Source organism: Mercurialis annua, linkage group LG5 (genome assembly GCF_937616625.2).
Source record: "Mercurialis annua linkage group LG5, ddMerAnnu1.2, whole genome shotgun sequence".
Lineage (NCBI taxonomy): Eukaryota > Viridiplantae > Streptophyta > Magnoliopsida > Malpighiales > Euphorbiaceae > Mercurialis > Mercurialis annua.
Window position 1 is genome coordinate 52,711,976 of NC_065574.1, and position 56,436 is coordinate 52,768,411.

At 34.8% G+C, this 56,436-nt stretch overlaps 8 protein-coding genes across 9 annotated transcripts; 4 read left to right on the forward strand and 4 right to left on the reverse strand.

The window, feature by feature from the left end:
• Nucleotides 1–278: 278 nt before the first annotated feature.
• On the reverse strand, nt 279–4,923 carry LOC126683078 (putative ALA-interacting subunit 2). The gene is made up of 9 exons (XM_050378908.2): nt 4,752–4,923; nt 4,432–4,629; nt 4,282–4,343; nt 4,109–4,183; nt 3,874–3,990; nt 3,246–3,316; nt 2,691–2,988; nt 1,729–2,018; nt 279–922 (listed from the first exon to the last, which is right to left on the reverse strand). The coding sequence occupies exons 2-9, from the start codon at nt 4,508–4,510 to the stop codon at nt 874–876; spliced, it is 1,041 nt and encodes a 346-aa protein (XP_050234865.1). The 5' UTR covers nt 4,511–4,629; nt 4,752–4,923; the 3' UTR covers nt 279–873.
• Nucleotides 4,924–5,417: 494 nt separating this feature from the next.
• Nucleotides 5,418–7,330, forward strand: LOC126682043 (pentatricopeptide repeat-containing protein At3g12770-like). Its single transcript, XM_050377600.2, has one exon. It carries the CDS (start codon nt 5,519–5,521, stop codon nt 7,328–7,330), a length of 1,812 nt encoding a protein of 603 aa, XP_050233557.1. The 5' UTR covers nt 5,418–5,518.
• A 519-nt stretch (nt 7,331–7,849) lies between these two features.
• On the forward strand, nt 7,850–10,262 carry LOC126683401 (uncharacterized). Its single transcript, XM_050379278.2, has 3 exons — nt 7,850–8,605; nt 9,554–9,845; nt 9,969–10,262. Exons 1-3 carry the CDS (start codon nt 7,949–7,951, stop codon nt 10,043–10,045), a joined length of 1,026 nt encoding a protein of 341 aa, XP_050235235.1. The 5' UTR covers nt 7,850–7,948; the 3' UTR covers nt 10,046–10,262.
• Nucleotides 10,263–11,129: 867 nt separating this feature from the next.
• Nucleotides 11,130–13,017, forward strand: LOC126682528 (uncharacterized). The gene is made up of 4 exons (XM_050378249.2): nt 11,130–11,408; nt 11,572–11,684; nt 11,782–11,875; nt 12,627–13,017. The coding sequence occupies exons 1-3, from the start codon at nt 11,270–11,272 to the stop codon at nt 11,863–11,865; spliced, it is 336 nt and encodes a 111-aa protein (XP_050234206.1). The 5' UTR covers nt 11,130–11,269; the 3' UTR covers nt 11,866–11,875; nt 12,627–13,017.
• Nucleotides 13,018–13,057: 40 nt separating this feature from the next.
• On the reverse strand, nt 13,058–17,233 carry LOC126682527 (endoplasmic reticulum oxidoreductin-1-like). The gene is made up of 10 exons (XM_050378248.2): nt 16,826–17,233; nt 16,362–16,484; nt 15,987–16,245; nt 15,512–15,622; nt 15,086–15,204; nt 14,603–14,707; nt 14,168–14,370; nt 13,918–14,041; nt 13,393–13,595; nt 13,058–13,301 (listed from the first exon to the last, which is right to left on the reverse strand). The coding sequence occupies exons 1-9, from the start codon at nt 16,985–16,987 to the stop codon at nt 13,404–13,406; spliced, it is 1,398 nt and encodes a 465-aa protein (XP_050234205.1). The 5' UTR covers nt 16,988–17,233; the 3' UTR covers nt 13,058–13,301; nt 13,393–13,403.
• Nucleotides 17,234–26,116: 8,883 nt separating this feature from the next.
• LOC126682609 (glutaredoxin-C9-like) lies at nt 26,117–27,464 on the reverse strand. 2 transcript variants are annotated; one of them, XM_050378343.1, is made up of 2 exons: nt 27,323–27,464; nt 26,117–26,753 (listed from the first exon to the last, which is right to left on the reverse strand). In XM_050378343.1, the coding sequence occupies exon 2, from the start codon at nt 26,736–26,738 to the stop codon at nt 26,337–26,339; it is 402 nt and encodes a 133-aa protein (XP_050234300.1). In that variant the 5' UTR covers nt 26,739–26,753; nt 27,323–27,464; the 3' UTR covers nt 26,117–26,336. The 2 variants fall into 2 exon arrangements, with proteins under 2 accessions (XP_050234300.1, XP_050234299.1); XM_050378342.2 differs by lacking the exon at nt 27,323–27,464 and having other exon boundaries at nt 26,117–27,220.
• A 2,187-nt stretch (nt 27,465–29,651) lies between these two features.
• On the reverse strand, nt 29,652–30,385 carry LOC126682960 (uncharacterized). The gene has a single exon (XM_050378755.2). The coding sequence runs from the start codon at nt 30,173–30,175 to the stop codon at nt 29,723–29,725; it is 453 nt and encodes a 150-aa protein (XP_050234712.1). The 5' UTR covers nt 30,176–30,385; the 3' UTR covers nt 29,652–29,722.
• Nucleotides 30,386–38,339: 7,954 nt separating this feature from the next.
• LOC126682044 (zinc finger BED domain-containing protein RICESLEEPER 2-like) lies at nt 38,340–42,876 on the forward strand. The gene is made up of 4 exons (XM_050377601.1): nt 38,340–38,576; nt 40,394–41,814; nt 42,156–42,736; nt 42,827–42,876. The coding sequence occupies exons 1-4, from the start codon at nt 38,340–38,342 to the stop codon at nt 42,874–42,876; spliced, it is 2,289 nt and encodes a 762-aa protein (XP_050233558.1).
• The last annotated feature ends 13,560 nt before the right edge of the window (nt 42,877–56,436 follow it).

Consider the following 56,436-nt stretch of genomic DNA (forward strand, 5'->3'; position numbering starts at 1 on the left):
AATAAAACTACACATTGTTAAAAATTATTCAATTTAATAAAATAAACTTCCAAAATCAACCAAATCATTTGAACTTCAAACCAAAATTCCCTAAAGGAGAGGGAAATCAGTTGGGATAAGACCTCCAGGTTAGCCACTTTGTACTGAAATGCTACAAAATCTGATTTCTGCAACTGGGTTGAACCCACCATTGGTGCCCACAACTGCTTAAGGTGCCTTCAGATTTAGGTCACTGGTTGATACCTCGTCCTTATCCTCAAGCTTATAAGAAAACCAAATTGTTTCCAATGATTACATAAGATTTCTATATAATGATCAGTCCACATTTTCTAAAAATGATGGAGCAAACATATTCTTTACATAGAACAATAGAAATTTTGAAGAAAATTACATAAATAGAGGCACATTAAGGTTTCTGGTATATCACACATGGTATTCATATCGATGAAATGTTTATATCTCGTAATACATGAGATCAATATTTCAATTCCCGAGAAACTGAAGTGCTGAATATAACGCTAGCTTATAAACACGGTATGACTGATACTAGACAACTCGTATGACAACATCAGGAATGTGATCAGCTTTCATCTCTACATGCTCTTTCAGGCACAAAACGGAGTAATTTTGTCTTAAGATCAGTTACCTCTGAAGAGAGTATGGTAGCTTCTGCAGTAATATTTACGGTAGAAATACAATTATCTAGATCTATATAGCGTAGCCAGCAAGCGATCTCTGATTTTTTGGAATCGAATTGTTTGAGTGCCCTTTCTCTGGGCCTTGAGCATGTGGATATTGCTACGGACTTTCAAAAATTTGTCGAACTACAAGATCAACTGCAATTGTCTTTAAATAATATTGAGCATCACCTATTCAGCTAGAAATTCCTTTTACATTCCAGTATGCTATGTCTCTGTAAGGCCTGCAAACAGAAGTGCACTAGTATGTTAAGTGACAAAACCTAACCAGAGAGAACATTACAAAAATGAAAGGAAGAATAAAGACTGTAACAGAACGTTCTCTACAATTAAGTTAATATCCGTAACTGGTGATTGACTATTACTTTTAACACATGGATACGGGAAAATGGGACACTCGGACACAAACAAGGAGAAATGGTGTTATTTTAAGGTTTCCTATATTATAAATGAAGTTTCATGTCCGAAATGTCAACTTTCCGACACATTTCCGAAACAGAAAACGTTGATTCAATGAAGTGTCCGTGCTATGGGAGCTACAAATTCATGGATCCTCCAGTAAACTAAAAGTTGCAGATTATGAGAAGATCTGGTAATGAAACAGAACCCAACATTAGATGGAGAATAATTTTCCAAAAGATGTTGTATTTGCATGTAAAAAGCTATGTTGCACGGAAACGGGAATGGAAAGAATGAAATGGAAAACGCTGAAAAGAAAATGACAAAATGATACATTTTACACGAATATAATATAAAAATAAAGTTCTGGAGTTTTATAAGTATTTTCGGAAACGAAAATGAAATGCGAAAACATAGAACTGGACTAGTTTCCGTGCAATATATAGTGTAGAACTGATTCTAGAGAAAAGCAGATTCACATGTTAACTTCTACCTAAGATAGAACAATCATTTGTGGATATACGTGATAGCATTGTATTATAATATGCTGTGAAAATCTGAATGCCTATTTTTATGTTAGATGTAGTGACAAATGACACAGCAGAGACGTAAGCAAATTGCAGACTATTACCTTGGATTCTTCACATGTAGCAACAAGAAAACGAGTGAGAGAATTATAGCAGAAGAACCAACAAAGACATAGGCAGCCCCGAGGAAATCATTTCTTCCTCCTAACCAGTTTGATGTTGAGATGACAAGCTTCTTTTTGCCTCCAAAGCTGTAAGTATTATAATTGTTCATCAGATGAACAACAATAACATCATCTGCATCCAAATCTTCTTCAATCCTACCATACAACTTCCGGAAGCTAGGAAGAGCAGCAGTACGCATCCACACAATAAGATCCTCTTGATCACTTAGCTATCAACGTATTGCACCAACACCGACCGAAAGCCGAAGAGAAAGAAAACAAGATAAGAGCTACATTTTAGGTGAAGAAAAAATTTAAAGAGAAAATATTGCATCAGACATATAAATGAAGGGAATTCATCCAATGACCACTAGTTGAACCAGGCTTAAGTTTTAGTCATGCTGCGTACAAAAAGTACCAATGTAAAAGTTGTGTCCAGAAGTGAATTAAACCTTCCCACATTTTCATATTCAGTGAACTTGTATGATTAGCAGAGGGGTAGGAATTTAATCCCAGAACAAAAGGAAAGTATAAGCAGGTCCATGAAGTAATACTAATAGTTTCAAAACCAATTTCCAGCACCACCACTCTATCATATATGAACAATTATGTCTTTTAAAATCACAGCAGACTTATTTTCTCCCAACTAAAGGAACGGATAAAATACATATGCAATAATGATTAAAAGGAAGGCTAAAATTAGCAACACCTAATTTAAATGGACTGAGGACTAAATGAAAGCTCTTCTAAAGGCAATAAATAATATACAATAGCGACAGAAAAGGAGAAATTGAGAGTGAAGCTGACACCTAAGATGATCAGCTGCTGTTACACTCCAAGTTGTGCTTTGTCATGAAAATTATGCAAAAACTAACAAAATGCTGTATTCTATCAACACTCACAGGGATATGAAGATCCAGATTTCCACCACCAATCAAGGTCCCATTCTGGAAATTGAAGGGATACACTTGCTTCCCAAATTTGTGCTCACGGTCACTTTTCCATGCAATGTTCTTCCTGTTGACCCTCAATTCTTCAGTTCCCTTAATAAATGTGTATGTGTCATTGAACAAACTCCATGCTATCAACCCACAAGGGACAATAGGAAGGCCATTGTCAGATTCTTCAGGTTTACAGGAACTCGTGTCATTGTACATTAGTCCATGTAAGAGCTGCTGATCACTTCTACTTTTGACATATCTACAAAGCAATGGCATGCAAGAGTTAGTGATGCAAAATTTATTAGAATTCCAAAACAGTAATAGGGAAAAAAGTAATCAAGATCTCGAAAGAAGCCTGTAAAGACCAAAACTGTAAAGACCAAAATATCATATCCAAAATAAGCATGTATGCAATAGAAAATGAACAATTCAATTATTATTCAAGAGGGCAAAGAAAGTTCAAATTAAGCAATTAACTGGCCACTACAGCAGAAAGAAAGAAGAAAGAACCCTCACCTTCGGTGATTTTGATAGTAGTTATCAAGCTGATAATAAATGTAGATTGGAGCTTTCATATACTTGTCTACCTATATAAGAAGTTCCAAAAAGAATATCAAGTGTGAACAATAATGAAAAAGCAAGAAAATCAATTATGGCAACAGAACTCATGACCGGAATAAAAAGTAAAGGAAGTTAACAAATGCAACAGCTTAGAGTATTGACATTTAATTAATTAATAAATTGGGACACATAAATGAGTTTTTTTTTTTAACAGGATATACACACATCCATATAGCTATTGATGTTTGCATCTGCATTGTAACTGGACTGATAAGAAGTTTTAGAGTATTGAAAAATGCTTGGCCAAGTTTCTTTTGCTCATTTAGTGTAAAAGATAAATTCAATCATTCAAAATTACAGAAAAGTAAAAATTATCAGCTTTAAATATACACAAAGGCATCCCAAAAGCTATGTTCATAATGCGATATCAGCTCGATCATTGAAAAGTTCTAATCAAAGGAACAATAGTCCAGCGCAATGTTTGGAAAGGGCATTTCTGTGAACTTCATGAATGTCATAGGGCTTCAATTAACTATGAAGATTTGGACTATAAAAAGACAAAAAATGCCAACAAAATTATAACCTTCAAGATACGAGTGCAATTTTTGGGAACTGAAGTATCCTTGATATATGACGCCTTGTTAGCTCTGAATGGCTCAGGAACACAGTCCACATCATATCGGTCCACAATTTCAACAACCTACAGATACATCATAAAAGTTTATTAAGTGATTTGCTTAATAAGCTCTTCTGCCATAAGCATAAGAAGTAAAAAGAAGAATCAATATAGTTAATACTACTACAAGAGAGGTCATTACATCACGAGAAGAACGTAGAGTCACAAGCCCAACGGGAACAAAGAGAAAACCCAGCAACAAAAATGTAGTAATAACCTGCATAAGAGAACCAACTTTGTGAAGAGTATACGAAAAAATCGTAATACCATATGCAAGAGAGTATTAAACAGATACAGCAGCTATCATGTACTCACCCATGCTGGTGTCAGGACAGGTTTACAAGCCGGAAGGCTTTGCTGTTTAAACTGATGGAAAGCTGCCAGGCAACAATGCAAACCGCATCGTAAATGAGTAATAGCGATTTAATAAGAGGGCGAAAAATGATAGTAGCAGCAAGTGATCACCTTGAAATCGCCTAGAGCGAATTGGAATCGTCCGAACAACAGCCGAATCGGGGGAGGTAGTATCACTATCCACATCCATCAGTTCTCAAGAAAAATCACTAATTTTCAGTTGATCAAAGCATCCAGCAAAATCCCATTTACGATAGGGACACAGAACAATTGTGGGAAACAATCACTATAGTTCATACAAGAAGCAACCTAATTTATTCCAAAAACAACAAAATTAAGCACACAATGTTACATAATAAATGAATAAATGCTTATTTTAGTCTAAAATTTTCACAAAACTCATAGATTTTAGGAATAACGAGAGAAATTACCTGGAGCAGCGACTCGAAAATTGATGGGGGGAGAATTGAAATGTGAAGCTGGAGATTTGATTTTTGATTTTGATTTTGATTTGATGAAGAAGCAAGGGATTGCTTGGGTTAGGTGAGGAAATTTGGAATCTGGTCCGGTTCTATTACAACGGGTTGGTTAGTAAATTCAGTTAAGTCTGCTGATACCTAAACTTTGTCTACTATATCAAATTAATACCTAAAATTTTTAATCTAGTTTTTTTAGTAACTTGAAAGTTTATTTTTATTTGAAGTGATGATAATTTTAAAATTTTAAAGCACTTTATCATGTGTGTTTTTTACATTAACAAATATTTTAGCTAAATATTAATTTGTTGCTATTGTAACAAGATTTGTTTTCAAAAATTTCAAAAACACCCGAAAAACTAGAACATAATTCAATATTGAAAAGATAAAAATTGTGGAGTGGATATTAATTTAATATATTTTGCAATTTGAATATTAGTAATGCAATTAATCCTCAAAACAAATTATTCAAAGTATTTGATGATTTGCCGCTAAAATTTAAAAAGTTCAAATAAATAAAAAAACAATATTGCATGTAGAGTATTTCTTTTATTTATTATTTCAATATTTTTCATTTTTTAAAATATATCAAATGAGAATTTACAAAAGTTTAGGCACCACACATAATTGTTTCAAAATTTTATTGGCGGTAATGGTTAATAACTTAATACTCAACTCAACACAAATTTAGAGCTGAAACTGCACATTTCTCATTAATTACTATGCTAATGATGCTTACACCAATTTTCCCTTTCAAATTCTCACACTTTCCACTTACCCAAACAAGAATTTTCTCTGCCCCCAATTCCCTCCTGAGCTTCTGCCAAACACCGAATTATGATTTAAAATATTGGAATTCTTTGATTTCTGAGGCATCCAAAAATGGAAATTCAAAGGAAAGTTTTTATATTTACAAAAGAATGAGAATGGACAAAGTTGAACCCGACTCTATTACTATGATTAATTTATTGAGGTCACTAGTCGATTTGGGTTCATTGAGAGAAGCAAAAGCTATTCATTGTGCAACTGTTGTGCTCGGTTTGTGTGAAAATGTGTTTGTTAGTACTGCATTACTGTCAGCGTACTCAAAACTGGCTGGTTTAACGGATGCACGGAAAGTGTTCGATGAAATGCCTGAGAGAGATTGTGTAGTATGGAATATAATGATATCTGGTTATTCTCAAAATGGGCATCCTGAGAAATCTATTGGGTTAGTCCGGGATATGGCGAAATCTCGGGTTAGAGCGGATATGTTTACTGTGCTGCCTGTTGTTTCTTCAATTCGACAGACGAAAAGTGTTGGATTGGGGAAAGAAATGCATGCTCATGTGATAAGAAATGGTTCTGATTTTCAGGTTTCGGTTCCGAATTCTCTTATTGACATGTATTGTGAATGCGGTGTTTTGAGTTATGCTCAGAAGATGTTTAACTTGCTTGGTGATAAGACTGTAGTTTCGTGGAGCTCGATGATCAAGGGTTATGTAAATCATGATAAGTCTCTTGATGCGTTGTCTCTCTTCGTTAAGATGAAGATTGATGGAGCGAGAGTTGATTTTATTACGGTTATTAATGTTTTGCCTGCTTGTGTAAATATTGGGGCGTTAGAGCAAGTAAAAAACCTTCATGGATACTCGGTTAAACTTGGTCTAAACGCGCTAGCATCTCTTAATACTGCACTGCTTATCAGCTATGCTAAGTGTGGATGCATAGAGATAGCGCGGAAGCTTTTTGATGAGGAGAAAATTACGAAGGACATAATAAGTTGGAATTCGATGATCAGCGCGTATGCAAAGCATGGAGCATCGTCACAGTGTTTCAAGTTATATAGCGAAATGAAGCAATCAAATTTAAGACCGGATGAAATAACATTTCTTGGACTATTGACAGCTTGTGTTAATTCTGGTCTCGTTGAAGAAGGACGGACGTTATTCAAGGAAATGCAGAAAACCTATGCTTGCCAACCCAGCCAGGAACATTACGCGTGCATGGTTGATTTACTAGGGCGCGCTGGCCATGTCGATGAATCAAGGGAACTCGTAAAGACCATGCCGTTCAAACCAGATGCACAGGTGTGGGGTCCTTTATTGAGTGCCTGTAAGATGAATAACTCTGAAACCAATGTAGCGGAGGCTGCAGCTGAGAAGCTGATATCTATAGAACCCGGAAATGCCGGAAACTACGTTTTGCTGTCGAACATATATGCAGCAGCAGGAAAATGGGATAGAGTTGCTAAAATGAGAAGTTTAATCAGAGATAAGGGATTGAAGAAAACTGCTGGCTGTAGTTGGCTTGAAATAAATGGACGTGTTCATGAGTTTCGTGTTGCTGATCGATCGCATCAGAATACGACTGATATGCTTATTGTATTAAGAAATCTGGAGTTAGAATCCAAATTGTCTAGGGATGAAACTGAATCAACTTTAATCAATGCTCATCTTTTCCATTATTATGAAGCTCTTTGTCTTATTATAATCATGACTACAATTTTTTCTCTTATTAGCAAGCAGGATTGCCAGTTAGCATCTAAATCTTGAAAAACAATAAAAATAAAATAAAAATAAAGCATATGTCAAAGTCGAACTCATGAACTAAACTATTTGATCCAATTTTTTTTAATAAATTAAACACTAGAATATTATTTTCCATATGCTATCACTTGTCCCACAATTCCGAATCTAACCACTTGTTCCAAATTGACAACATTTTAATTAGTTTACACTTGATCAATATAGATTTAATGCATAATTAATTAATTTAAATTATGTTTAAATTTTAATCATCTTAATATCAGATTAAAAAACATCTTTGAGAAGAAACTACATGTCATCTAATTATAACCGCTATATAATTACCAATCAGATAACTTAACGTTGTTATAAACTCTTTGTTAAAGTAAGAGGTTTAAATACTCACTTTTGAAAACATTAGGATTAGTTTTGCACTGAAAAAAACTTTAGGGACATTTTTGGGAAATTCCCCCTTTTTCAATTAATGTACCTTCTGAAGAGAAAAAAAACTCTAATGGCATTTTGGTAAATAATTACTTCGCTTAAACCCAAACAAAACCCTTTCTGCACCTTCTTCTTCACCTTCAAATCCCCAAATTCAGAAAAACCATTTCAAATTCAACCCTAATTTTTATTAGAATTGCAATGAGTATAATAGCAGGCTCGTACGAGAAATTCATTTGGGGTTTCAAGCTTAAACCCGTAAACCGAAACCCCCAATCCCAAACCCTAACTCTCCTCCCACTCTTCTCCTACCCCTCCCACCTCTCCTCAATCACCGCCGCCGCCGCCTCAGGTCCCGTCGCCGCCTCCGGATCAACCGACGACACAATCCACCTCTACGACATCTCAACCGCCTCCTCACTCGGCTCCCTCCATGACCACACCGCCTCAATCACCGCCCTCTCATTCTACACACCGCCGTCGCTCTCCTTCCCCCGCAACCTAATCTCCTCCTCTGCCGACGGGTCCGTTTGCTTGTTCGACGCGGACCCTTTCGTGCACTTGAAAACAGTTTCGGCTCACAAGAAAGGCGTGAATGACTTGTCGGTTCATCCGTCGGGGAAGGTGGCGCTGAGCGTTGGGAGAGATGAGTGTTTGGGGATGTTGAATTTGGTTAGAGGGAAGCGGAGCTTTTATTGTCGGTTAGGGAAGGAAGCTAGCTTGGTGAAGTTTGATTTAGATGGGGAGAGGTTTTTTATGGTTAGTGAGGCGAAAATCGGTGTTCATCAATCTGAAGATGCTAAGTTGATTAGTGAAGTTGAGTGTTCGAAACGGGTTCTTTGCGCTGCTCCTGGAGAGGTAATATTTGGTTTATTATGGATTTTGCTGTGTGTTGTTGATTTGGTTTGGTTTGGTTTAGATTTTTATTGAACTTGTATTGTTTTATGGAAATTCGTTGCTTTCAGAAGATAATGGCTTTGAGGAAGTAATTTTGTGTTGTTTATAGCTTAGTAGTATCTTACCAAAAGTTAAAATCATTTACCGGGTTTTGAGAAATCTTACCAAAAGTTAAAATCATTTGCTGGGTTTTGAGAAACTGGACTGTATGGTTGGTTTTTACTGCTTAATTTCATGAAACATCTTTAACAGCTGCGTAACGAACCTTCGAAGATGACAGCTTTATTTTATTTTTTACAACTAATTTCCAATGATATTGCATATATTGCTACATGGTTTCTTACATGTTATGTGTGTACGCATATTGCATTACTCAGTTGCTCAGGTTGAACTCACAGTGTTTTTCAAGTTTGTGAATTTTGTCAATTAGGTATCCCTGGCATTAATTTGGCAAGATTTGGTGAGATGTGTTATTCTTTTACTAGTGTTAAAGGTTTGATACAGTTAGAAAATGGATTATACGTATACTTTGTGGGACTCGAATTGCTGGAGTCTAGTGAATCTGGCCAAACAATCCTAGATTAGTAATCGATAAAAGTCCTAAAATTTGGTTACTTACATGCGACTACTAGATGTTCAGTTACCCATTTGCTGACATAAGTGAAATTTAGCTTTAGTTGCTTATCCTACCTCATCGCATCAATTGCCCCGTACTACTATCCATATTGAAGTCTTAATGATTGATTTTGTTTGGCATGTTTATCCTTATATTCCTCGGATTGCATAGAGTAGAATGTTATGACGTCTATATGCTAAGTGATTTATGTGAAATGATGATAGATGAACTGTTCACCACTATTATTGCATTTTAGCTATGGGTTTAGTGATTATCTTTTAAACTCTTTACAGAATGGACTTCTGTTCACTGGCGGTGAGGACCGAAATATTACTGCATGGGACACAAACAGTGGCAAAGCTGCATACTGCATTGATGATGCACATTCCGCCCGTGTAAAAGGCATTGTTGTGCTTACTAGGAAGGACGGTGCTGTCGAAGACCCTTATCTATTGGCATCCGCATCATCTGATGGAGTTATACGTGTTTGGGATGTCCGCATGGCGTTGAAGGAAAAGCCAAACCCATTGGCTGAGACTAACACAAAATCCAGGCTGACTTGTCTTGCTGGATCATCTCTCAAATGTGAGTCAAAAATTTAGTTCTTAATGTTTATTTTTCTTTTTTGCTCAATTTCTTTAGCAAAGTATCAAGTGATTTCTTATCTTAAGTCAGATTTGGCGCTTAAATTTTGTTATTTTGTTGCAGCGATTAAACGACCGGAGATGGGAAAGAATATTCCCAAAGAAAATCATGATACAGCAATGGAAGAATCACAAGATTAATGTTCCTGTCTCCATTTTAAAAAAGGGTTCAATTGATTCACCACCACCAATTTTGACAATGGGAGAGCTTATTCATTTCATAGCTTGTATTTTTAGGTACTATAAGGGTGATTTGTCAGATGGATAGGCAAAATTATATGTATGATGGCTTTTATTTTTATTTATATATATTTAAGAAAAAAAACTCTGAAGAAAATTTCAAATTATCTTCCATTAACATTATAGACAACATTCTCAGTTTTGTTTTGTTTTGCTTTTTTTTTTTTTATAATTGGAGAAAGGAGCGTTTGTGATAGAAATTGATAGAAATTGAACTATGATCTAACAAGATACTCTCCGGTACCTATAACACTTGATCTATAATTTTTGAGTAAAATGGGTATTTGTTTTTATACTATTATAATTGAAAAATAAATTAAATATACATTGATTAAAATATATCGAATGTACGCCTAAAAAATTAGTAATTTTATTTTTATGTTTCTCCATTAAAATATATGTTGAAAAAAAGTTTGAAACAAAATGAGATGGGGAAGTATGAAAATAAATTATATTCTATTCGATAATAGAAAGTAAAATATTTACAATAATTTCATATCTTAAAATTTAAAATAATTAATAGAAAGATATTTTTGATAATCTACTATTTAATTTAGTAATCAATTTAAGTAAATTTTAGGCCAAATGTTGTAAAAAGTCCAAACCTTTTATAAAAGTTTCACAAAAGTCCTGACCTTTCAATTTTGTCGATTTTGGCCAAAAACAAATTATTTGATTTCAATTGTGGCCAACTCTCAATTTAATTTCAATTTGCCTATGTGACACCTATGTAGTGCCTATGTGGCATGACAATTATTGAAAGGTCAGGACTTTTGTGAAATCAAATAATCCATTTTTGGCCAAAATCGACAAAATTGAAAGGTTAGGACTTTTGTGAAACCAAATAATCAGTTTTTGGCCAAAATCGATAAAATTAAAAGATCAGGACTTTTGTGAAAAGTTTGGCCTTTTACAACATTTGGCCTAAATTTTACTATTAAATAATTGTGAGAATATTATTAAGATTAACAAAAATTGCAGTTAATTTGGTTAGCAGACTCAAAGCCAGCTGAGCAGAACATAACCGCATAGTTTGGCATCCAATTTGGGTTTAATTATCCGGACAAACAAACACGTCCTTCACAACCTCTCGTCTTCTTCTTCTTCTTCTACGGTTCGAATTCAATGGCCCAACACTCACCACCGCCACAACAACACTCCCCTCCTCCTCCTTCACCTCCGGCCGCCACCTCCTCCCTTGCCGCCGAACAACCACAACCCGACCTCTCTTCTCCTCCGCCTCCTCCATTTGATCCCAGTCGAAGTAAGATTTTTCTATTATTGTTACACTTTTATATTCTATTTCTTATTTAGGGTTTTAATTGAAGTATTTTTGCTGCTTGTAATTAACTTTACTGCTAATTTTGTTATTAGTTGCATATGATTGTGTAAATTAATTAATGTTGTTTAATTTGGAATTTGGTTAGTGATTGGCATTATTAAAAGGAAAGCTTTGATTAAAAAATTAGCAGCGGTTTATCATGCTGAGTGCCTTGCTTACTGTCAACAGCTACTCGATTTACAGAACAAATTTCAAGAGGTTGGATTTACCTTTATCTTTTGCACATAATGGTTAAGCTATTGTATAATTCAGGTTTCTTACTTGGAATGTTTGTTTGGTAATGATTGTATTGCAGCCATTTATTGATCTAAAAGCCCCTGATGAGTCGAGGAAAGAACCAGCGAGACCCGCTAAGCGCCATAAAAAGAGCGCCCGCTAGTAGTATTATTGTAAGATGTTAATCTCTCTCTTTGTTCTTGTGTGCTGCATGTTAAATTATGAAAATGATTTGCTCGGAAGTTCGACTGTCGTAGGTCCTTAAGGATGCGCCTACATTTACGTTTTTATTAGGTCGTGAAGGTTTCTGCAACTTGTTTTATAAGAGATATTCTCTTAGCCATGGCTGCAATTCAGAGTTTTTGACTGTTCGTAGCTCTAGATGGATATATATCCATCTGTGTGTCTGCATTTTACTTTTTTGTAAGGTTGTGAATGTTATTGCTGCTTTTTTTTTGTAAAGGAGATATTTTCGTAGTGTTCGACGCCATGGTTGCAATTTGGAATTTTGACTGTTGTATGTCCATCCATGTCCACATTTTACATCTTTATAAGATCATGAAGTGTACTGCAACTTTCTTTTGAAAAGAAATATTTTTCTCGCCATGGTTGCAGGTCCGCTTATTATTTATTTTCAATAAATGGATGTGCGATGGTACAACAGTAAAGTTATTCCTTTGGTGATAATTTGTAACTCTTGGATTTTAGGTGTGAAAACATTTAAAATACCGAAGAAAGGCTGCATACAAATGCTTCTTCTTCTTTAGGGGAGCACTTGATGCGAGAGCCCTTATGTTTTTGGAAAGCAAGTATCATGGCTTTTAATCAACCTTTTTCCGATGTCATTCTGTGTCCTGAAACTTGTTTCTTATCGCATTTGTATTTATCGGAAATTTATCTGGTGTTGAATATAATTGTTTGCAGTTATGTGATGACTCATCCTCCTTTTATGCTCTCAACAAGACTTGATTCCAAGTAGAAATGGCAATGAAGATACTAATACTGCAACTGTTGCCCTATTCATATACTTGTCTGATATAGTAGGCAATTCTTATCCAGTCGGCCGCGGGAATAACACATGTATCTTCATTGTGTATAATATCTTATGTTTCATTCGATCTTCTTAGGATCAAAATTATACCAACTGATACCTAATAGGATGTACTTGGTAGCTGAAAGCTATTGCTCAAGATAAGAATAGAATTGTTTCATCATATTACTTGTATGTTAGTACATGTTTAAACTCACTGGCGAAAACAGAGCCTTTTTTTTGTTGTTACCAATTTTATAAATATGACCTTTCTTTTGGTGACAATTGTGACTTTAATAATGAATGATGCACAAGTAATTTTAGATAGTTGAAATATGATATCTTGACTGTATTTTTTTTTTCAATTTCGATTGATTACAAAAATGTTCAACAATGATGTCACTTTATACCTTCTTAAATAAAGAAAATAATACAATTTGCCATCATTATATTTCTTGAAAATACACTTTCTACAAGGTTTTGTTATATCCTCCATGGCCTGGATTGCAGTTTCCTAGACTATTTTTCCGAAGTATGTTTTGTTCTCATCTCCTTAAGTTTGACATTTCCTGCAAGGGACAAAGTCAATGAGTACTCTAGTTACAAATTACAAGTATCATCAACATTAACCAAAACAAATCAAGAGCATAAGGAAGTCACCTAAGAATTTCTCATGATTTAAATAAAAATGCTTGAACACTTGCTTGAACCCTTTGCCAAAGTTTATTCGTAGCAGTTGGTGAAGAAATCTGTTCGATGCTCATTTCAGCCACAGGTCCCATCTCATGCACAAATTTGACAGATTCCGATAGTCGATTGAGTAGATTCATCAAGGCAATCACTTCATTACGTTGTAACTCCAACTGATAGCCAATGTAATTAGCTTTAGTGCCAAGAAAAAGCAATGTATGCTAAACTGAGAACGCCGCATCAGAAATATTGCAAAGAACAAATCTCTAAATTGACGAAAAACCAACCACTCATATATCAAGTGTGAGTCTATGATCCGATGACAAGGTAGCGAGGGCTAAGGTTTCAGTAGTGTATAATTATCAGGATATCATAATTGCCCGTCAAAATACAAAGGACCTTATTTACACACAAGTCCCTAAGTATACACTATTATCTAAACCTGTAACTGTTTCTCTTAAACTAACATGTGAACACCAGTAAGAATGTACTTACAGTCTGGCCCCAGTTATCCCGTCCGTTATCAGAAAATAGGATTTTCAACGCTGTACCAATACCAAGAATCTGAAGCTTGCCCCACAATCGACACTTCTCACAGCCTACACAGTCCATCAATGCACTGCAATACCAACAGAATGTTATGTAGCTGCAATGTTATGATTAAAAAAGGCAAAATCACCTTGATTTGAAGCTTTGAATATGTTGTAGTTCAAAAGAGAAGAGCATAAGGAAGTTTGTAATAAACCTAATGTTCTTGAATTGATGCTGAATTTTCTGTTTCAGTTCAGGTCCGCGTTGGCCTTTCCACAACTTAGCTTCATCGAATGGAAGCGGGCATGCTGCTTGAAGCTTTGGATTATAAAGCAGCTCTTTGATCAAGGAATGAGTCCTAAGGTCCTCAGTAGGGTTACCAGTGGTGTATTCAGCTTGTTCCAAGTACTCAGCAGCCTGAATGCATTACATGACAGCTATTAGATACTTCATGTTAGAGAAACATAATAAAATTCAGCTGACATAATTAGTAATAAATAACAATTCACTTGTTTGGTTTGTAAGATATGATCATGCAGACAAATAAATTACCAACAATGTGCAACGTAAAGATAACATATCATAGGACCACATTCTATTTTTTTAATTGCTGAACAAAAACATCCATGCATGCTCTGCTAATTCTCACCTTTGTTACTGCTCGAAGAACAAAGAGGAACGAGAAGTACAAATTTCTAACACGATCAGGATATCTCAGAACCCGATCATACATCAACGTCAAATTTGGTCCCCACTGCAGTAAAGGAGCAAGAAGCAGAAAATAAGAATCATGATTAAGATACTTCAGCCAATCACAATGCAAATATAAAAAAAAATTTACTTAAAAACACAATCATTGGCCTGCTTTAAGCACAAAACTTATTAATCTTCCACCATCCACCATTTACGTCAACATATATATTAATAACCCTCATCAAGACAGTAAAATGACACTTTAAATCCTGATGTGAGTTGAGTTTATTAGACAGCTCACCTCAAGGGAGCTTAGCCATAAAAAAAAACTGAGAATTTGCAGTTTTATAGAATGTAGAATGAACATGTCAAAAGGCTGCACCACAATGATAAAAAGTATAAACAACATATGTTGATAACATGAATAAAAAATCCATACCAGGCTCTTAGATTCGTCAAGGAGATAATCAGCAGCTATATGGATTGAAATAGAGGAGTGAAGACCAGATATTAATTTGTACAATATTCTTTCTTCTTGACACAGCTCTTCAGATGGATCTGCATACAAAAGAGCTCCCTCCCATTATATTGTTACAAAAAGGAAATCAATCAAACCAAACAATATTACCAAGTATATCAACATTAAAAGGACTTTTGAGACAAGAAAATAGACAATTGGTTCATATGACCTCATATGAGTGTGTGTTTCTTAGTATGTGTTAATTCAATTATGAAAGAAGATTATTTACGACATTTTGAGCATCTTTTAATTATCTGGATCTTCTGAAGTTCGAAACATAATAAGCATACAAACTACAAATGTTTGGCAAATTCAAACATTCACATAGGGAAAAGAGAAACTTACATTTGGGGCAGTTCTCAGAGTAAGTAGCATCCCAAATCCTTCTAGCTGATGGACCAGTGTAGCCAGTATATCGTTCAGGGTTCAGTTGAAGATTCACATATGTCATCTCAGCTGAAAACGACATCATTTGTCATGTGATAGTCAAGTTTTAGATTTAGCATTAACTATTTAAACAAATAAAAAAGCATTTTACGGTCTGTAAGCAAAATGTCTAACTAGCATAAATACTAACCAAAACAGCCTTGATATATACATATACTTTACCAATCAGGGATAGCCAAACAACAATTCATGGAGCTCTTCAGTGGTTACATTTGTTGTTACAGGTTAATTAGAATAAAATGACTGTAAATAGTTTGACGGGGAACCATAAAAATTCAAAAGCCTGATTGAATCAGCATCAACAACAATTCCACTAGAGTAGCAAACACATAAAAATAATGATATTTCAATTATGCAGGACTAAAATAATTACCATTGTCAGTCTCATCATCGTAGGTCCAGGGATTATCTATTTCAGTCCATCCCCTAAATGCTTTGCTATCCAGAGTGCGATCAACAGCAGCCTGAGGCTTTCCTTCTTGACATTGAAGATTATCTATTGGAAGGCCTGGACGAAATGGCTTCCTAAATGATTCCGGGAACTCACCTTCCGGGCATTCGCAAACACTACAATCTCTCAAGCGGCACATGCCATCATCAGGCCAAAAAGGGCAGTCACACCATAATTTAACCTGCCATAAAGCAGCCAACAGGCTTTAGAAATTTAAACCGAGACCCTACTAAACTGACTTGACAAATGCATTCACATTAGGCATTCAGCAAATACAAAAAGATGTAGGTGACAAACCTTAAAATATCGAAAAAACGGAGTTTTCACAAGTTCTTGGAGAGATGGATTCAACACTTCTTTGTTAAGACGGTCTACTGTCTCATAATCACAACAACAATCCTCCACCATCCCACTATACTTCTGCAAACACAGACAAAATCAAAAAATTAGCTCAATAATTCAAGCCTTAAAGTAGAACAAAAATAAGAATATGATCATACTTTAAATTTCACCCTTTCACAACCAGACTAAACTACCAACAGAAATGATGATAACATTCAAAATGAAGTAAACAAAGTCCCTAATCAAGCCATTACATAAAAACATAAAATCAAATAACTCAATTTAGTAAAAACCGCGCTATGGTATAAGCGTTGGGCAGCATTCTGCCCTTATGGGTTCAATTCCGCCCACGAGCGCTCCCGCTCCGACTATATAAAAATAAAAAGAAATTGGACAAAAGAACATGAAAAGAAAGAAACCTGAGGGCAAGTACAAGAATCATTGGAAAGTCCAAAAAGATTGATATTTGGACTAGCAATTGAAGCTGTAGTAAATGCAAATATCAAAGCAATAACAGCACCAATTATCACCATTTTCCATTGCTTACTGCTTTTCTTTTCCTCATTCTCTGATCCCACCATTTTCAACCAATCTTTTTTTACAATTTCAATTCAACAAAATGATCAAATTAACAATCTTTGTAGAAAATGAAAGGGACCCAGATGAAGGAGAAGAAAAAAGTAACGAGCTTTTGTAATTTTTGCAGAGTAAGTTTCTGGATTAGGAAGGATTTAATAGTCAAGAAAAACAGATGGGCGTTTCGTTGACGGTTTTATTAACTCAGCTTTGATTTTGCTTTTTAACAGATTTTTCGTTTACTTAATCGATGGGAAGAAAAAGAATTTTCCGGGAAAATCAGGGGGGGGACAGCAAAAGAAGTCGGTTTGTTAGAATTGGGCTTTTCAGCCCATTTTCTGGATCTGTATCAAGCCCAATTAAGTAACTTAGTAAAGTCTTATTTTACAATGTAAATTTATTAGAGGAAATTACACCATTTAACAAAAAAAAAATGAAAATAATTATAAAACTATATGTTGACTTTTTTTATTTATAAAAATTCTAAACATATTTACAAAAGTATCAAAAAATTAAAAAAAAAATCAAACATACGGTGTATACTGTGAGTATAATGTTAGTATACTAATAAACTAACATTATATCAACATTATACCAACATTATACCAAAATTATACCAACATTATGCATACTGAGATTTTATTAATATTAAATAAAAATTTACCAAAATTACATCAAATCATATCCTAAAAATTTACCAAAATTATACCAACAGTATACCAAGAGTATACACATCAAAATATACTGAAAATTTTATTATTATACCAACGTTACTCCACATCGTATACTAAAAATTAAACTAACAATATACTAAAATTATACCAACAATATACAAATTCTCTAGTTCATACCAATTATACTGAAAAATACATATAAAAAAAATTATACATGTTATCAACTAGAAAATATATATAAAATTTTAGAATCGATATACCGAAAATATACTGAAATTATACCAATAATAAAACAAATACTATTTTTAAATTGTCGGATTTATAGTTTTAATATTCTGAAATCATACTATAATTATACCGACATTATACACATCGTACTTTTGTAAATAATTTTCATTTTTTGGTAGTTTTGTAATTAATTTTAAATCAGTCGTATTTTTGTAAATAACAAAGTTTACAGGTACTTTTGAATTTTTTTTTTAAAATTTTAGGTATTTTTGTCATCGTCCCAATTTATAATAAACTATAATATATTAAAATAATCGAAATTAGGTACAATTGTAGTTCGTTTGTTAAATATATCATAATTTTATCATCTTTCTGAGTGTTGTATATATCAAATATAATAACTTTTATATGCATGGACGTGCAATATTGCACCATATTAACTCTCAACGAATTGTGAATACGTGGATGTGCAATATTGCACCATATTAACTCTAAACGAACTGTGAATATAACTGCTATTGATAATGATCTTGCTTTTATTGCTGACTCCTTTTTGAGTTTTAAAGAGCATGTACTTGTTTGTTGTGATTGATTTGGTACCAATGGCCTTCCTAGCAGGCTTATGTACGTGCGTGTTTTTCTTTATATGTCAAATGTGAGTGTTTAGATCTGATTGCACTATTCCTTTTAATAGGGTTTATCTTGCTAGAGTTAAAGTTTGATTTTGTGTATGTCTATGATTGTGAAAAGTTTGGAGTTAAAGAGATTTAACTTTACAATAATCTGGGTTTGAATTTATAAAATATATGCTTATATATGTACCGAGGCTTGAAACTGATCATAATACGTTTCTTTCAACTTGGTTGGAGTGCATATGATTCTTATGATTTGTTTTTTAATTGGATTTACTAATCTGTGCAATGTCTTTATGATTAGATGGACTATTATAATAATAATAGATTTCATAATTAAGATTTACTTTCACAAACGTTGTCTCGTTGAAGAACTTGTATTGTCCTATGAATGATCGTTTAATGTGCGTAGACAACTGAGAGGGCTGGATATTCTGATTGAGTCTGAGGTAACATATGATGATGTTGATTAGCTATTATGTTTTTCATAAGGTGAATCATGTCTTGAGACTTTGATTTTTGATCATGTAGATGCCCCCATCAATTTTAATGCTTTTGGAAAGGTTGGTGGCACGCTCACCTTTTTTGAAGAAAATCGGGCTAAATTGATATGTTTTTAGAATAATAACGTACAAATATATTTGATGTTCTACCTTGTATTTCTTTCCTTTTTATATGTTTGACCTGACTTGCGTTGTTAAAAGTTATGCTAAAGGTTAGTATTAGGTTTATTATAAAGGTTTACTATAAAAATTCATAAAATGATTAATATATTGGAGATAGTATTAGGGTTAACATTATTATTAGTATTAGAGTTAATGTTAAGGAGTTTACTAATTCTCATCATAAAATATCGTAAATCTTAATATTAACCTTAAAACAATCACGATCGAAAAATCATAAATCGAGACCGGCGCTAGGGTATGGGAGTGATAGCTCTGAAACCAGTAGCTAGCCTTGAAAATAATCATAATAAATAATCACAACAAAACCTGCATAAAACCCATACTTAGGGGCAACCGAAACTCCAACCTTAGTCTAACAGTTTATATAACAACTTATATAATCAAAAGTTCGACTCAACTTCGAAACTCAAACAACATGGCATATAATATAAATAATCCAAACTAGAGTATAACATTGCCAACATCAATATAAAGCAGTCGGACTAATCCGACAACTCAACGTATAGATAAATATAAGATAAACTAGTACTACTACGGTCTAAGAGTTTAAAACAGTTTGACTAGTTTTATAGAAATCAAAATAAACCTTTGAAGAATGAAAGAAGTCGAAGATCAACCAAACGCTTTCAAAATTATAAACCTGGAAATGGAAAAAACAACGGGGTCAGATATACTGAGATGAGTTCATACTACAACTATTTACATTTATTAAGTGAAAAACTTTAAAACAAAACAATCCCTTTACACACACACACATACACGTATATATAATCATTATGTAATAAGTATTGAATCACTCCCTAAGTAGGTCAGATATAAATTTGCCGATACCAGCGTAGGCAAGACGTCTCTATGTCGATCTTAGAGTACTTACCGGTGCACACAGTCTCAATGATATCCATCAAGTAGCTCGTTCAATCCAAATCCATAATGAGTTCAAAACCCTTTCGAAACCCGTATATAGTATATACATACCAAAATAGATAATTTACTTAATAATGCGGTAAATAACAATACAAACTCACTGCTTGTAAAAATTCCCAACAAAGCTCAACAAAGAACTAAATCTGTTCTGAAGCTCGAGCAGTCGACGGATCTAGAAATAAAATATAAGCTAAATTCAATTCAACCCCTAACTTTAAAATTACTAGACTCACAAAGAACTAGCACCATAAACATCAAGCCAAACTCAAACCATTAATAGGGTAACCATACATACTCAAACATATCCAGTCATATAAAAACCAAGTTAAATCGAGCTTCCACTTTGAAAACATAATCCGGAAATCACTTAAAATAACTTACTCCCTCCGTTCCAATAGAGTTGTCCACTTTGCCTTTATCACATAGTTTAAGAAAAGCAATCATTGTTTATAGTTTTTATAAACTTTTCCTTACTTTTCTTGTCATACCCCTATTTAATGTGGGGTCCACTTGCAATTTACTTTTATTAGTGGACTTTAAATAGGGGTAATATAGGAAAATTAAGTATAAAATTAGTTACTTTTTGAAAGTGGACAAGAGTTTTGGGACAAAAAAATTTATCAAAGTGGACAACTCTATTAGGACGGAGGGAGTAGTTTAAAAACATAAAACCAAGTTCAAAATCTCAGAGTAATGAGTCAGCCAAGTTATCATAAATATTAAGTTTAACCTCACATGTCGGACGACACAAGTCTAACCCGACCCAAACATCCAACCATAGTAAATCGATCCATTTAAATTCTGAAAACGTTGTGTGAACCAATGTATAAATTTGGAAAGTAAGGGAATTCAAATTCAACTTTAAAACTCAAGTAAAGCATCATGCTTACAAAGTGCCCGATAAAAGTCCTCAAAGCAAAAATATAACCAAATAAGTCGTAAACCAATATACAACATCCCTAGCATGCTTAAAGATCATATTTGAACAACACATTCAATAGCCAAACAATTGGAAACAAATAACATGCTTTTCACCAAAACTAGGCTAATTAAGCATTCATAACAATTAATCCAAAACGAGCCTAAAAATGTATCGCTTAAACCCAAACACCTAGGGTCTTATAATAGACATGCCATAGACCATAATATGAAAATAACTCATATCTCAAGTCACTACAAGTATTAAATCTGAAATCAACACATTTTAGCGTAAAACTAGCTAGTTTGTAAAATAAGCCAACACGTACCAAAACGAATAAGATTCTAACTCCCAATACCATTTAGATCAGATTTATATCATACATAAATCCAAAATACCAAACCAACTCAGATCCAAAATCATTGCAACAACACTTAAACAATCCAACTCGCAATTTCGCTAGAAATTGCCTAAACGTGCTAAACAAACCAATTCATGCATTCAACAATTCAAAAATATGCAATCTCTAATTCCAAAAAGTATAAACATCATTTAAATCATCATATAACACTAGGTGTGTAATTTCAAAACATTTAAGTGATCACAATGCTTGAAAATCATAAGTTCGACATATTACGCAATTTCGGCTAAAACAATCGATTACATGCTAAAGGTGTGATACAATCAAATAGACCAGATCTTAAATATTAAATCCACCAAACATAGCATACGTATCAGTAACCTAAGCATAGCATCTCATTTCCATAGATTTAGTACACCAAATTGATTAGAATACGCAATTGCTAGCAAAATCCTAACATTGATGAATCATTTCAAACGCTATCCAAAATATGTAACATCAGTTTACATATGACCAAATCATCATTTTACTTATATTAAATTAGTATCATAAGCATGACATAGCAATAGTAGCGATACAATCATAAAAGCCTTAAACATGCAATTTCTACGCAAAATGAACAACAACAAAACCATATAATGTAAGAGTGAGAAAACCATATCTAAAGATGATAAACAATAAAATATAATATGTATTAAACCCTAGAATAAAGGTCTGGACCGAATTCAAAAGGATCCACAATCCACCAACGAAGAACAAAAACGTATAATTAGCGTAAATCTTGCGAATATGATGTTAAATCTCACACTTAGCATAATGAATCAAACCCGAACGTTTTGGAATAAAGAAATATAGGTCTCTGAGTGTTGGGAGTCGTTTTTAGAGTTTGAGAGAGTTGTGGGGGAAGAGTGGCTCAGTTAGGGGGTCTATTTATAGGCCCCCAACTGAAAGAGACTGGTTGCACGTCGCGACACCCATTGTCGCGTCATGCAGCCTGTGTCGTGTCGCGACACCCTTTTTTATAACGTGACACCAATTTTCCCTCCCTGGCATGCCGACACTCCCCCCCCCCCCCCCCCCCCCGCCCCCCGATGCATACCGACTTTCTTCTGAAGCCAAAAGTTGATCCCCTAGGCCCGAAACACACGAAACAAGGCCCAAACAACACACCAAAGGTCTCACGAGACAAAACACGATTCCGAGGAATCAAAACACAAACTAAACATGCAAAACAACATTAGAAAGCTCATCAGAACTAACCGAAGTACCGGGTGTTATATTGTCCCCATTTTAAAAACAAAATCGTCCTCGATTTTAACACAAGACATACTAAGCATAAAACAACGTAGTGCGCACACAACAACATAAAAACACATAAGCAAAAACCCAACGTACCTCTAGAAAAAGAAAAGGAAAGAAACCATTACGCATGTTGAACTCTATTTCCCAAGTGCACTCCTCAACTGAGTGGCAAAACTAAAACTGTAACCGTAGGAATTCCGTAGTACTTATAAACCTTTGCATTTGCGTAACCACAATCTTCTCATATTGTTCCTCAAATGATAACTCTCATACCACTGCTGACATACTCCTAACAATCTCTTGAGGTGACACCAACGGCGAAACTAGCTATTGCTTAACACTAAATGATATATACCCTTCCTAAGTGAAATCAAAGGAACACAAAATCTCCAACCCAAAATTTTGAACAGCCAAAATTGTCTAACTGTGAATCACAAAACACGCTCTACAAGGGTGATTCAAAAAAACTAGCTCGAGTCTTATCGACTATTAGAGCAACACTAACAAGGTATAAGAACAAGCCCGAAGTTCAAATTGTAGTTCTTACGACACCAAAATCCATCGTCTCAAATCGAAAAACACTGAAATTCACAAACTGATATTTATCTTGCGTTCCTTGTCATATACTCGTTATTCTACTTATAACAAACTCAATAACATCTGTTCAATAAAACGAACAAATCAATCCAACTAATCATCCTAATTAAATTCATTCCTACCGTATTGTATGGATTTATTGCTGTAAGACACATGTAAAATATTCAACAACTGACCGATACAATAACCAGAATCGAAGGTATCGACCAACCAACCTTGATGTCCAAAACCCACTAATCACGATCCTCCGATCGACCGACACAAATATCTAAACCAAATTCAAATCTCCAATAATTACTCCACTAATCCAACTTCGATCTCGTGTTTAACAAGGGATCTCTCAGATCCAAAACACAAATTTTCGAGTCATTATAATTTATGCTCAAAACCCTTCTTATAGCAAAATCATTTTTCGTTTACTCAAAAAATTATATAGTAATATTATCCACTTCCAATTAAAATACTAACAACTTAAACTCCATTTTATTTTCAAAATCGGAAATAACAAACCGTTGTCCGTATTCTTATACACATAATGTTTTAAAACTCCTATTTTTTTGAATTCGCAGTTGAATCTCGCTTTTGAATGAAATTACAAATTTATGAAATCATCCAACTGACAAAATTAATTATTCTCTTTCAATCAAACTTGATAAAAAAAATCATTATTTTATCAAAATTTTATATTTTGCAAATTGAAAATCTCTGTTCATAAAAATATTTTTATATAAATATATCAAAACATTTGGACAAAATCGAATCTGTATAAATAAAACATATTTTAAAATCACAGTGAACACTCACACATACGTGGAGCATAACCCAATTTCTTAATCCATCACTCCTCAATCATAAATCGGAAGCTACCATATAAACATTCAACACGATCTCAAGTCTGATGTATATATATATATCGAGTCTCCACAGAGACGGAAATGGAATCCCTATGGAGTAGGGATTACATACCCGTCCTCTTTCCATATTCGTGGATGGAAAATAAACTTTCTCCATTGCCATATCTATAAAAATATTTTTTTTTAAATCTTCGGCTCCATTAATAGCAAATTTCCATAAAAAAATGGAAAATCTGCTCCCTATTGCTATCCCTAAACAGGACACATAATGAATGATATATAGCATGCAGAAAAATCATGGCGTAATGTGAGATTATATGGTCAAAGGAAGAGAAATATGATTGTTTAGAAAAAGAGTTAAATTTTGGGAAAAATGTCAGGATGCTGATTCTAGCTTTCAGCATCACAATTATTCTCTTTTTTAGGAAATCAGCAATTCTTTTGGGTCAAAATTTCAATTTAAATTAATCGAATGTCATGAAATCAGACTATAATAAAATGTTGGTGGAAAACGAATAATAAAACAGACTATAATATTACCAGTCATCATTTTCCTGCTGCTATATGTACATATATCGTTAACCCGTAGTACCAACTGCCTCTCATTTTTCTCTCGCACTAACCCATGTGACCTTGTCAAACTGGTGGGATTTCTGCATGTATTTTTGTTAAGGAGTATGTGTTATTTATCCAATAATATTACCCATAGACCATAGGGTAAAGCTAATTAAAAGACATTTTAGATTTGTTATTTTTTAATGACTAGAGAGGGAAAACGCTTTTGGAGAAAAAACACTACAAGAAATTCTGTATTTGGCAACAAATTTTTTTACAGCAAATGTTTTTTTGTTGCTAAAAAACATTTTACAGCATTAATTTTGAAAGTTACTGCCATTAGTTAAGTTATAACAGCATTTTACAGCAAATTTTGTTATCAATTACTAAAGGCAACATTTTATTAGCAGTAATATGTCACAATTTCTTTTTGTTGCTATATATTAATAGTAACAATTTAAGCCTAATTTTAGTATTTTTTGTAGTGAAATTACGATCTTGCAAATTGTTATCGAACACTTATAATATTTGAGTTATAATTTATTGGTTTTTTTTTCATTAGTTCAATAAGGGGTTATAAGATAAAACTAATTAAATGACATATTTAAATTTGTTCGACAAAATGGTTATTTATCTTGAGTTACATTTTATCAAAATAAGAACCTTTAGGACATGCATTAATTATGGGTTAATTAGGAGCAAAATAATCATTATTTCAGTAAATTTGTTGCTAGCTTTGTGCAAAGGAGATGAATGATGAAATCATCATTTGTATCTCAATAACTAATCTGCTAGTACAATCTAGCAGGACCATCTTTCTTTAAAAAGAAAAACTATTTTATATAAATTATTTCACTAAAATATTCATCAGAAAGACAAAGAATAAAGTTAATATATAGACCGAAATTCATTTTTAGGATTTTATATTTTTTGAATTTTATTTATATGATCTTTTTTCAGATTTCTAATCTTTATCTAGTCCTTCTTAATTTATTTTAAATTTTTAGGTCTTTTTTGGAAGGAGAATGAGCAAACTTTACACCCACCGTGAAACACACATGAGGTCGAATTTAAATATCAACTTAACTCGATACATTGGAAAAATGAGCCGCATAATCCAATATAAAAAAGAATTAGATAAATAAAAATCTAAAGGAAATTAAGAATCAGAAAACCCTAAATGAGATCTTTTGGCCATTGCACTTGAAATTTAGAAAAGACAGATTACAGAACAAAACAAAAACCTATGATTTTCTTTGATGATACCGTTAGTCAACTCGCAGCTTCCTCTTGCACGGATCATGACGTTTCATTACACTATTATAATATATAGTTTTATACCACATAAAATATTCTTCTTCACTCACACTTTAGCATGGTTTTTGTTCTTGAAACATAAGAATTATAGTGATACTTAATTATGGCATACTAATTCAAATTTAACATACCCTAATGGTAATCAAAAGCAAGAAACATTATAAAAATTTAAGATATGATCAGTCGATCACCTTTTTTTTTCCTGTACAAACATACTGATCATTCTATAACTGAAATAACAGAAATTAAAAACATAATGAGAACTAATTATATTAATTAATTAGCTGATAATATAATCTGAGCACTTAAAGCCAAAGAGCACCAGCATCCTTAAGAAGAGGGACCAAAGTGCCATTAATATGACAAGCCATGAGTGTCTCAATTCCACCAAGAAACTTTCCGCCAATAAACACCGCCGGAACTGGCTGCTGTCCTTCGGAGGCAATCTGGAAGAGGACGGCCTGAACGTCGGGACCGGCGGAGTGGTGGTCGAGCTCAATAATGGTGGGGCCAACACCAAGGCCAAAAAGAAGACGCTTAGCCACAGTGCACATGCAGCAGCCACTCATGCTGAACAAAACCACCGCATTGCTCGAAGCTAAGTGTTTAACGATCTGATATGGATTGTCTAGCTGCTGCTGCTGCTGCTGCTGGTTCATCGCCTTTGACGCAGGTTTCTCGCTGTTTAGGGTTACACTGCTCGCCATTGATTTCTTAGCTACCTGCATCGTATGAATTCAAGAATGAAATATTTCAAAAATCAAGAATCAAGGACAAAAACCTTCAAGTTTCAAGAATCAAGAACGGGGTTGAATTTGTTGAACGAAGGTGATCAAGAAATGTCAAGATTCAAGAAGGAACTCTTCAAGAATCAAAAATGGAACGTTTCAAGAATCAAGAACAGGGTTTAATTGGTTGAAGGAGTGTAAGCCAGAAATGTCAAGATTCAAGAAGATTAAGTTATGTGGTGGGTGTGATATATAGTGAGAGAATTAGCTGTGGTCAAAGTTAGGGTAAAGAGACAGAGAAGTGAAAAAATTGAAGGATTTTGTGGGGACTTGAAGTGGATAAAACAACAACAAAAAAACAGTGACAAATACACAGATTACAGTAGTCTTTATCGTATTGATTTAGGTACTCAAACATCAATCAATATATATAGCAAAACAAAACGAAACCAAGTTAAACAAAACTAGGGTTTGGTCTTTTTTCTGTAATATAAATAAATAACCGGAGATTAAAGAAAAAATGTTGAAAAATAAAGAAGAAAAGGACGTTGTGTAGAAAGTACCCGGCAAAAACTGACTGCTTTGATGAATTGAATATATTGATCAATGGAAATATTAAGTGTACGAACAAAGAGACCACGCTAATTATACAACTTTCTAAGCATGCCCTTCTCTTCTTCTACGACTAATCTTCTTTTTTCTTTCTTTGACGTGCATATCAGACCAGAACCAGATACCTATTAATTACCTATATATATACACATATACATAAGCATATGCTAATGCTTTGTTAGCCAATGTAGTGAGGGTTGTGCAACGAACCAAACCGACTTGAAACTGAATCGAAAATGATCGGTTTGAGTTACACAATATTAGTATTATGTTTATAATGTTTTCAATTTAGTTCGGTTTTTAAATTTTTAAAATTTGAAAATTTGAAAAAGAAGACGATAATACATGTGTATAATATTTTTTTTGTCAAAGATAATATTACATTTTTTATGTATTGAAACGATTTTTATTTAGACAGTTAAAAATAATTTGACAGTAGCGGATATTACATGAAATTATTATCTATAACATGTGGCATACATTATATGGAGGAAGAAAATGGCAATGACTGAAAAAAGTTTCAACAAAGCGATTAAGCAATTTATTTGGTTAATTTGTAAGACTATATGCAAATATTACTTACACATGTGTAATAATATTCGCAATATTCTTTAACAAATTCATCCAGTTTTATGTCAGATCAGCATGTATAGTTTAATGTTTTCCACGTGTTTCTGTGATATAGTTGCAGTTAATATGCTTAGTAATAGTAGTTCAGATAAATTAATGCTAAAATATAAAATATAATACAAAGCGATTTAGCAATTTATTTTGTTAATTTGCAAGAGTATATGCGAATATTAGTATGTTTTTTTAACACAATCATCCAGTTTTATGCCTGATCGGCATGTATAGTTTAATGTTTTCCACGTGTTTCTTCAATATAATTACAGTTGATATGCTTAATAACAGTAGTTCGGACAAATTAATGCTAAAATATAAAATATTATACAATTAAATCTAGATTGGATTCTTTAATTTAATACCTTTTAATCTTTTTAATTTTAAAAAAGATAGATTGTTTTATAGTAGTATTTAGATAAAATCAAAAATCGTACGGAATTTTATCCATTTAGTTCGGTTTAACGTTTATATTTTTTTCAAAAAAAATGATCGGTTTTAATATTTATACAATCAAATCAAATTACGGTTACGGAATATACATCCTAAATATAAAATATAACATTATGAGACCAAAAATCAGCAGATTATTTATTTAATGAATTCATGATTGGAAGTACTAAGTACTACTATGAACACACATAATCAATGATATAGCATGCAGAAGAAGAATCAACGGTGAGATCATATGGTCAAATTAATAGCAATCTCATTATTCTGAAAAAGTGTCAATTTTTGGCAAAAATTTCAGGAACTTGATTTTTCAGAATCACAATTATTCTCTTTTATAGGAAATGAGAAACTCATTTTGGTCAAATTTTTACCTTTTCAGTGGTGCCGTGGTGCAGTTTCAACGGCCAGGATTAAACGATTATAATGATTTAAGTGTTGATAATTAGGTTTAATTTAAGGCATAAAATCAAGGTAAGATTCTTTAAGATTTTGGTGTATATAAATAGTGATTATTATGAAAAGGAAACCGACAAGCCGACCAAGAACGACTGATACGCCGTCGTTTATATGGCAGGTCTATCAGGCTTCAGGCTGATCAGCAAAGTCAGTAATAGTAACAGTAGCTTTCGTTGGAAAGTGATGCTGGCCGTCAGATCATGTTTTAATCTCAAGCTTTGGTCCGGTTATTACCCTTTATTATTATTATTTTCAAAGATTTCAATTATGATCCATTTTTTAAATTAAAAATAGCTAATAGTATTAAATTAAAAGCACTGATTCTTAAAAAGAAAACTTCTCAAAGTTATAATTCTTGTAGGAGGAAAATCAACAAAAAAATACATTAACAGTATATTTTTATAATTATGATCGATAAAATTATTAAGTAATTTTAATATTTTCATCTGCCAATTAACTTTTTTTGTCGGTAAATAGCAATATTATGTTGGGAATGTCATTTATTAACGGATTTTCGATGGAATTGATCTGGCTGATCTATAAATGTATACAAAAATCATTTTAAATGAGTGCGTTTCAAATTTAACAATATCATGAATTAAAAATAGTTTCTAAGTTATCTTTTACAAGCATGATGCAGAATATAAACAAATAAGTAATTATTTTGACAATTTATAATGCACAATCTTGAATTAACTTGTAACTTTATAAATACTTTACAACAACATTGTTTTATAATTACAAAATAAAGCAATGAGGAAATTAAACACAAAAGTAATAATTAAAAATATATAAATTACAGTACTACTAATCATCATCAATTATTCTCTAATAATCATCATCCTATTCAAAGCACCACCAACGGAATAATATATAGCCAAAAAGCATGCTCTTAAGGGGTCACAAAAATAATAGCAATTCCAACAAGAAAATGATGAAACCCTAATTTTCACTTGCTCCCAAAATCTTGAAACCCAATTTTGATTTCTATTAACGAGTATCGTAGCGGATTGAACGTAAACGGAGGCGGCATGCTTCACTAATTGATTTCTGATCATAATATTTGAAGGATCAAATTCATGATAATATGATTGATCATAGCTTAATGCAAGATTACTTGGAGGTGAATCAAGAATTATATCTTTCAAACTTGTGTACCTATGCTCATATTCATCGAATACCGCTTCTTGATCTTGCGGCGAAGGACAATTACTTCTTGAAGATGTTGTTGATGATAATTTGATGATGAGGTTTTGAAGTTCTGATTCCATCATAATTAATCAGTGATTGTTTAATTGGTATTTGAGGTTAATTGATATTTAATTACTAGGGCATTGAGATGTAGTTGTGGATGCATGTGTTGTGAATTTTGTTTTTGGTTTGGGGTGAAAATAATTGAATGAGTTTTCATTGATGTTTTGATTCAGAAATGCAATTTTAATTTGTTAATCTATTTGGTTATTGTGATGGAGAGAGAAAACAAAACTAATTAATGTTTTTTTTTTTGTTTATGTTTGATTGCTATTGGTTATGCATTGAAATCGGAAATCAAGCTATGGATCAGGACAAACTTTTGAGGGTTTACTGTTTTTAGGTAGTTGATAATGTTCTTATTTCTAAATCGGAAAATGAAGCTATTGATAGTTGTGATTAAGATACAAAATCAAGGCAATGTCTTGCATTCACATATAGTCGGACTCGTTTAAAGATTCAATAGTCGGTTTGTGATTTAAAAATAAATATTGAATGGAGCAGCTGTATCGCCGAATTGCACAATTAACAAACTTTGTTAACGACTGACGAATATTGATAAAAAAAATTATTATTGAGTTGAGATTTTTATTCTATCCTTCTTAAATATATTGTTCTATGTTATCATTAATTAGTAAGTTGTACTTTTATTTCTTCATTAATGAAACATTTATTATTATCAAAAAGTAAAATTATGGCAAAAACATTTATTTTGTTAACGGGGAAGGAAAAAGTTCATTGAACCTATAATTTTAGCAGAATGTTGTTCAGTGTTTATATCATTTGAAAAATTGCACTCCACGAATCAATTTTCTCAAACTTTATGTTACCAATTCAAAAAAAAATGTAAATCCCCCTTTTCTAAAATTGTTTACAGCTTATATTTCATTATAATTTGATCCTGTTTTACCTCTTCTAGAGGTTTTGAGATTAATGTTTAGGGATGAGGTGGCGGTGGAAGGTGGCTGATCGGCAATGATGGTCGATGGTCGGACCATGTGCTCTCCTCTAAGCAAAGAGCCCAGGAGCTCGTTTTTGCCCATATTCACTCTTTATAATATATTCTTGGTAATGCATAAGAGTGTATGTGTAAGACTTATAAGATGTCGAAACGTGTTAACGAATTATAAAATTGGATGTAAATATAAAAAAGGAAACTAAATATAAATCAAAAGGAAATTTATATCAAATAAATTGCATATAAACTTACAAAATGAAATTGGGAGGAAAATACAAAGTTACTAATTAAAAATATAATTGAAAGTGATTTTATACTGAAAATGAAATTATAAAATAGAAAATAAACGAATTGTAAAATAATATTTTATTATAAATAAACTTGATATAAACATAAAATAAATTGAATGTGCCGGGTGGCAGCCAGTGGTAACTCATATATAGTGTGGGCTTCTGAAATAGGATAATACAACGCAACGGTTGTGCCACGTCATTCCTGCAACAAACGAATGAGGCAATAGCTATGGAAATATTTAATGATAAAAACAAGCAATAAATTGCAAAAATATTCGTTGTAAAAATGACGTGCACAACCATTTCATGAGATAAACATTCTTCGAAAATAATGTATGATAATTAATAATTATATATTAGTATATGTTATGGGCATTATACAATGTTGATAAATATAAGGACAAATGATATATTATTGAGGGTGAGGATATATATATTATATATATATTATATACAATAAAAACTAATAATTATTTTAATTAATTATTTTAAAATTTGGCCACTCACCGCGGATCATTATCAACCAGCCGACCACTATTGAACACCAATCGCCATGTATCAACGTCTAATTGATACAAAATGGACCAATAAAACGTTTAAAAATATTATTATTTCTTGTGTTAAAATGTGTTAATTTTGGAGTATATCTGATAGAAATGTAAATTTTCAGAAAAAATATTAAGATATATTTACTAAAATAACTTTTATGAGGTACTAATATAAACCAAATTCAATTTTGAATAATTTGTGTATATGACCGACCCCTAAAAATGTAAAAAAAAGCATAACATGAGTGATTTAAGCAAATTTTGATTCTTATATATCCACTGCTCTTGTCTGATGAATAAGAAGCGTTATGTTATAAGGTCATTTTTGTTTAGTGACAAGCCCTGACCATATCAAATCAGGAGAAAGGTTGCTTTAGGTCATCTATCAGACTTTAGAGCGTATGAATCTATTGTGCCTTCTCCAGTGATCCTGCAATGGTTGAGCTAAATGTGCTATAGTTCATTGGACACTCTTGGAAATTTTTATGGCTTCTTTAAATAAATACCCTACATAGCATAATTAATTAGATTTTACTGTTGATCAAAAAAAGTAGATGACATATTTTTTAAGTTTCCAAATTGCACAAATAATTTTATGATATTTGAGTATTACTGTCAACTATAAAAAAAGGGAAGGAAGTAGTTAAAAAAATCAAAATCTCCTACAAATCTCAAAGCATAAATATATATCAATTAATATTCAAGAATTTTTAATAATCCTTAATTATAGTAACTGATAATTTGAATTATATGCCATAAACGGCAAAAGGGAACCAAAAAAAATAAAATGATTAAGAAAATGAAAACAACAAGCATTTGAAAAACAAAAAAAATCCAGCAAAATAAGATATTCATCCAGGGCCGGCCTTAGATGAACCGAGGCCCTAGGCGAGACTTTAGTATTTTTTTATAAAAATATCTATTTTTATAAAATTATTTGAAAAAACAAGCTCGTTTTATTTTTCTCAAAAAATACTTTCTTTTTTACTTTACAAGGATATTCTCTCTGTAGAATATTGATAAATTTTTAGTAGATTTTTGGTTAGTATACAATAAATTTTTAGTAAATTTTTATAACATTTCTTTTCAAAAAAAGTATTTTTATATAAAAAGAATGAATATAATGTAGTTTACTCCTTTTCTCTATCAGAAATAAATAGATAGATTAGGCCTTAAACGATTAAAAATATAAAAAGATCATTTGGTTTTGTTTGTATTACTCTTTATTACTAAAGAGTCTAATTTATTTTCTCTAAAAAAAGTTTATTTTTTAAATATAAATTACAACATTTCTCACCATAAAAGAGGCCCTTTAGAATTTATTTCCTAATTACTAAAATACCTAATTAAATTTTAAAAATAAAATTTACATCTACCATAACAAAAATTAATAAAATTTTAAATAATATTTATTTTTCCTATGGACCCCATATAATTATGGGGCCCTCTAATATTTGTGGCCCTAGGCATAGGCCTTAGTGGCCTATGCCTAAGGTCGGGCATGTATTCATCAACTCATCATAAACAATCAACAAATATGAACCCAATATAAATTCATTTATTTGTAAAAAAAAATGATATACTATCAGTTTACATGTAGTTAACCATTAATAAATTAAATTTAATAAAAAAACTATTAACATCATTAAATCATTTTTAGATAAATCTAACAATAATATATCTTAAAATTAACAGTACACCAAATTAGTTAACTTTCAGTTAACCAGTGATCACTTATTAGTTAACTTTAACTAATAAAAATAATAATTAACATTATGATAAGTACTTCCTCCGTCCCCTAAACATAGAAAAAGTACCTACTTTTTTTGTCTCACAAAGATAGAAAAAGTAGTGTTAGTTAACTATAAAATTATTAAAATACTCTTATATCAACATTAATTAATTTAGAGTTTCAATGTATGCTTTTTATGCATCTAAAATTCTATTGGCTAATATTTATACATTGGCTTTGGGTTGTGTGAATCACTAATTTATTATAATTTATCTCAAGAAATTGAAAGGACAATTTATAAAAATTATCATAAATTATCTATAATTAACTACTTTCTTAATTCTTGTGAAAGAGCTAACTTTTCTATCTTTACGGGACGAAGGGAGTACATATTTTAAATAACCAACACAAGTATAGTTAACTAATAGTTAACCGTTAGGAAATATATAATTACTCCCTAAATATTTTTAAAATTATTCAAATATAACAAAAAAACAACTGAACATCAAATTTCAATTATTTTGAAAATAATCATACGTATAAAAATAACTGTTAGTTAACTATTAGTCACATATTAGTTATCTGTAATTAAAAAAAATAATCATCAATATATATTCATGTTTTATATAAAAAATTATATAAAGTTAGTTAACTATTAATTAACCATTAGAAAACATATGGTTAACCTTATAATAATTAACCATTATTTTTACATCATTGCTAATATCCCAATTACAATAAAAAGACAACATCTACCAGTCACCGCGCATTCGTTCATCGTTCGCTTTCGTTCATCGTTCGCCTATCTTCGTCCCACTCCAACGACTACTTTCTTCGTTCAACTTAAACCGCCTACGTTCTTCGTTCGTCTATCTTCGTCCCACTCCAACGACTGCTTTCTTCGTTCAACTCAAACCGCCTTCGTTCATAGTTTTTTTTCATCAGTTTGACAGAAAAAAAAATGCAATATAAAAAATAACAAAGATGTAATACCCCAAATATTTTAGAATAATTAAGTCGTGCCACGTGTCGTGAATTTCGATAAATTAAGTCAAGATGGATTTAATTTAATGATATCGGGAATTTAAAGTAATTTTTATTGAACGGATTAGCGGGATTAAAGGAAAAAGGATTAGAAAATTAATATAAAATAAATTATATATCCCGAGATAAGAATTATTTCGCCAATGTCCGCGAAATATTTTATAATGTTTGTGATAAAAGTTTCGGGTCAATCGGAGACCTTTTAAAATTTGGACGCGGATGCGTTTAGGACTAAATTGTAAACTTTGAAAAGTTTAAGGGCTAAAATGTAAATTAGCCAATTGAGCCTCGAGAATATAAATTAGAGGATTATTGACGGGAAATAATAATTTTAGAGTTGTATTATTTATTTGGATATAAATAATACGTATGTAATTGAGTTAAAGAAATAATTAATCGTTAAGTTAAAATAGAAAGTTTAATAGAGAATTCGTTTAAGTTAAAGAGTTCAAGGACTAAAAGTGACAATTGGCCAAGTATATATATAAAACCTTCAAGATGAAGGATTGTCCAGAACCTTCAAATCCTTTATCAGACATATTTCATTTCTCTCGCCATTTCCTACGGTTCCGTCGCACGATCTCCGTTTCTCGTCCGTTTCCGACGTTCTATAGCTCGAATTGATCGTATTCCAGAGGCGAATCACGGTAAGCTTGACGTATTCTCGTTTAAACGGATATATTTTGAGTTATATCGAGTTAAAGTTTTAGGCCACGAAACGACTTAATCGTTTTAATGGTTTTAGGATTGAGATATAGCGTTTTGATTATAGAGTAAGCGTTTTGGATGAGTTTAGGGCGTTTTTACGCTAATAGCACGTCGGAACGCCCCGGAAAACGATTTCGGGGATCGTGCACGAAAGTGCACGATCGTGCACACGAGGTGCACGAACGTGCACCATCAATGGTGCACGAACGTGCACCTATGTGTGGTGCACGACCGTGCACCAAGGTGCACGAACGTGCACCAGCTGGACGTGCACGATCGTGCACCCCAATGCACGAACGTGCCCCGGACTTTGATACCTCAGCGATTCCGTTTTGATACTCCATTTATATTTACGTATCGAGACTTAAAATCAATAGATTATCGATTAATTTAAGACGTTAACCTAATGAGGTTAAAAAGGGAATTGATTTAGAAATGATGTTCGATCTATAAACGAGTTAAAAACCGTTTATCGGGATATACGTGGAAAGCACGACGGTTAATGAATTTAGCGTGTAATATCCCGAGTCTAGAGTCAATCTTAGAATAGGATTCTGACGTGAGTCAATTACTTTTTTTAAAAATAGTTTTAGATCCGGCGAGGCAAGGAGCCGCTGGACCAGGAGCTCGGGAAGCTAGGCGTTTTTGAGTACCAGAGTATTTTTGGATAAGCGGTCACTGTGAGTTTATACGATTTGCTTTTAAAGTATTTATTTAAGCAATTATTTTATATTGCTTTATATTTGAATTGCATGTTTTATATGCGAATTCTTTTTATGAATTGCATATGGTTGATTTGAAACCAGTATTGATCCGATGGAACGTGCTACCTATTGGGCGACAATAGGACTGTGTGATCACCAGTTTTGATATAACTCAGCTGGGAGCTGATGATGAATATGAAATTTACGATTGGGTTATGATTTCGATACGCAGAGTGAACTCGGCTACGGTGTAGCCTGGAAGTCCCCGTATCTAGTGGCTGGGCCACCAGCGAGTTGGACTCGCAATTGATATTTATGATTGGGTTGCTTGATTGATTATTAGTATGTTTGAGGATTAAGGTTTCATTCGGATCCTGTACTTGGCTGCACGAGGTTTGAACGTTATTGCATTGTTTTACGCTTTATGTTTTATATGGATACTTATTAGTAAATGTATAAACTCACTCAATATATTCCCATATACTGACCCCTCACAGTCTTCCTTTCAGGTTAAAGCATTTTGAAGGACGGACTTCCTCCTTCTTGTTCTGGAAGTCCACAATAGTGAAAGGTCATTGTTAGCAAAAATACTAACTTGTAGTAATCCGGAAATACGGAATCGATCCCACGAAGACAAGAGGTTTAAAGTGAGCGAACACGTAATTGGAAATTCAATTCGGAAAGCAACGATCAATTGGAATTATAGTAATGACTACGGAATTTTAAACTAGCGAAATTAACACTTTAAGCAATTTAAAAACTAAAGCAATTAATTAATAAACGGGATAAAACAATAGGAAAAAGGCGTTTGGAGGTTGCTAGTCTTGCCAAAGTCAAATCTAGGTAGTTTGGGTTAAAGTGATGGGAACTAAGGTCGGGTCAAGCTATTCTACGGAACCAATTCCGCTCTCTCAAGCCGGAATTGAAAGAGTCGAAACTCGATTAACAATCCCGAAATCTAATCCACTCTCGTGCTCATGGATTTCAAGAGAGTTAATAAAGCCAACTAATCAAGCAAACTCCATAACCAAAATAGCCCTAGATCATGCTAATGCATCTAGGTCTAAAGCATGTACTCCCCTAGGTATAGTCTAATTAGTTAACTCTCGTCCTCCTAATTAAACCACATAGCAAAGAATAAGAGGCCAACCTATTCTAAGCATTAAGCTCAAGAAGCACAACAACCAACATCACCCATAAACCCTCACCCTAATCACCTATTTAATCAATCATGGCAATCATAACAACCCCCAAACAAGGGATTTAGCTACTAATCATCATCATGGCATAACTAATTAAGCAATAGTAAAGATTGGGCATAGAGTAAAGAATAAATACCTTGGAGTAATAATTGAACTTAAAACACATGAACAAGATAATGAAGCTTGAATTAAAAGATCAATACTTGTATTTAGTAAGTTTCCCAATATAGCAAAATCTGGAAATTAAATGAAGAACACCAAGAACTATGAAGATTCTATCTAAAATAGAGAGCAAAAAAGGAAAGAATTGATTGATTCCCAAATGTTGTCTACAAAAGTGAATGCCCTTTAACCTAAAATATAAAGTGTCTTATATAGTCTGGATAAAAAGGGAAATAAAAACACCCTAGTACAAGAGATGTTGGGCTAAAAAGGGAAGTGGGCCACTTAAAGCTCTTTCTTTCAACAAATTTCGTCTTCAGCTCTTTTCTCATGTCTTGGTCGAGAAGCTCATTTAAGTTGAGCTTCTCGATCGAGAAGCTCCTTTGATGACCCTTCGTGCAAAATGGTTCTTCATGTCTTGGTCGAGAAGCACCATGTCTTGGTCGAGACATGTGTTAAATTATACATGTCTCTTTTGCTTCTCAGCTTCTCTTTCGCTCATGAACTTCTCTTCCAAGACATGCTTTAAAAACTTGATTTCTCTTTCACTCTTTGCTTTAGCTTCCGACTTTGATATTTCTTTAATTCTTCATTCTTTTTAGCCCAAATAGTCCCGCAAACACTCCAAATCACCTGAAACGCCAACACACATAATAAGGTATCGAAACACCTAGAAAACACATGTCAAAACGCAATAAAGCGATGCGAAAACTATCTAAATACTAGGAGTATTCTACTCCTATCAAACCTCCTCACACTAAACCCTTGCTTGTCCTCAAGCAAGAAATGAATCTTACTATCAATACACAATTAGCATCCTTGGCAACTATGAACAAATGTCAACAACGAATTCCCAATCAATGAAGTTACAAATGCAACCGTCTAATATCATCAACCAAAAGCGATGCAAGCAAATGACGAATGCAATTATAATGACATATCCCGATGACAATGAGACTACTAATGATATGGCAATATGTCAAACGATCTCGAGCTTACCATCATCTACGGGAAATGCAACACATTGGTTAATCAAAATTAGCAAATCATGGCACTATGTTCATAAGCATCAAGTAAGGGCATCATTCCTCACAAGGGATCACTCTAACACTCAAGTGTTTCGGGTGCGAAAGTAAAGCTCAATACATATGCAAATTCACCATAGGCTTGCTCTTAGTCCCGGACTCCACTACTTAGTTCGGTAATCAACAACTATCATATGGACTTGTTAAGGGTTGTAACTTGGCTAAGGGTTAGGGGTAGGTAAAAAAAATGGATAAATATGGCTACAACTTGACTTGAAAACTTACTTATAAAACACTACTCACTTTCGATCTAGCTCGAAATTTTTCGCACTTGTGAACTTTTCATTTTTGATTGCCCTTGTTTATTTTCTTTGTTTTCTTTTTCATGCTTTTCTTATTCTCTTTCTTTTCTTTTCTTTTCAAGGCATCTAAGTTTGTTTTCTCTATCTTTAAGCACTTGTTCACATTTTTCATTCTTTTTCATCAAGCTAGAATCAAATTTTTCAATTTTTTAAGTTAATCAAGTCAAATTGGGGTGTTTTTAGAGGTAAAATGTTGAAGGGATGCAATGTGTGAAAGTGTGGTGAAACCAATAAACAATTTGGCTAAGGCTCAAAGGGTGTAATCTAAAGGTAAAGGGTAGGCTTTTAAGTGGTTTTAAGAAAATGGGGTAATCCTAATGCCATACTCATCTAGTTATCGACACTCAACCATATAGTCTCGAACGGTAGGGGTGGGCAAAAAAACCGGTCAAACCGATTAACCGAACCGAAACCGGAAAACCGAACCGAAAAATATGGTTAACCGGTCCAACGGTTTAGGTTTAGGTTTTACTTTTTAATTTTTATGGTTAATGGTTTAGGTTTAGGTTTTGAATTTTTAAAAACCGTGGTTAACCGGTTAACCGGTTTATATAATATATATTCATATATTTTTTAGGAATATTTATATATATGACATGTATTTTATTTAGGAAATTTTATATATTTTAGGAGAATTTATATATAAAAAATATTCTAAAAGAAATTTGTTTTCCTTATTAAAATACTTACTTAACAGAAATAGGAATATTTAAGTCTATAAATAGTAGAAAGTGGACATGAACAATACCACAAACAATTCAAAAAATACAAACCTATATTTAATATTACTCATAATTATTAGTAAATCAATATTTTTTTCGGCAATACTCTTCCAATTCATACACTTGAGGTAAGCTTTTGTTTATGTTCATTTTTGTAATCAATTATTTTTTGTTTTACGACTTTTGCACATGTATTCCATTCTCTTTGTTGATTAGTGAAATACGAATTTCAGTATACTTTGGCTAATTGAATGGTCAAATTAGATGAAACTCAATGAATTAGTTGATGGAATTTTTATTTTTATTACATTGTTTAGTATTACTGTACACAATCCATAAAACAGTGATTATTTTTTTATTGTCTTGATGATTAAATGTAAATGCTCTTGTTAATTCCTATGTTGTTCATTATTTGACTTTTACTAAAAGAAAAAGAAAAACAAAAACAAAAAGAATTTTATAAAAATTGAAAATAATGTGAAATTTATTTAAATATTTATTTATTGTTAGAGATATTTTAGTTAGTTTTTTTTTTGGTAAAATATGTAGAATCTAATCTAACTAATAGTCTAATATGTTAAATAATTGATTATAATTGAATTAATTAAATTTTATAATTTGATGAGTTTTCAGTAAACTATATTAATATGATTTATTAATATTTTTAAGTAATATATTTTTAAATTATAATTTTAAAAAATTAATTTTTATTTTTATTAACAAAGGTAACATTTTATAATAGTGAATTTGAAGCTTTTTGCTTTTTATTTTTTTATGCTAGATGTCTAGCACTGAAGACAATAATATGGCAGTTGAATCAACTTCAAGTGGCAACCTTAATGAGGAAAATGTTCCTGACCCTTCTAGCGGCAACAAGAATGCATCAAACCCAGCTATTGCTAAAGATGTCACCTCGATTTCAAAAGCGCGTAAAAAGAAGTCATGGGTTTGGGAGCATTTTAAATCAAATGAGGATAAGAAAGATCCTAAAGCTAATTGTAAGTATTGTACTAAATCTCTCGTATGTCCTCCTTCCAGTGGTACTAGTTGTTTGAGCAATCACTTGTCTAGATGTAAGAAATATCCTTATAATGTGGACAAAACTCAAGGGACTTTAGCTTTTACACCCACACAAAAAACTGATGAAGGGGGTACTACAAATATGCTTGCTAATTGGAAGTTTGATCAAGACGAGTGTAGGAAGTGGCTTGCTAGAATGATCATTGTTGATGAGTTGTCTTTTAATTTTGTAGAACATGAAGGCTTTCGTGAATTTTGTCGTGTGATTCAACCACGTTTTTTGGTTCCCTCACGTAGAACTATAGGAAGAGATTGCTATAATATTTACAAAGAGGATAGGGAAAAATTGAAAAAAACTTTTAAGAAATTTGCTTCGACAATTTGTCTGACAACTGATACTTGGACATCTATTCAAAATATGTCTTACATGTGTCTCACTGCGCATTTTATTGATGATGATTGGAAATTGCATAAAAGAATTATTTCTTTTTGTCCTATTGCTGGTCATTCTGGCGAGATACTTGGTATGGCTGTTGAGAGATGCTTGCTTAATTGGGGAATTGGTAGAGTTTTTACTATAACTGTTGATAATGCATCTTCAAATGATCAATGCATAAAATATTTGCAAAGAAGGTTAAATAGTTGGAATGGAAGTGTCTTACAAGGTGAATATTTGCATATGAGATGTGCTGCTCATATATTAAACTTAGTTGTCAAGGATGGTTTGAGTGAATTAGATGACTCCATTGTGAGGATTAGAACTGCAGTGAAATATGTGAGATCTTCCCCTTCTAGACTTCAAAAGTTCAATAATTGCGTAGAAAAGGAGAAGATAGATTGTAAGAGTCATTTGTGCTTAGACGTGGAAACTAGGTGGAACTCAACATATATGATGTTGGAGGCAGCATTAAAATTTCGAAAAGCTTTTGATTTGTTAGAGATTATTGACAGTAAATATGTGTTGGAACTTACTTTAAAGAAAGGTACACCTACTAATGATGATTGGGACTATGCTAGAACATTGTTGCCTTTTCTTAAAGTTTTTTATGACACTACTTTGAGTTTTTCAGTCACTAGCAATGAGTACATGAAAAAGATTTTTGGTCTTGGATTGATGATCAATTCAAAGATTGATAGTGATGATCCTAGTTTGAAACGAATGGCTTTGAAAATGAAGGCGAAGTATGATAAGTATTGGGGAAATATTGATAATATTAATGTTTTACTATACCACTACTGGATTTCAGTGATTTTGCGACGGACAATTCCGTCGCAAATCACTCATATTCCGTCGCAAATCCGGATTTGCGACGGATTTGCGACGGAATTAGTCCGTCGCAAATGCTCTGGTCGCTAAAATATTAGCGACCAGAGCGTCGCAAATATGGCGACGGCCAGCCCGTCGCCATAACCAAACACACCGTCGCCAATGTCGTCTCCCAAAAAATGAAAAGGGAGACGTATTGGCGACGGATTTGCGACGGATTTCTAGTAGTACACATTGCTGTGGTTCTTGATCCTAGATGCAAGCTGGAGTATGTTGATTGCTTGATCGATAATTTTTATGACAAGATTATTGCAAGTAAGTTGAAAGATAAAGTGAAAAATATTTTAGAAGCATTATTTCAATCTTATGACGCATCTCAACTTCATCCAAGTGTGGACACGAGCGTAGAGCAACAAACACCTGAATCAAATTTAGAATTTGGGTATATTCAAGATGTAGCTCATTATGCTGATTTTATGTTTAAGAAGCAAAAGGTGGGTGAAGATAATTCAGATTTCAAATCTGAATTAGAAAAATATTTACATGATGCTCGTGAAAATACCCAGTCTTCATTTGATTTACTAGGTTGGTGGAAATCAAATGCATCTAAATATCATACACTTTCTTTAATAGCTAGAGATGTGTTGGCTATGCCCGTATCCACAGTTGCATCTGAATCTGCTTTTAGCACTGGAGGTCGTGTTCTTGATTCATTTCGAAGTGCTCTAACCCCTAGACTTGTGGAGTCTCTCATTTGCTCACAAAATTGGTTGAGAAGTTCTTTCCAACCGATATATCGTGATAATATCATAGAGCAGTTCGAGTCAATCTCATTGGGTATGATTTTTTTTCATTTGTATAATTTAACTTTATTAATTCAATTTTATTATTTAATTATGATTTTTAATAAATTTTTATATTTTGTAGAGTCATCATGTGTTACCGATGATCACCCTCTATGCACAATTGATGATTAAGAAGACTTGAAGCTGGTGAGTTCTTTTATAAAATAAATTAGTTTATTTAAATTTTAATTTTTCCAAAAAATTCAATAATCATTATTCTAATGGCTAAAATTTAATTTTGTAGGTGAAATTTCAAAAAACAGTTGATCCTCATCATACTTATGCATAAGGAGAAGGAGTTTTCATTTAGATATTTACTATATATTTTATGTATTTGAGCAATTGAATTTGATTAGAATAGTTTTAAATATTTGCATTGATTTAACTATTTCTAAGATAGTTTTTATTTATATTATTCTAATATATTTTGAATTTTTATAACATGTTTCTGTTTGTTAAAAATAATTAAATAGAATTAAAATTTTATCTAGAATTTTTTTTTTGTCTTTAATTTTTCTAATGGTTATATGGTTAAAAACCGCAAAACCGCAAAACCGAACCGTTTTTTATGGTTAACCGATTTACCGGTTAACCGTTTAAAATTTTAGGTTTAGGTTTTTAATTTTAATAACCGTATTATAATGGACCGGTTTACAAATTACCCCCATGGACCGGTTAACCGGTCCATGCCCATCCCTATCGAACGGACACCGAGCAAGTTCTAGGAATTAGGCATGCAAAGGACACTCACAAAAACAATTAGGCTCAAAATATGCTCAAATAAAAGTGGTGTCATGCCTAAAAACTTAATTCTTATGAAAAAGTGCCAAAGTGTGCCAAATAATTCAGTTTTTGAAAGGTTCCTTTTTGCTCCAACAGTGTGCTTCTCGATCGAGAAGCATCACTTAAAAGTGCTTCTCGATCGAGAAGCTATTTTAAAAACGCTTCGTCGAAAAGTGGCCTTCATGTCTTGGTCGAGAAGCACCACTTAAAAGTGCTTCTCGATCAAGACATGCCAAAAACTGAATTTTTCGCAACTAAAATTTTTTCAACTTTTTGGTACAAATCATGAATCCGCATTAAGTAACCTCTTAAGATTCGAAATTCACACAAGCCAATACTCAAATTCACCCTAATCTTATCGAAACATGTCATACAAATTGCATTTAATTAGGCAAGCATCGACATTCGATTGATTAAACTAGAAAACGCATTTGAATAAATTCATTGATCGGGACATAACAATTGTTGAACATTTCATACGTACACCAAAGTTACCAATCATGCTCTCAACATGCTAAGCCAATGATTTAGTGCTAGAAGTGCCAAAAACAACTAATCAAAACTAAACAATCCTAAACATACGACATAAAATAAAAGACATAAAGCAATAAACAAGATAAAACACGAGATACAATTTCACAACCCTCCTCACACTATTTCTAGCTTAGTCCCTAAAGCGTAGAAATAAAATAAAGCACGAAATTGTATGAGAGAGTTAGAAAGTGCAAATCTCGCTAGTCGAACTCCGGGGTAGCGGGGGATTGAGGTGGAGTGTCAATCCACTCAATGATGCCTTGACCATTCACATAATTCCGGAAATCCGTCCTTTGGCGCTCGATTTTATCCTTCAACCGCCCTTGCTTGTACTCGATTCTTGCCATTCCCCTCCTTTGGGCCTTCTCCATCCGCTCCAAAATCTCTTTTTGTTCCGCCCAAGCTTGGCGGTTGTAATCCGCCATTTCATTAAATCGATGGTCAAAAGCGGACCATTGGGCCTCGGCCCCCCCATAACTTGCTTCCGCAAATCCTCCTTGAGGTGCCTCTTCTTCTCCTTGAGCGCTAGATTGTTCGACTCCCTTTCCTTTCCTTCGTGGTTGCTCCTTTTGCCTTCTCGGAGCCGGCGGTGGGATGTCCTCGGGCACAAACTCGGCTCCCTCCCCAAATTCCGCTCTATGAGCCGCTTCCGCTCCATGCTCCTTAACCCAAACCGGACGCTTGTAGTAAGGAAGGACTACACCATTATGAACATACTTAGCCCGCTCCAAATGCTCCGTGTTAATCATTCTCGGAGCCGTGTAGGTGTAGTCGGAGGTATCGGTTAGCCCTTTGCGTTGTGCCAAAAAAAATACGAGTGAAGCAAACCCAAGAGGTGTGGTATTATCCGGGACCGCTTGCAACTTCCGATAAAGCATTTCCGCCGAATCCACTTGATATGCTTCCACCTCGGGGTGCATAATCGCGTTCAACATGAATAACTCGCTTTCGCCCACCTTGTTGTACTCGGTTCGCCCCCCAAAAGTGTGGCCTAATCACTTGATTACCACCACCAAAGCCGTATCTTTTATGTCGTTTACCTTCGACACCCTTGCCCGGAACACCTCCTTATCGGATAACTCACGCCATGCCGCGTCCCAATCAAACCGTGATGGTGTCGCCTTCAAACCCGAATTCCGCAAGCGGAAATACCTAGTCAAATCACCCTTAGTGAGACTCCAACTCTCATTTCGCAATCGAAATCTCATGTCTCCCGGGCATCGAGGGAGGGGTTCCAAGGTGGTGAAAAATTCATACACCAATTCTTCAAAGACGTCATGAGAGAGTTCCGCCATAAATTGCAAACCCAACACCGCCAAGTGACGCTTCACTTCTTCTTCTAAACCCAATTCCCTCATGGAAGTCCAACAAATTCCGAATGGGATTGCCAAACCGCGTTCCTTCAAAGCTTCATACTTTTTCCCTTCTTCTTCACTACGGATTTCAAAGGGAGCATTAAATTGGCGAGTTAAAGCCGTGGTGGAATTTGGTCCGGCGGCGGCTGCTTTCCGGCGTGAAGCACGTTGTGGTCGTGGTTCTTGAGCGGAACTTTGGGCTTGGTGAGACCCGCTTGGTTTGGTGGCTTTCTTCATGATTTTTGGTGTGAAAAGTGGTAGGATTTTTGGGTGGGTAGAGTGGTGGCCGGATTTCTTGAGAGGGAGGAGAGGCTATGGAGTTGATTTTCTAATTGGAGTAAAAGTGGGGAAGAAGATGAAGGGTTAGGTGTTCTTATAGGGTAAAAATTCTTATTTGGATTTCAATGGCTGAGATTTTCTTGTTTTGGTGATCCATGTGAAGTGTGCTTCTTGTGAATGGCTTGGATCATTGCCACGTCATCAATCCATGTGCCTTTGACCCATTTGAATTTTGAAATTTGTGAGAAAAAGTTCAGTTTTGGCTCAGCAGTGTGCTTCTCGATCGAGAAGCTCTTTAAGTGGTGCTTCTCGATCGAGAAGCAACTTTTAAATTGCTTCGTCTGAAAACTGCCTTCATGTCTCGACCGAGAAGCAACACTTAAAAGTGCTTCTCGATCGAGACATGCATAAAACTGACATTTCTCTCAAAAATTTCAAATATGAAATCCTACACAACACAAGCAAGGCAAATACCCCGAAGTTATCTTGAACAAAAAGACATAAATAACTCAAATAAAAATACTAAAATTAAAATATTAACAAGATGAAAACTAAACGAGAGGGGTAATCAAACCTCTCGGGATTGCCTCCCGAGTGCGCTTGTTTAAAGTCGAAAGCTCGACTATCACATGGCGAACTCAAGTGGGTGGGTCGAGGTAACATTGCTCCCCAATTTGATCCGTCAAAGGCCCCAAGTAAGGCTTGTAACGGTGTCCGTTGACCTTAAACGTTTCACCTCTTTGGTTTTCTAGCTCGATGGCTCCGTGACTTGCCACACTCCGAATTTTGAATGGCCCACTCCATCGGGACTTAAGCTTGCCCGGAAATAGCCTCAACCGTGAATTGTACACTAAAACATAAGCTCCTACCTCAAAGCTTTTGGGGGAAATGTGTGCGTCATGCCAACGCTTGGTCTTCTCCTTATAGAGTTTCGCATTTTCATACGCCGAGAACCGGAATTCCTCCAATTCATTTAATTGCAACAAACGTTTTTCCCCCGCCGCCTTAAGGTCAAAGTTCAACTTTTTAATCGCCCAATAAGCCCGGTGCTCCAATTCCAAAGGCAAATGGCACGCCTTACCATACACTATGCGATAGGGAGTCATCCCTAAAGGCGTTTTGAATGCCGTTCGGTATGCCCATAATGCATCATCAAGCTTCAAGCTCCAATCCTTACGAGTGCCATTCACCGTCTTCTCGAGTATCCGTTTCAACTCTCGGTTGGAGACCTCAACTTGCCCGCTCGTTTGTGGGTGATAGGGGGTAGCAACCCGATGGTACACATTGTATTTCTTCATCAAAGCATCGAATTGCCGGTTGCAAAAATGTGACCCACCGTCACTAATGATAATCCTTGGAGTTCCAAACCTATTCATCAAACGCTTGAGGAACTTCAAAACCACTTTGGCATCGTTTGTAGGCAAGGCCTCCGCCTCTACCCACTTCGAAACATAGCACACGCCGACTAAGATATATAGGTTCCCATGCGACATTGGAAACGGCCCCATGAAGTCAATCCCCCATACATCAAATATCTCTACCTCTTGCACGGAGGTCAATGGCATCTCGTCCCTCTTTGAGATATTGTCAACCCGTTGACACCTATCACAATGGCTCACAAAGTCTTTGGCATCGCGGAATAATGTGGGCCAAAAGAATCCGCTCTCTAATACCTTAGCGGCGGTTCTTGCCACTCCGTAGTGACCGGCATAATCGGATGTGTGACAAGCCTCCAAAATGGGCATCATCTCCTTCAAAGCGACACATCGCCTCAACATCCCGTCTCCACATTCCTTAAACAAATACGGCTCATCCCAAAGAAACCTCTTGGCATCGGAGAGGAATTTCTTCCTTTGATGGTGTGTCAAATCCGGAGGCATGACATTAGAGGCAAGAAAATTAGCTATATCGGCATACCACGGTGTTTCTACCTCCCGAATCAAAATAAGTGTCTCATCCGGAAACCACTCATTAATCTCCATGCCAATAGGAATAGGCTCCGGATTTTCAAATCTCGATAGGTGGTCCGCCACCACATTTTCCGTGCCCTTTTTATCCCGGATTTCTATATCAAACTCTTGCATGAGAAGGATCCATCGGATGAGTCTTGGTTTGGCATCTTGCTTTGTGAATAGGTACTTCAAGGCGGCATGGTCGGTGTAAATAATGCATTTAGAGCCGAGCAAGTATTGCCGAAACTTATCTAGAGCAAAGACTACCGCCAACATCTCCTTCTCGGTAGTGGTATAATTGAGTTGAGCTCCCGCCATGGTTCGGCTAGCATAGTATATCACATGCACCTTCTTGTCCTTTCTTTGACCCAATACGCACCCCAAAGCTTGGTCGCTTGCATCACACATAAGCTCAAAGGGCAAACTCCAATCCGGAGATGAGATAATAGGTGCGGTCACAAGAGCCTCTTTCAATTTCTCGAAGGCCTCATGACAATCCTTGGTAAAATCAAAGGGAGCATCCTTTACTAACAAACTCGTTAGGGGCCTTGCAATAGATGAAAAATCCTTAATAAAACGCCGATAAAACCCCGCATGGCCCAAGAATGCCCGGACCCCTTTAACCGTAGCCGGAGCGACTAGTTTCTCTATAACCGACGTCTTTGCTCTATCCACTTCGATTCCCGCTTCCGATATCCGATGCCCGAGTACGATGCCCTCATCCACCATAAAATGGCATTTCTCCCAATTGAGTACTAAATTAGTCTCGACACATCGTGCTAACACCCGCCTTAGATTCGCTAAACAACCATCGAATGAATCGCCAAACACGGAGAAATCGTCCATGAACACCTCCATAATATCTTCAATCATATCGTTGAAGATTGAGGTCATACATCTTTGAAATGTGGCGGGTGCGTTGCATAGTCCAAAGGGCATTCGCCGGTATGCAAAGGTACCGTAGGGGCATGTGAAGGTCGTCTTCTCTTGATCTTCCGGGAGGATTAATATTTGATTGTAACCCGAGTACCCATCAAGGAAACAATAAAACTTGTGTCCCGCTACCCTTTCTAACATTTGATCGATAAATGGAAGCGGAAAGTGATCTTTTCGGGTTACCTCGTTGAGCTTCCGGTAATCGATGCATACTCGCCAACCGGTTACCGTTCTTGTGGAGATTTGCTCTCCTTTTTCATTCTCCACCATTGTCATACCTCCCTTTTTAGGCACACATTGTATGGGACTAACCCATTCACTATCCGAAATCGGATAAATTATACCGGCGTCGAGGAGCTTGACGATCTCTTTGTGCACTACCTCCTTCATATTCGGATTCAATCTTCGTTGCCTTTGAGCCGACTTCTTTGACTCGTCTTCGAGATTAATCTTATGCATCACAATTTGAGGACTTATTCCTCGAATGTCGGAGATTTGCCACCCCATGGCTAACACATGTTCTTTTACCACTTGCACAACCCTCCTTTCTTGCTCCTTGGAGAGCTTGTTCGAGATGATTATCGGCAAGGTATCATTCTCCCCCACAAAAGTATACCGGAGATGAGACGGAAGTGGTTTCATTTCCACATTTGGCGGTAGCTCGGAAGATGGTGGAGTCACACCATTACTCTTGTTCAAATTCTCCGGCTTAGGTTCATCCTCCTCCGTGTATTCATCATCAAGCTCTTTAGAATCGAAAGTGACCTTAGAAACGGTTGAAAAATCAACTTTGGGCTCAACAGAGCATGTCTTGGTCGAGACATGAGCTTCTCGATCAAGACATGGCAAATTTTTGCCTTGTCTTGATCGAGAAGAGGATGTCTTGGTCGAGACATGAAGGTCATTTTTGCACGAAGCAATTTCAAACCTTGCTTCTCGACCAAGACATGCACTGTCTCTGGCTTCTCGACCAAGACATGAGTCTGGGAGCTCAAAATCATCAATTTTTCGCACATTTCCCCCATTCATTGCTTCCACATTTGCTTCAAGTTGATCATTCACAAGATTATCCACGAAATCCACCCTCATACAATCCTCCTCCTCGATGGTATTCCGCATCACTCTCTTCATATCAAACTCCACACTTTCCTCATCAATTCTCAAGGTGAGCTTGCCGGCATGAACATCAATGAGAGCACGCCCGGTGTTCATAAAAGGGCGACCAAGAATCATAGGACATTCTTTATCTACCGCATAATCTAAGATCACAAAATCCACCGGAAAGATGAATTTATCCACTTTAACGAGTACGTCTTCCACTATCCCATACGGCTTTTTGAGAGAGTGATCGGCAAGTTGTAATACCATCGAGGTGCGCTTTACCGGTTGATCACCAAACAAAGACCTAAAAAGAAACAATGGCATCAAGTTAATACTTGCCCCAAGATCACACAAGCAATTTATAGCATTCATATTTCCTATAGTGCAAGGTATAGAAAAACTCCCTGGATCTTTAAGCTTTGTCGGTAAATTGCTTTGGATTATGGAACTACAATGCTCCGTGAGCGGTATTGTCCCACCTTGCTCCCAACTACGCTTGTTCATAATTATGTCTTTCAAGAACTTTGCATATTGGGGCATCTCCCGAAGGGCATCCGCCAAGCTTAGATTGATTTGCAACTTCTTGAAAATCTCAAGGAACTTGTGAAATTTTTCGTTCCCTTGAGCTTTCCTTAACCGGCTTGGGAATGGAACCGGTGGTACAAACGGTGGCGGCGGTGGTGGCCTCACATAGGGCTCTTCAACCTCGACAACCACTTCCTCACATTCCTTTGGCAACTCTTGACTTGAACTTGCTATGTCAATTACCACTTGAGGCTCATCCTCCTCGACAACTTGCCTCTTTCCGTTGGCTTTCTCAAGGTTTCTCCCGCTTCGGAGCTCTACCGCCTTAACATGTTCTCTAGGGTTGTTCTCCGTAGTCGATGGCAATCCCCCTTGTGGTCTACCTTGAAGATTGATGGCAAGTTGAGAGATTTGAGTCTCAAGCATTTGATTAGTGGCGGCTTGATTCTTTTGAAGTTGCTTCATCTCTCTAAGCTCATCCATCAACTTAGCAAGCATATTCCCTTCATCCATGTTTCTTTGAGGTTGAAACCCGGGAGGATGTTGAGGTCTAGCACCCGCATTGTTGCCATGACCTTGATTGTGATGGTAATTCCCTTGTTGTTGGGGAGGTCTATTTCCACCTTGGAAGCTTGGACCCGCTTGATTAGGCCCTTGAGCATTGCCTTGCCCTTCTTGATTTCTCCACCCGAAGTTTGGATGATTCCTCCATCCGGGGTTGTAGGTGTTAGAGTAAGGGTCATTAGCTTGCCTTTGTCCTCCGATGTAGTTGACTTGCTCACTCAAGGCTTGACCCGTAACTAGGCATTCTCCTCCCGAATGGCCAAAATCACCACAAAATTCACAACCTACTTGAACATAAGCCACCGGAGCGTTTCTTTGCATAGGAGCGACTTGTTTCTTGAGAGCATCCACTTGAGCTTGAAGCGAAGCATTTGCGGCTTTTATGGACTCCATCTCCCTCACTTGATCAAGAGTCATGAGTGACTTTTGAGTAGGTGGCGCTCTTCTTTCCATAGGACCCCAAGTACTACTAACCACGGCCAATTTCTCCACCAATTCAAGGGCTTCCTCATAGGTCTTTTGCATAAGTGAACCCCCCGAAGCCGCATCGATAGTAGCTCGGGTAGTGACATTTGTCCCATCATAGAAGATTTGTATAACATGCTCTCTATTGAGCCGATGATGGGGTACACTTCGTTGTAAATCCTTGAACCGCTCCCATGCCTCATGAAGTGACTCTCCTTCAAATTGGACAAACTCAAGTATGTCTTTAGTCAACTTTGTAGTCTTGCCATGAGGGAAATATTTGTTAAGGAAGGCTTGAGCCAACTCCCTCCAATTGTGAATGGACTCATTAGGTAGAGAGTGCAACCAAATGCTAGCCTTGTCCCTCAAGGAAAAAGGAAACATCCGAAGCTTAATTTGGTCCGCCGTTATCCCATGAAGCTTGAATGTGTTTAGAACACCCAAAAACTTGGCGATATGCTCATTAGGATCCTCATGACTCAACCCAAAGAAGGCACAACGATTTTCCAAAAGTTGAATGGTACTCGGCTTGATCTCAAAAGTTGCCGCTTGAACCGGCATTGCGAAGCATCCAAAAGTTGCATTGTCCACATCCGGCAAGAAAAACTCACCCAAAGTTTGTCTTTGTTGGTTTGGCACTTGTGCGTGCGCTTGGGGTCGATCATCCCTTGGGTGGTCTTGTTGCCTTGGTCGGTTCACATTCCCTAATGGAGGAGCGGGTGGATATTGTTGTTCCCCTCCATCCATTAGAGGATTGAACCTCCCCTCTTCATCATAATTGTTTCCCTCGTTATTCATAACTTCGGGTATACGGGCTCTTCTTCTTACACCTCTTTCGTAGTTACCGAGGTTATCTTGGAACGGTTCTAGTGGTAGATTTGCTCGTCGCGTATTGTGCATACACAAAAATCAAATTCCCTACACAAACAACAACAAGAAAACCGAGTGTAAACCACGAAAGATAATTAATAACAATAAACCAAAAACAGAAAATAACGCTAACTCGACCGAATTTCACAATACTTTCAATCAATTAAACGCAACCTTGTCCCCGGCAACGGCGCCAAAAACTTGTTAGCAAAAATACTAACTTGTAGTAATCCGGAAATACGGAATCGATCCCACGAAGACAAGAGGTTTAAAGTGAGCGAACACGTAATTGGAAATTCAATTCGGAAAGCAACGATCAATTGGAATTATAGTAATGACTACGGAATTTTAAACTAGCGAAATTAACACTTTAAGCAATTTAAAAACTAAAGCAATTAATTAATAAACGGGATAAAACAATAGGAAAAAGGCGTTTAGAGGTTGCTAGTCTTGCCAAAGTCAAATCTAGGTAGTTTGGGTTAAAGTGATGGGAACTAAGGTCGGGTCAAGCTATTCTACGGAACCAATTCCGCTCTCTCAAGCCGGAATTGAAAGAGTCGAAACTCGATTAACAATCCCGAAATCTAATCCACTCTCGTGCTCATGGATTTCAAGAGAGTTAATAAAGCCAACTAATCAAGCAAACTCCATAACCAAAATAGCCCTAGATCATGCTAATGCATCTAGGTCTAAAGCATGTACTCCCCTAGGTATAGTCTAATTAGTTAACTCTCGTCCTCCTAATTAAACCACATAGCAAAGAATAAGAGGCCAACCTATTCTAAGCATTAAGCTCAAGAAGCACAACAACCAACATCACCCATAAACCCTCACCCTAATCACCTATTTAATCAATCATGGCAATCATAACAACCCCCAAACAAGGGGTTTAGCTACTAATCATCATCATGGCATAACTAATTAAGCAATAGTAAAGATTGGGCATAGAGTAAAGAATAAATACCTTGGAGTAATAATTGAACTTAAAACACATGAACAAGATAATGAAGCTTGAATTAAAAGATCAATACTTGTATTTAGTAAGTTTCCCAATATAGCAAAATCTGGAAATTAAATGAAGAACACCAAGAACTATGAAGATTCTATCTAAAATAGAGAGCAAAAAAGGAAAGAATTGATTGATTCCCAAATGTTGTCTACAAAAGTGAATGCCCTTTAACCTAAAATATAAAGTGTCTTATATAGTCTGGATAAAAAGGGAAATAAAAACACCCTAGTACAAGAGATGTTGGGCTAAAAAGGGAAGTGGGCCACTTAAAGCTCTTTCTTTCAACAAATTTCGTCTTCAGCTCTTTTCTCATGTCTTGGTCGAGAAGCTCATTTAAGTTGAGCTTCTCGATCGAGAAGCTCCTTTGATGACCCTTCGTGCAAAATGGTTCTTCATGTCTTGGTCGAGAAGCACCATGTCTTGGTCGAGACATGTGTTAAATTATACATGTCTCTTTTGCTTCTCAGCTTCTCTTTCGCTCATGAACTTCTCTTCCAAGACATGCTTTAAAAACTTGATTTCTCTTTCACTCTTTGCTTTAGCTTCCGACTTTGATATTTCTTTAATTCTTCATTCTTTTTAGCCCAAATAGTCCCGCAAACACTCCAAATCACCTGAAACGCCAACACACATAATAAGGTATCGAAACACCTAGAAAACACATGTCAAAACGCAATAAAGCGATGCGAAAACTATCTAAATACTAGGAGTATTCTACTCCTATCAGTCATGTTAAAGAACGTTTTCTTCGTAGAGCTGCAGTAGTCGGTAGATGTCTGTATGGGATGTAAGATTTATATTCAAACGGTTTATTTAAATGGGCAACTCTGATTTGAGATAAAAGTATATATACATTATAATTGTTTATAAAGAACGTATTTTAACCGTTGATTTCGTAACCAATTTCCATGAGTGGAATTGGTCAAGATGTTGATTAGAGATAGGGCAGAGCTGGACATGAGGTGTCGCTCGGAAAGACCCTAGTCTATAATAATGATTCGCGATGCTTTTCAGAAAGTAGTAAAGATGTTTTAGTATTTATAATAATAAAGTTTAAAAGGGTTTTCTGAAAATAATTTATATAATATATTTAATTCGCGAAAAATTCATAGTGGTTTTAGGCTTGCTACGGGTTCCGGAGCTACCACTCCCGTTCCCTAGCGCCGGTCTCGGCTCAATAAATTGGGTCGTGACAATTGTGGTATCAGAGCAGTTGGTCCGGATGCCTCTGCTAATATGTGATTTCAAACAGTTGGTTCAGGATACCACTGTTTTGCGTATGTGTCTACCTAGGAACTACTGCAGCACATAGGGATTCGAGTCATGTCTTGATTAGTTTTTGTTTGATCTTTAGATTTTAACTCTCCTCCCTACGATCTGAGTCTGTTAGTACGATCAATAGGATTGTTATACGATATACGTATGCGAAAGTATTTTGCTTACGTAAGAATGAACGATGTATTACATGATCGTTGCGTATGATCACGTACGAGGTGGACAGTCGACATTATGCAACGCGATGACGAGGCTAGCGTGCTAAGTATCATATGGTATTGCGATACCATTAAAGTTATACGATATAAGCGCTAATAGATGATCGATGATGAAACGTAGATTCAGAGGAATGGAAGAATTTCCCAAGTTACAGAGTTTAAGGTTTAGAGAACTTACAAGATGAAAGATTTGTGATTTACAAAGATTAATTGTTTTAATGATTTTGAAAGTATAATTGTGCCTAGATTCGATATAGTAATATACAATTGCCATGATATGAATAGAATTGCATCACTACATACACATTAAATGAAAAGAATAGAACTGAATTCATACATTAGTAGGACATGCATCATATGCATTATGTTCAGATGAAAGGTAAGTTATGGCAACTCTTTGGGGATGAGAGACGTCATCGCCCTAGTGCACAATTATACTAATGCTTAAAGAATTTGAACGTGAATTTTATAAAAGAGTTGATTTCTTTATATTTCAAAGATTTCGAAATGGTTGCAACCATAATTGTTTTGATGTGAGTAGACCTATACTGGAACTCTGTAACGAAAGGGAAATGTTCGAGATCTACCTACAAGCAACTCTTGAAGGTACAAGGAATGTGTACGAGAATATGAGCAAGAAATTATACCTCGGGAAGACACGAAGATAGTCATAAGTCTAAGATCTATTATAACATAGAAAGATAAGATACGCCTGAATGGTTAAGTATGATCCATTGACCAGCGAACTAAATGATTAGAATTTTATGTGATCAGATGATAGAAGTGTGGGAAGTGATTGTTGAACATAGAAAGTGATTATTAGCTTAAACCCTAAAGGTGTAAAGGTAATATCCATGAATGGAAAATGTGAGTTTTACACTATATAGGAAGATTATTAAGTTTAGAAAAACTGAGATATCTTATGATTGAACCGTTGGATCGGTTTAATATTGGAGTATTATATTCCTAAGAAGGTTGACTAGGAGTTGATCGTTGCGACCGTCGAACGGAAGACTAAGCGACAGCTTCATAAGATTATTTGTAGGGGATTTATACGGCTGGAAGTAACTAACCTAGCCAACATACTACGAGAGTATAAGAAGTAAAGACAAAAGATATGTAGCAAATGTAGATGGAATGACATATAAGATTAATAAAGTTAAAAGATGGATTGCATATTGCGTGAACTATGTTAAGGAGTTGGGAATCCGTGTAATGAGTTGTGCGGTTGAGCATCCTGACCACAAATTAAAGAATAAGTATATGTATATATGAAGTATACGAGGTATAAAGTCACGAGATGAGGATAAGAAAGATGAAACGCGAAGAGTATAGTACAATAGCTATACGATATTAATGATGACTTTTAAGGGAAAACGTGGGCAATACATGTGGAAGGACAACATGCGTTTCATGACGAAAGATTCTGAAATTTGATACGTGAAATAATTATAAATGAGAAAATAATATAATGAATTAAATATATGGGAATAGGAAAGCCGCTCATTAGATATGAGCGAGTAAGTGAATAGAAGGTCGTATAATGGATGAGTTAAAGAAGAACATGAATAGTTACGGATTGAATATCGAGAGGGAAATTGAAATTCAATGACGATGATCAAAGTTTAAGTTAAACCATTTGAAAACGAAATGAAGACATCGTATCCAGACAAAATAATAAGTTCGGCATCATGTAGCTTTAAACTCGAAAGGTACATTAATTGTACCTAGTTTAGTGTGGCCAAAGGTTTGTTAACGGTTTATACGCGATTGAGGATAGCAAGAGGAGACATAAAGAGCATTAATGATGGATGTTTTAAATCTTG

Excerpts from the sequence above, each read along its gene's own strand:
- LOC126682528 (XM_050378249.2), top strand. The coding sequence starts at position 11,270 with ATGGCCCAACACTCACCACCGCCACAACAACACTCCCCTCCTCCTCCT. Across the intron at positions 11,409-11,571 it reads TCCATTTGATCCCAGTCGAA|TGATTGGCATTATTAAAAGG; the intron begins GTAAGATTTTTC and ends GAATTTGGTTAG. Across the intron at positions 11,685-11,781 it reads TACAGAACAAATTTCAAGAG|CCATTTATTGATCTAAAAGC; the intron begins GTTGGATTTACC and ends ATTGTATTGCAG.
- LOC126682044 (XM_050377601.1), top strand. The coding sequence starts at position 38,340 with ATGTCAACAACGAATTCCCAATCAATGAAGTTACAAATGCAACCGTCT. Across the intron at positions 41,815-42,155 it reads GCTTTGAAAATGAAGGCGAA|ATGCAAGCTGGAGTATGTTG; the intron begins GTATGATAAGTA and ends TCTTGATCCTAG. Across the intron at positions 42,737-42,826 it reads GTTCGAGTCAATCTCATTGG|AGTCATCATGTGTTACCGAT; the intron begins GTATGATTTTTT and ends TATATTTTGTAG.
- LOC126683401 (XM_050379278.2), top strand. The coding sequence starts at position 7,949 with ATGAGTATAATAGCAGGCTCGTACGAGAAATTCATTTGGGGTTTCAAG. Across the intron at positions 8,606-9,553 it reads TTTGCGCTGCTCCTGGAGAG|AATGGACTTCTGTTCACTGG; the intron begins GTAATATTTGGT and ends AACTCTTTACAG. Across the intron at positions 9,846-9,968 it reads TGCTGGATCATCTCTCAAAT|CGATTAAACGACCGGAGATG; the intron begins GTGAGTCAAAAA and ends ATTTTGTTGCAG.
- LOC126682527 (XM_050378248.2), bottom strand. The coding sequence starts at position 16,987 with ATGGTGGGATCAGAGAATGAGGAAAAGAAAAGCAGTAAGCAATGGAAA. Across the intron at positions 16,246-16,361 it reads CGTTTTTTCGATATTTTAAG|GTTAAATTATGGTGTGACTG; the intron begins GTTTGTCACCTA and ends GCTTTATGGCAG. Across the intron at positions 13,596-13,917 it reads GGGATAACTGGGGCCAGACT|TTGGAGTTACAACGTAATGA; the intron begins GTAAGTACATTC and ends ATTGGCTATCAG.
- LOC126682043 (XM_050377600.2), top strand. The coding sequence starts at position 5,519 with ATGCTAATGATGCTTACACCAATTTTCCCTTTCAAATTCTCACACTTT.
- LOC126683078 (XM_050378908.2), bottom strand. The coding sequence starts at position 4,510 with ATGGATGTGGATAGTGATACTACCTCCCCCGATTCGGCTGTTGTTCGG. Across the intron at positions 2,019-2,690 it reads ATCTGGATCTTCATATCCCT|CTAAGTGATCAAGAGGATCT; the intron begins GTGAGTGTTGAT and ends ATACGTTGATAG. Across the intron at positions 923-1,728 it reads CTACATGTGAAGAATCCAAG|GCCTTACAGAGACATAGCAT; the intron begins GTAATAGTCTGC and ends TTCTGTTTGCAG.
- LOC126682960 (XM_050378755.2), bottom strand. The coding sequence starts at position 30,175 with ATGATGGAATCAGAACTTCAAAACCTCATCATCAAATTATCATCAACA.
- LOC126682609 (XM_050378342.2), bottom strand. The coding sequence starts at position 26,759 with ATGCAGGTAGCTAAGAAATCAATGGCGAGCAGTGTAACCCTAAACAGC.